The sequence below is a fragment of the Ambystoma mexicanum genome, chromosome 2p (assembly GCF_040938575.1).
Source record: "Ambystoma mexicanum isolate Mex_15411 chromosome 2p, UKY_AmexF1_1, whole genome shotgun sequence".
Classification (NCBI taxonomy): Eukaryota; Metazoa; Chordata; class Amphibia; order Caudata; family Ambystomatidae; genus Ambystoma; species Ambystoma mexicanum.
The window spans coordinates 743,407,665-743,479,753 of NC_090923.1; positions in this window are offsets into that span (position 1 = coordinate 743,407,665).

Sequence of the window (72,089 nt, forward strand, 5' to 3'; positions counted from 1 at the left end):
AAGGAATGTTGAATTGAGACAAGCACCCAGTCATTCCACATTCCACACTGCATTCATACCAGTTTCAGGCAGGGCTTTCTCAGTCATTGTGTCACTCACACAGATACCAGACACCCATAACATGAAATGCGTATTCGTCACACACTCCATTCACCCAGGTCCCACCCCAAGGGCGTACCCACAACATGCAGTCATTGGGAATGCTCCAGGCAGTCTGGACTAGACTTCCTCACAATACCATATATGGAACTTCCACCCAACATCCAGTCAGGGGGAAGGGACAGAGTCAGGGCTTCCCGGGGCTTTGGGAAAAACACGGTAACATGTGATAGAAAGCAAGAAGCCACATGAGCCATCTTGTCTCCTATCAGGAATCAACTGATTCCAATGGCAGGACCTGGGTTCCCCAATTTCCTTGCTCATTTGGGCGCAAACATGGTGTTCCAAATGCATCTAAGTGCTTGCCGCCTGCCTCAATGAATCTGTACTGCACCCTCCCAAGTAAATCAAGTAAGTGTGACTCTCTCACCAGCTGCTCTAGGTATTCCTGGCTCCTCCCACTATAGGAAATCATTTAAAATTGAACCTGAAGTTGGCGTGTTTCCAAGGTGATGAGTTCATGACTCTGCTAATGATTCATCAAGAATGGGCAGTTGGCGCGGCATTAGCACAGATCTTCAGAAAAACACTCAGAGGGGCAAATCTGCATGGCAGGCTGGCATAGACAGGGCCTACGAAGACCCCAAAGTCTGTAATACTACATCATCATTTCCAACACAGTTGAGAGGTAAAGGACAGAAACAAAAGCAGGTGTATATCTCAACTCTCAGTAGTTGCAGTTTGAGTTTCCTCGGCTGCACCCAAACAGTGCCATGCTTGGGGCATATGAGCAGAACACATCTCTAGAGGCAACATTTGGGAGAAGTGTGGAGGAATTTAGTAATAAGATGCAAGGTGATCCTTAGCGTGGAACGATCTGTTGAGACAGCAACCGATTCGTCCCAACAGACCAATCACTAAACAGACATTCCCAGGGTTGGAACCCAGAGCACACATTGGCAATGCTGCATTACACAAGGAGAAATGGGTTACAGGGAGCAGTCTCACATTCTATGAGTGAGGTAGAATATTTGGAAAGTCTCACAGCCAAGCCCAGATAGACATGCTGCTCAAAAAGAAGTTGCAGTTTTATACAAATTACGTGATGACTCAACTTGGCAAGAATGCTTCTTCATTCCCACTCTAATGCCCTCCTGTTCTTTCAGGGCTGGACATAGACTATGGCAATAGTCCAGGCAGTAAGTCACTGCTGCAGGTACAGAAGCGATTGTGTGAGGGAGTTGCAGACAGGGAGGATGAACCCCATTGAGGGGGCACATGTCTTAGAACCAGTTCCCTCCAGCTGCATCCGCTTCAGGAATGAAGAACTTTGTCAAACACTATGTCCAGGTTGTCTGCTTCCTGGGTGATCAATGGAGGGCAGCACACTTATTTGAAAGGAAGTGAGAATGGGTCCATTGGGCCCAGTGTTGTGCCCATTGAGACAGAGCCAGTTATGATGCATAAAGTGCTGGATTTCTTAAATCTAGGTGTCAAATTGATATGGTCCCAGAACCTTGACGTGTTTGCATGTGTTTCTGAGTGTCATCAGTAGACATGGAGTAGCCGATGCAATTTGCTTTGAAGATGTGTCTCATCCCCCATATAAATGGTGAACACAATCAACGAGAGGACAGATGTTCCAGGTTATCTGAGGGTTATGATGGACTGTCTGAAAAGTGCACCTCGCAGCCTGATTTCATGAGTGCAGTTTTGGAGAAAAGAAGCAAATCACTTGATTGCTGTACCTATGATGCAGGCTGCAGCTGCTAGCTGATTGACCCTTTAAATGCTGGCTCCCCAGTGGGATAGACTGCTGCAGAAAACCCCCTGTTCATGTGAGTTAGGGGTTAAACAGGGCCCCCAGTCTGTCCTTGTAGATTTCTATGTCTTCAGGAAGAAACAGGTACACCATGAGCAGACAAAGCAATGAGGCGCTTTGGTCGATAGTGTCAAAGGTTTCCAACAAGTTAATGCAGAAATACCCTACAGGTTTTGCTTTCATCATCAGTGCAGCGTAGCTCTTCTTTAATACTCAGTTGTTACCTACATCTGGGCCTAGAATCTTGACTGTAAATCGACTAAATACATACTGCAATCTAGATTAGAAGAGAGTTGGCCGGATTACCATAATTTCAAGTACTACAGTGATGCATAGAAGGCCAGATGTGGGTCCATAATTTGCTGTGATGTCAAGGTTGACAGTTAATTTTTTTTTATGAGACAAGTGCTGATGCAATATTTCAGAGACTGGGTAACCTAACTGCAAGGATGTCATTCATTTGTGAGGTTAGGTTAGGTTATGGGTAGGACGAATACTAAAAAACCTACGTTGGTATACCTTATATTGGGCAATTCAATTGAGACATATTATTCAGTCAAAAAATAGATCTTTCTGATGTCTGTCTCAGTAGTAGGAACATGTTCTCTGAATTGATGATAGCAAATTGGCTTGTAAGACTGGCTACGCTGGGGCAATGCCACCCGAATGAACCAACAGTCGAGCGAGCACATGTTTTTTGGGAATGAGGCACAAGTGAAAGATACTTATGGGAATGTTGGTGCGTTAGTGGAATGTGTGCATTTGAGGGATCCGCTGGTGGTGGTTAGAGGGCACTGTTGATGAGAGACGAGGCGCTTTGCCATTTCTCCCCACTGACCCCGATGGGGGACATTTGATCAATAAACTCACTAAGTGTAAGTGCCTTCGTTTGCAGCACTGGTGGCTTGAGCGTTCCCAGTGTGCCTGCTCACATGATCGTGATGTGTTCCATGCAGTATGCCTGGAGGAGGTTTCCCCGTGTGTGGCACTGAAAGGGGGCAAGCTGTGGGCAAATGTAGGAGGGTGGGCTCCGCATTGCAACATCCAGACTCTGCATTTCATCATTCACATTTTAGCAAAGGTTTGAATTTTAATTAGGGCCAAGGGTGTGAGACTCATAGATGGACACAAGAGTATGTCGCAGGCTGAATCTAAATAGATGCCAATGCACAGAACACATGCTAGAAAATGATAACTTTGCTCCATGATGCCATTTTAATGGGCTGAGTTGCATTGAAAAAATAATACTAAAATGAAACTAATATACTAATTTACCCCCAGCCCATTTAACATATTTCCATAATAAGATGTAGTGTAAATCAATCCATTATATAAACTGGATGCAGATTGAAGATAACGCATGGTGGTCTGGAAGGAAAAATAAACGTTAAACGTGCAAGCTGAATCTGCGCTGTGTAAAATGAGGCATGTGAAGATCCATTCTTCTAAAGACATCACATTGTTCCAGGGCATGAATCGCAGGAGAGATGTATCCTTTTTTTCTCTTCAGCAATGTATTTTGCACAATAAGAAAGGGACAGAGGAAATCATGTGCTATTCTAGTGGGATGATCTTATCAAAGGGAGGTGCTTTTTGAGTGACAGGGGGTTTTGTGAAAAAGGTCGAAAAGAGATGGCTGGGCATTAATTCTTCCACTCACTTACGAAGGAGGCAGTGCTGACTCCAGGGCAGACTGAGTCTCCAGTGCTTGCGAGCTAACTTACAGGCATGTCTGTGGCTGTCTCTCTCCTGGAATGGCAATACTTAGAAAAGCTGCAGTCCCGTGCGACCTTATCTGTGAATGACCCTGGGTCACTGCCAAGATGATTTGGGGAATATCGCTAGTTTAACCTAGGTAAGTATGCCATTAAGTGAGGGGCATGTGAAGTGAATGTTGATACTATGTAGCATAGATTCAATAATTCAGTTAATTTTTAGGTGTTGCATTAGCAATAAGAAGTTAAACATGCATGTAAAACTGTGTTTGTATTTCTCTAAGTTTTCTTGCAAGTTACTACGAAATTCTAGATATAACCCCCAAAATAATCTCTTATAGAAACTTGGTTCTGAGTGGAAGGGCATGGCCGGGCCAGTGCTTGTGCACAGGCAGCAATTGTTAAGGCGCGCTAAGGAGTGAAACACCAAATGCAAAAAAAGGTAGGATGCAAAGAAAAGTGTGAGTGAGATGAACCTGAAGTTGGGTAATAAACAAAATACCAGATTGCGGGGTGGATGCAGGTCCATCTTATCGGCCAATAAGAAGGTTTACAGAGGTTTTGACTCAGAAGTGGTGTTGGAAGATAGCACTGAATGGAGACAGAGCCAACGACCAGGTTCCACAACATGAAGAGCAGTGCTGGGGTGTCACTCCTGAAATCAGCACTCCCCCTGTGATTGGTGTGCCTTGTGACCCTAGTCGTACCAGAGTGTGGCATAACTGTAATAAGAGGACAGTGCAATCAGACTCTGCTCTGGTAACCCATTAGGAGGGATTAGGTGACAGTGGTGATCATGAAGGGGGGCGGGCTGCTGACATATCCTGATTTGCCAATGCAAGAGGTCACAGATGCAGCAGCTCGTTAGGTCATGTTGGCCTCCTAGGAATGTCAACCATTTTGATATGAGGTATTCTGGGTAAAGGGGGAGATGTGTGGGAACTGCGCTTGGGGATTTGCATGGAATATTGGTGACTGTATGTGAGGGTTTTCGCTGGTGACAGTTGGAGTGTAGTACTGGAGAGACTATTGTAGTGAGTTGTCAGCACTTCAATCCTATTATACCACTAGTAACTGCGCTGACCTGGCCACCTCCCAATGTGCCTCCCAAGCAGTGTTTGAGGACAGATCCCGCTGGCTCCATTCTCCCCTCAGCATGTGGTAGATCCTATCCTGAAAATACTCTCAGGCTAAAAGCTGTCAGAGGATAAGTTAGCCCAGTAAGTGTCAAAGAGCTTTCCTGCACCCAGAACTGGGAGTAATGGTCTCTAAGCTAAGAAAAGAGTTAAAGGGTCATATCATAGAGTGTGCTGAGCCGTCGAGTCAGAACATGGACTTTGAGTATCAGAGTCCCCGGGACCGACCCCAGCATGCATGTCCATGCGCAGTATGCTGGCAGGCAGCCCATGGACCAAGGATCAGCAGAGAAACCACAAACCAGCTCAAAGTCAAAGGATGAAATTCAAGATTGCATTGAATGTCGCTGATGCCTTTAAAGCTCCACAGTCCCAATGAATCCAACAGTTACTATATCAAATGGTTGGCCAATACAAAACCTGTGTTAATCAGAGCTTAATGAGGACAATTAAGACTTGAAAGCAAACTGACCAATCCTGAATAGAGATTCAGACAGACAGGGAACACAGCCAATTGTCAAGCATCCATCTCTGAAGAACCTCCCTGATCCATTCAGCCAGGGAGAGTGAGAATCTCTCTGCAGGCAGAAGTATCATACATGTCCCCCTCAATACAAAAAGACGAAGAGGAGCTGAAACTCGCCTGAGCGAAGGTGCAACCATGGAAGAGTCTAAAAAAGTATTGCTACCTATAGGAGGGCATCAGAAACCATGACCAGTTGGAGAGACTATCCAAGAGCAGCTGGTAGCGGAAGACCCCAGAGGAGAGGAATGTGCCTAAAGGTATATGCAAACAACTCGTGGACAACTGGTTAGACAGGTTGTTAGGCTTGCCACCAACGCCGCCTGGGAAGAGATAGAGACCTGGCACATGGCACGAGGGTGAATAAACTATAGCTGCCTGACAAGCACCCTAAACGTGGGGGAAAGAAATACCCATTCAAGTTTAGTCAAGGCTGGGAAAGCCAAAGGCCAACAAGGGGCCTGTTGTGAAGGGGGCAAAGGTTCAGGAGGGGGCAGTTCTGAAGTTCTGATAAAACCAAGTTCCAGAAGAGAATCATCGAAAGGTTGGGAGGACCAGCTGTATATCCTGAAGGAGCAAAAGGTCCAGAAGTGCAAGCATTTGTGATTATCCAAGAATGAGAAACCCTGATTGTTGTGAGCCTGATAAACTGAGGGGATGGGGGTGGGGTGGGCTTTTGTTGAAAAGACACCAAGCTGGGAGATGGCATGCAAAGCAGCCTGAGTATAATTCACTTCCCGGTAGGGATCCTCGATCCTAAAGGTGAAATCCAAGAGTTTGATGGAGCAGTCTACACCATGATACGCTTCCGAAGGAGCCTTCCCAGGAACTGTTGGATTGTGCATGTTATAATAGTACAAGGAGGGGCTCTAAACTTAGGTCTTGTGAACTCCTAAATTGGCAAACATTAGGAAAATGTGTGTTATTAGCTTAAGGCAGCAAGGAGGCTTGGACTTATTAAGGTTAAGTTGAACCTTCCTGATGGCCGTTCCATTTGAATATTGCTTTATAGAAAATGGTGTTCCAGGAGGTAGAAGGACTTTAAGAATAATAGTTTGAAGCTTTGTAACCTCGAGTACTTAAGGTCAATACACCCATTCCTCCGGGTGACCTTATACACTGCATCTAGCCTGCTTTACCATAGTACTTGCAGAGCCTTTTCTACCCGCTCACTTTCATGGGGGCCCTTTGGCTAATAAATGGACTGCGTCTCTACCATCAACTGTCTTCCTTTGCAACAAGATCCAATTTTCAGCATTGACTGCAATAAATTGTTGCACCACTACGGAAAGTCAATACACTCTCTATTTTAAACCCTCCTATTACAACCTACAGGAATACTTTCAGTTCCATGTGACTACATAGTCTCCAACTCTGTAAAGAAAAACTATTTTGACAGAGTCTGAAACAATCAAGCCGCCAGTACATTTTGATGTGTTCCTTTGTTGCACCTTATTCTATAAGGTAAGCTCCCACAATGTCCTGACACTTCAACAGTTTTTTGATTACTAAAGTGGGTGGGGGCACTAAAATCAAGAGTCCACAGCCACTGGAGGAAACGGTTTTTATAAATATTTGTTCATGGATTGTCTTATTATGCATGAACTTTCCCTATGTGTTTGTTTCATCAGATAAAAAAGGTGAAGCTGAGCAGGCAGGAGGATGGCTGTGCTCTTCAAAGCTCAGTTAGGTGTTCTTACAGGAGCCCAGGCTAGCGAGAAGATAATGACAGCATTGGAGAGGGCCGACAGAGGGGAAGGGACATCACTTTCAACAAACAAATGAAAACCTGAGGTAAATGTACTGCTTTGCTGCTAAATACAAAGATACCATTCCGGCCTGCACTGAAACACCTTTTGGAAACGAGATTGAAGAGTATACAACCCTCTGATCTGATTATTCCATATCCCTGAAAGCGGATTTGTGGTGTGTGGTCGGTGGACTCACAGAGGAGCAGCACCATTTCCTGTGTGGCAATGGAGGGGGGTCCAATGGTGATGGTGGCTGCTGTATGATATGCTGAACTGGACTCATGCACTTGGCGGGAAACCCAATTAATGAATAGGGGATCATCGTGAACTCCTGGCTGCACAGGCCAGTATGTAGGAAGTGCCGCTGTGGTTTACACCGAAGGAGAAACCCAAAGACTGGCAAGTGTATGGCACTCAAATAGAAGAATCTTATGAGAGGTCTGGACAGTGGGTCATAGGGCTTCATTACAAGTGTGGCGGTCCAGAAACAAGGGTGTCCCTTATTTCTGGACCACCACATTATGAGTCTGCCTGCCAGGGCCGCTGCACCCGACAGGTCTGACCCTGCCGGGTGCTTCGGCCCCGGTAGAATCGTCCCACATTTAGGAACGGTGCCGGTACTTCTGTCTCCCCACTCCCAAAGAGTGGGGACTTATGAAATCCAGTGTCTGACTTCCCGAGCCGCCAAGACTTGTCATGTCCCAGTGGCACTGGGAAGTCAGTCGCCGGATTCAGTGTTACGGGGTTGGCGGCAATCCGCCCACTTCATCAGCGGGTTAACACCAACCTCGTAATGAGGCTTTTAGTGTCTAATTGCTGAGCTGAGGAGTAAAAGAAGGTGAGAAGTGAACTGAATATGGTGCATTGGTGAGGAAGTGGAGAGGCAAAGATACTCTTCTCTGGTATTTAATTAGCGTGCTATATTATGTTTCTCCTGAGGAACCTCAAATCATTATTACACAGCCTTCTGGGACACTATACTGTTTTTTATTGGCTGTGGAATGACCTTCATTCATCACATTGGTCACTATGCTTCAGTCCGGCCTCTGGACCTCAAAACGCTGTAAAAAGCAGCTCCCGGGTGCATTGGCGCATGCGCATTGTGAGTGCCATTGTGAGTGCTGTCCCTCTGTCGGATACTCTGCTTCTTCTCTCGTGTTTAATTAACGTGCTGCATTGTGTTTCTTCTGGGGTACCTCAAATAATTAGTGTACACCCTTCTGGGACACTAAACTGTATTTTATTGGCTGTGGAATGACCTTCATTCATTACATTGGTCGCTACGCTTCAGTCCCACCTCCGGACCCGGAAATGCTATAGAAAGCAGCTCCCACACGCATCGGTGCACCTGCATTTCTCCTGAGGAATGCTGAAGAACCTCAAATAATTATTATACTGCCTTCCATGATACTGCACTGCTTTTTATTGGCTGTGGAACTACCTTCATTCATTCTATTGGTCACTATGCTTCAATCCCGCCTCCGGACCTGGAAACGCTGTAAAAAAACAGCTCCTGCGAGCATTGGCTTGCACGCATTGGGAGTACCATTGAGAGTGCTGTTTTGCTGTCCCATGGGACCCATGGAGCAAGTGGTGTGGTGAGTCCTTTATTTTGGCATTGAGTTTACTACCTGTCTCCAAGGAGTTAAGGCATAAAGCAAAGCAGCAACTTCTTTGCCCTGTGAGGTACAATTAAAGCTGCTTTTTTGAGGACGATTCTTTGACTATAAGGGGACGGGATATTTAAGTCGTCATGTAAACTCTACCTTAATATTCACAGCATTAACCTTGGAATATTTGTGGGTGCCAGCATATGTGAAACTAGATAGTCGGGCCCCACATGATGGCAGAAGAGAATTTGACTTTGAGTGCATACTGTTGTGTCGGGGGGGGGCGGACTAAGCCTGCCCTTTGAGTTAGTTGGGCGTTCCCTCTGAGCATAGTATGGGTACTCCGCAACAGTAAATTGATAGCTGATTGAGATCTGGTTGCAAAATAAGGTGGGGAATTTCTTCGGACAATCAAACTGGTTTGAGTAAGTCCTTGAGCTTTTTGGTGAGAGCAAAATGTGCTGTGCTGGACACATAGAGAAAGACATTGTTAATTGAATGATGAACTTGGTGCTCTTTGTACTGTAAGCTTGAATCATTATTCCAGCGATTGGCTACAAGTACCAATTGCGTAGTACTATGTGAGTGGCTTGCAACAGAGCTCTCAGAGTGGAGCGAACAATTAAAAAGGCCAAAAACTGTAAATGTGTGGGAAAGGGATCAACGGCAGGGTTTATTAATACTGTTACCGAGAAAAGAGGTATTTTGAATATGTCACAAAAAAACGTACAGGTTATTTGAAGGTACATGTGCATATTTCAGCATGATATACACAAGATGACGAATTTATGGAGTTTGACAAACAGGTAGAAAATTAAAATGTTGATCCATTGAACACACTACCTATTGATAATAATTCCATATTGAATATCTGCTTGAGTCTACAGAAATAAACCACACTTGTTTGCTTATTATAATGTCCACTTCCCCCTTAGACCAGAAAGACACGATTACAATACCAAATTCCATGCTCAATTTATCCAAATCTCCTGATTTGGTTTCGGATAACTGATAGAGTGTTTGCTTCCTCCCAAGGTTTTAGTTCCTCCTTCTCTTCAGTCTCATCAGAAGAGGAATTATCTACTGAGCCTGAAATGCTGATAATGCTAAAAGTCATATTAGCAATTTGTGGGATATTATGTTTAGTAGATACAGTGTTGGATGCAGCACAGAAAGGTGAACCCTGTAAGATAAATATATCTGAAACTATTGCACCTCATGACATTAGTGATGAATGTGTTAGGTTTACTAGCACAAATGCTAATATGGAAGATAATATAAATGTTCAGCAGGTGGAACATGCTATTAAATTAATTGAATCACAATGTGATGAATCGATTAATTTGGGGGTTATTAGGAGGAACTATCGGAGAAGAAGAAGAGGGAAAGCAAAGTGACCAATCCTAATTACTACGGATGTTAGTGTCACTAACCATGAACTACAACACAAAATACTCAGACCTGTGTTAATAATATTATTAGATATTTGAGCTGTTTGGAGGTACACACCCAACCTGAAATTTTACAAGTTGATCATTTACTTCCAGTACAAAAGACTATCACCATAAAATCTCCTCTAAAAATACCTACAGAAATAAGAAAGAGATCTCAATCCACTAATTTAGATGCTCGGATGAAAATGAAAAAATAGCTCAGATGATATTCTGAGGCATGAAGATGAGAACGCATGACCCACAGGAAGTGGAACATATAAATATTGTGGAGGGCATACCCATGGATGTTGGGAGTGATAATGTCGGCCTGCAGCCTAAAATTGTGGTTTTCACTAATAAGGTACACTTAACATTGGAGGAACAATGTGGTACAACATTTCTGGCAAACAAAATTAAGATTTGGGAACCTCAGGCAACAAATTGAAGTCCGTTTTTGAACCGAAGTAATGTTTTGACTATCCTGCATATGATTGTGAATTTAAGGGTAAACACCACTAAAGACATTAAATTGGTGGTGGTTCCCAAATTAAGTTCAGATGATAATTGGGCTATAGTCCATTTAGTATCCCCCATTGTTGCTTTAAAGATAATGAGACATTTAAGTGAGTTAAAGAACTTGCGTTATACAGTCGAGAGAAAGCAAGAAAACCCCCTTAAGCTGTGTAGTAAACCTTCAAGATTGCCAGAAAAATCCTCTGTTATACCACTGGTAGACATTGAGGCAATTGTGGGGAATGTTTTGGCTGCAATGGGAAAAGATTATCAGCCCAATCATTATATGGTGAGACAACAATCAGTAAATGGCAATATGGATTTGGTATCATGAATGAACCTCGAGACATCAATTGGTATTAAATGGTTATGTTACCAGAGGTTTTGCATCATTTACAAGAAACATGGAGGGCCTTGGTTTTCTGCTATCTGCTGACATTTTTCTCTTCTAAGAGACATGGATGATGGAGGACTTTTTTTAGATTTATATAAAATCATCCAGAGAAAGACCTGACATAGTGGGGTGGGGAGACCATCTGGCGGATAGTTAATTGGTATAAAGAATACTATAATGCTGGTACAATTTAATAGTGGACCAGTACATACTAATATCTTGACTGCAGTAATAATAGTTACTGCGACTAGGAGGAGATATGAGATTTTGATAATAAATATCAATAATCCTCCAGGTGGTAAAATGTCAGATGCTAGTATCAACAGAAAAGATTTGATATTACAATGATGGACATCTGGAAATATTGAAGTAGGATATATACTGGTAGTTGACCTCGATTACTAGAGGTTTGCAAAAGAGAATGTGTTTGATGGTAACCTCCCACAGTTAGATGATAATGAGTAGAGGGTCAACATTTTATTACAGAGCAGGGAAGAATTGAAAATTAATCCTGGAAATTGGCTTCCATTTTAGCTCATGATTTAGGTCAACCGAGGAGCCAGAATGATAAGGGGATACCCTGCCTTATACTTGGCATAGTGGTGATAAATATTCCTGGTTGGATTACGTATTGATACCTAAGGAGATGTTGTAAAATATAAGTGAATATAGGCACATGTATCCCTGCCACAGTGACCTTGTGCCATTAATCTTACCCTACAATATAATACTAGCAGGTATTACAATAATTTAGCAGGGAATTATCGTGTTAATGGGTTGGGTAAAAGAGTAACTTGGTCAGAAAGTAATATCTGTGTATTTAATTAATGTGTTTTAGACAATGTATTCAATGGTTTCTCCAGTTTTAAGTGTATTAATGAATATTAAATATTAATAGAGAATATTTTAATTAATGTAAGTATGAAACACAAAAAATGTTTTTATATAAAGAATGTGAATAATAATTTTAAAGACATGGCTATCGCGGAGAAAAGGAAACTGCCCAAGGATTATATTAAGCAGGTAAAAAGGGTGACAAAACTACTTCTGAGAAAAATATGGATGTTACTCGACTCATGACAAGGCATAAAAAATGGTTAAGGATGCATAAGGGTTCTGTTGCTATTAGCCAGTGGTTCATGTAATTTCGTACCCTTAGAACCAACGATACAGAGATTTTTTGCGCATTGATAAAGCAGTATAAACTATTACAATGCTATAGAGGTTAATCCTATATCTGAATGGGTCTGGGTTCAGTATATACATGAGAAATTCTATAAATGTGAAAATATATTGAAAGTGGACCCGGAATATGACAAATTATAGAAAGTAAATATATAATCTATTTCGGATGAAGATATAGAAAGTGCAATTAAAAAAATAAAACTGTTTAAGGCCCCTGAACCTGACGGTTTGGCTAATGTTTTTTATTAAAAAGGACCTGCTTCTATTGACTGCTATTATCCAGAACATATTTAAAATTGTGAATATGGGTAAAGTCCCTGTTAGTTGGACTAAATCAATTCTTATACCCATTAATAAAAAAGGTCCTTGAGTGAAAACTGAGAACTATAGCTTATTAGCGATGATAGACAGTTTCTAAAATCTTTTTAGTTTTTATCCTTCAACGAATTAATGAATGGATCAGTATGGAAAAGATTCAAGGCAATCACAAAAACGGTTTCGAGGAAGGGGTGGAAACTACTATTAATGTTTGGGTTTTTAATTATTTGATGCGAAAATCACTTAAGCAATGGCTATGTATGTTGCTTTTGTTGATTATGAAAAGGCAGTTGACACAGCGGATCGTCTGAAATTTGGGAAAAATTACCTGTGTGGGGACTGGATTCAGTGACCTTACATTTTTATCAAGTCTCTTCATGTGGACACCAGGTTCCAGGTTAGATTGAATTAGGAGGCGCTACTGTGCCCGGGTATAGATACTAATATTGGGCTCAAACAAGGATGTATATTATCCCCTACCTTATTCGACCTTTACGTTGCGGACCTAAAAAAGGAACATGAGAATTGTAAGAATTATCCCATGTCTATAGGCTGCCACCATGTCAGTTTCCTTATGTATGCAGATGATACTATCCTGATAGACCGCACCCAAATAGGATTACAAAGGAGCCTCTTAACACTTCCAAATTATGCAGAAAAAAAATATTTGTGTGTTAACTACAAAAAAATTAAAATTATGGTAGTTTGGACAGAGTACATGTGTAATAAATACACATGGAAATTATCAAATGAAATTATAGAAGTTGTAAATAATTATGTATATTTGGGTATGTGTATTACTAATACTTTAGCCTCTAGTACACCTGCTTCTGGGGTGATGGCTACAGTTAGCCACAAATTTGGGGCAATTCAAAATGTTATTGTGCACAAAGTGGGTTATTCCACGGAGGGCCTGCTAGAAGTATACAAGTCTAGTTTAGTACCCAGTGCGATATATGGATTGAAAATATACCCTGTCAAGGAAACATACTGGTTATGCAAGCTGGAGGGTAAATTATGACGTTCCACGCTGTGGTTACCCAATTCACCCCAATTGAAGCTATACATAGCAAATTAGGATTTATGGCTATGAAGAAGAGCCCCAGCACGACGAGGGTAAGGGCAGGAGCCCCCCTTCCAGTCCTGCACATTGACAGAGAAGCGTCTCCTCGAGGACCTGCAATGAGTCAAGGGAGCCTCGCCTGATCTGCCAGCGCCATGCCATGCTGCATCTGCACCAGCACGGTGGTTAATCCCCAGCACCAACCAGATTTCAGCAAATCCGCCAATTGGACCTTAAAACACTGCTCCAGCACGCGGCCGAGGCCTATCTTCCCAGGGTCTGCATACCGTTACCATAGCAACCTCTAAAATGGCCACTGCATCTAAGCTAATCAGCTGATCGGCTGCTGAACTGTGTTTATTCACAGAACCCACACCGGAGGCAGAAGCCGGCCCTGATTTCACAAGGCCCGCTTCAAAAGGCCCTGTCTGGAGCCGGGAGGACCGCTGACCGATTAGAACCTCAGCCCACCTACTAGCACCTGCTCCAGTACGCATCGCCAGTCACTACGATCCACCAAGGTACCTGATTGCTGCCATTACGCATCTACTTTGCACCGATCCCTCCATGCGGTAAGAGAGTTCACCCGCAACTCACTATATCTGTCTTACTGCCGCTACATCCTCCCAAGCGCCTGCCATGCTCCTGAAGCCTAGGAGACCTACAAGCTCTGCCTGTGCCAGTGAGCGTTACTGCAGCCAGTCCCCACACGCTCCCAGAGCCCCTGCTCAGCGTCGCACCCCCACCGCCTAAATATCCACACATCCTAGTGTAATCATAACTACTTATACATGCTCTGCAGCCGTGACACCCTGCTCCAACTGCTAAGCAGCGCCTCGGACTCCCGAAAGCTCTTACTACTATCGTGCAGTCACGTGCCTCGCTCTTTAGCACTCAGCTGGTAAGATCTTATATTTTCCAGGAATCACTGACATCTGTATTGGACGTACAAGAAAAACTCCTTTCACACCCTCTTGTTGTCATTACCCCTATACTGAACTTATTTCACCATAACGTATATACCTACGCACCTGACTGGTAGCGTATCTTGATCTAGCCCACTTGAATAATCTATAGCGTATTTCAATTCAGCCCCGTTGCATGACTTGTAATGCATTTCAACTTAACCCATTTGCATGTCCTGCAGCGCATTTCAATTTAGCCCATTTGAAGGGCTTGGAATGCATTTCAATTTAGCCCATTTTGTATGACTTGTAATACTTCCCAATTTAGCCCATTTGAAGGGCTTGTAATGCATTTCAACTTAGCCCATTTGTATATCTTGCAGCACGCTTCTATTTTGCCCATTTTTGTATAACTGTAGCACATTTCAATTTAGCCCATTTGTAGAGCTGATCATGCATTTTAATTTAGCCCATTTTGTATGACTTGTAGTACATACCAATTTAGCCCATTTCTATGGATTGTAATGCATTTCAATCTAGCCCATTTGTATGTCTTGCAGCACATTTCAATTTAGCCCATTTGATGGGCTTGTAATGCATTTCAATTTAGACCATTTGTATATCTTGCAGCATGTTTCTAGTTAGCCCATTTTTGTATGACTGTAGCACATTTCAATGTAGCCCATTTGTAGAGCTGGTAATGCATTTCAATTTAGCCCACTTCTGTTCTCTACAAATACATCCCCATGGTACCCGCCCCACAGTGCCTATGCATCTTTTCTCCCCATCCTCCATCTTCCTCATTTCTCTCTCCCTCTGGGCTATCTGCAGCATGCCGCCTGCTCACCCATGCCCTACACCAATACCTGACCTCCTGCACACTGCATCATCCTCAGCACTCCAAACTGCAATCAGCCATAGTACCACCAATCCGACTGGACATCCCCCTCACCACCTGAGGCTCTGCAGACTAAGAACGCACACCAAACCCCTCTTATCCCACCGCAGCACACCACCCTCCACTTATCTTAGGAACAACAGACTTAGCTCTCGCACCCACACATCATTCGCACACTCCCACCTCGCTGATCATGCACACCACACTATCCCCCATCACGCCACACCTATCACATTCCAACCTCCACCTCTCAAACACACACTTACCACCTCTTGTACCCCCAGCACCAACACACATATTCCATCACCAGCCAACCTACATTTAAGATGCGCACTCATCAATGCTCACTCTGTCCATGTCCATGCTATTGAAATCAATGACCTCATTACCGCTCACAATCTAGACCTACTAGCCATATTCGAAACCTGGCTCCATGAAGCATCTAGCCCATCTATCCACCTTGCCATGCCCCAAGGTTATACCATCCTGAGACAGGATCGCAAAACCTCTGAAGGTGGCAGCGTTGCCCTTATCTCTAAAAACACCCTCACCATCAGAATGTGTAACCAACAGTGGGACAACAATGCTGATATTCTCACTGCCAAACTAGCCCTCTCCCATAACTGCACCATAAACTTCATAATCAACTACAGACAACCAGGATCACCCCCAGACTTCCAAAAGCAACTCCTCCAAATCATAGCTAACAACCTTAAAAGCACTACTAAAACCATCCTTCTAGGTGATATTAACCTTGGCCTATCTGACCCTAAGGACAAAGCAGCTGCACACTTAGCCAAAGAACTTTCACACATGGGGTTCAAACACAAAATTACAACACCTACTCACAGCAAAGGCCGATCCATTGACTGGATTGCTGATCACAACTGCGCATCCGCCATCAATTCCATCTCGGCCCTCCCATGGACGGACCACTACCTCATACAATTCTCCATTCCCACCACTCCCACCCACAAAACCTTAATTCATACCCCCCCCAGCTAAAGTAAGAAGCTCCAAAAAACTCACTGCCACCAACCTCGCTCCTCTCCTCGATATCCCGGAACTCAAACCTCCATTTATCCATGACCCCACCTCTCTCACCAACATCTATACCAATGCTCTTACCCAAGCCATTGAAACAATTGCCCCTCTAGAAGATAAAAAAGAAAAAAAATCTATGCACTCCAACTCCTGGTTCATCGAAGACCTATCTGCCCTACGTACCAAGAAGTGAAAAGCTCTATCCAGGTGGCAAACAACGCCTAACCAATCTTCTCTCAACGATTTCAAAGAGATCTCACTGACCTACAAAAAAGCTATATTCCAAGCTAAATCCGAATCCTATAACCAGAGAATCACTAAAGCCAGTTCCAAATAAAAAGAAATATTCTCTATATTCAAAGAACTCACCACACCCGCTTCCAACCCAGATGAAATCATCAAGGATGAAGCATGGTGCACAAGCATCCAGACTGCCCTCCTCAATAAAGTTAAAACAATCCAAGACAAAATAGCCTCCCAACGTAAAGCTCTCAAAACCCCCACCAGTCCTCCCTCACCTCCCACCCACAATACTCACTCGCAAATACCCCTCTTCGCCTTCAGAGAAGTCACAGAGACGGAAGTCTCTGACCTCCTCAAGAACATCAAACCTTCCACTTGCAAAGGGGATATCTGTCCACCCTCCATCATCAAAGAGTGTTCAGAATCACTCACCCCCATCATCACAGCATTTATCAATGCTTCATTCTCGTTTGGAACTGTACCACAATGCCTAAAAGAAGTCTGGGTTTGCCCGCTCCTGAAAAAACCTTCCCTTGACCCTTCCTCCCCCAATAACTATCGCCCCATCACCACGGTCCCCTTCCTTATCTTAGACAAAGCTGCCCATAACCAAATCCAACACTACCTGGAAACCCACACCATCTTAGTCAGAAGACAATCAGGCTTCCACAAAGGCCATAAGAATGAAACTGCCCTCCTGGATCTAAAGGGTCAAATCACCAAAATAATGGACACAGGCAAACCTGCTCTCCTTTTACTCCTCGATCTCTCCGCAGCATTTGACCTAGTGGACAAGAGCATCCTCACCTCTCACCTATTCAACGCAGCACACTTCTCTCACAAGGCTACCACATGGATCACTCCTTCTTAGAAGGTGGGGCCATGAAAGTGTACTCAGACCAGGCGAACGCCCCCACCACCATCAGTTGTGGAGTTCCACAAGGGTCATGCACAGCACCAACCCTCTATAACCTACTTACCAAACCTCTCTTTGACTTACTGGACTCTCTCGGCATAGCTTACACAAACTATGCCGATGACACACAAGTTCTCCTCCCCCTCTCCGGAGATTATGACCAAGACACAGAAGCTCTCCTTACGATTTATTCCACTATCCAAACCTGGATGGCTGTTAATGGTCTTTGCTTAAACGGCGATAAAACCGAGATCATCACCCTAGCCCCCAGCGAAACTTTAACCAAACTCAGCCCCGAATACTCACACATGACCATCAACAATACCAGCATACCTGTCTGCTTAGCCGTGAAGACCTTAGGAGTCTACCTAGACGCCACACTCTCCATGACTAGACAAATTAGCGCCATCTCCTCCACATCTGCACTGACCACCAAACTCATTTATGCCATAAAACCCTACCTTACCGCACCCAACTGCCTCTCCATAGCCAGAGCTACTATAGGAGCCAGATTGGACAACTGCAACGCTCTTCTAGCAGGCACATCAATCAAAAACTTAAACAGGCTCCAAATAGTGCAAAATAATGCCCTCCGCGCTGCACTACACATCCCCAAATTTGACCACATATCACAGGCCAGAAGACTCGTACACTGGCTCCCAGTCAAAGAAAGAATCAACTTCAAAATACTCACCCTCATACACAAATGCATCAATCACACAGCACCCCCCTACTTATCAGAAACCATATCCAAGAATTCTTCCATCCGTCCTAAAAGAAGCCGCCATGCTAACCAACTCCGAGTGCCCACGGTAAGAAGAGCCAAAGCCGGCGGCATTGGCTTCCCCCACATAGCACCTAAGCTTTGGAATGCTCTCCCCAACTCACTCAGAGCAGAACCCTCGCTGTACTCCTTTCGCAAATCTCTCAAAACCACACTATTCATTTAACCATACTTTTCCTTCACCCTCTCCTGCCCTCAACCGTACTGTTATGATATGTGTCTGTAACACCAGTATATGCATTCATTTTCCTGTAATGAAAATTGCCTTGTAACCTTGGGCCGTCCACTGTAGCCTTATGCCTTTATCTGTAACAGCGCCACGATGCCCCAGGGCTGATGCGAGCTTTAAAAATTTGAATCAATAAATAAATAAATAAGAATAAAGCCATGGGCCTTCTTTTAATAAAGATATTAATTGAAGAAGGAAACAATAAATCTCTGTACTCTTACTTTTTTAAGATGTTGAATCTGTGTCCGGTCCCAGAAGCTCTCCTGGTTCAAAGACGTTTATCTATTTAATGTTAATATAGATTACAAAATTACTAATCCCATTAATTTGGAGGTTGCCATCAGAGAGATTAAAAAAAAGGCACCGGTCTGGGACAGAGATAATAATCTGAGAATCCTTAATCAGAAAAGGAGGTATGGAGATTATGCTAAACAAGCTTTTCCTGTAAATACAGCTTTTACATTTATTATTGCCGAAAATTATAATGAGATTAAAAAATTCAGTTTACTGCTTAGATTAGAACAATTGCCGACATTTCACAGGATAGGTGCCTGGAAGAGTATTCCTTTAGAAATCCAGCTGTGCCGATTATGTAAAAATGAAATAGAAACATCTAGACATTTGCTATTGGGTTGTTCTAAAATGACAGATTTGTATAAAAAGGGATACAAAGGTACTTTTGGGCTGACTGCAAAAAATACCCATACTCGTCGTTAGTGGAAAAGGTTGCTTTAATGTGACAGGCCATGGCTTACAAAAAACACGCTAACCTGGCTCCCAGGCCTTACAGCCTAACAGATCAATTAACAATCGCCAAGACAAGTAAATAAATAAACAATTCGAATTCGTCACTTTCTGTCCCTTGCTCCCGCCCCTCAATTCCTCTCAACCTTCATTCCCGCTTTCTCCCATCTTCTCCCCGAGGCCACGCTCTCCGTCTTCAATACCTCTTCCCCCACTTTGTACCCCCCCGGGATAGCCTGTTAGTGCAAACGGGACCCCCCCCATTACGGCGATAATAATCCTTCGGCTTCAACCAACCATCATTTAACCAACCGCGTCCCCGGCACCAGAAAAACCCTCTTTCTGCCCCACCCCCCATAACCTTCCTTTTTATTTCTTGTTTAATAGGTCCTTCTCCTTCATTAGCTTTCTCTCTTTTATTTATTTATTTTAAACATTCCCCACAACCTTGCTCTTAGACCTATACCACAAAACTGAGAGAACCAATCTTTATTTCCCCTTCTTTGTAAATCACCCCACTTCCTTTCCTCCAACACCACCCCTTCACGCTGGTTGCCATGCCAACATCGCCTTTATCGCTCTATCTTCCAACGATAGCAACTCTTCCTACCCGTCCAAGACAGATATCCCCTTCTGTAACTTATAACTAAAACTCCCTCCCCTGCCATGGCCAACTCACTTCTCTACATCACCCTAATAACCCTCATGTCCTTAATCCCCACCCCAAAAGATTCTACTGTACCCAACTGCCCTAAACGTTATACTCCTACATTAACAGACACCCTGCATACATTGACTGATCCTTTATAATCGTCTTCAAAACATCTCTCCAGCTGTATCTGTGAAAGAAAAGACAAGATCAACACCAAGCACAATTGAAATCAATCCACCTTACTGCACTCCACCGCTAATCCTCCCTCCTATCCAATACCTGGCACTGTAAACATCAAAAATTCCTGTTGCCCCCAGTAATTCCTTGCCCTACAGAAACCTTTCTCCTCTCCTTCACTCACTACCTCTCCTTTCTGGCCAATCCCTCACCCCATACCTTTCCCTGTACTGTACTGTACTCTCCAACCCCAAACCGCTTACCACTTTCCTGGTATCCAAATTCTCCCCCTGACCAGATACCCAAAACCTGTTCTCATTCTTTACGTGTCTGCCCCATGCTTTGTTTCCTAAATTGAGCACCAATGCACCTCCCTTCCCCTAGTAGCCACATACTTTCCTTTCCCCCCTTATTTATTGAGTTCAATACTAATTATTATATTCATGACTACTTCTATGCCCCAAACCTCCTTAATTAAACCTTCGTCAATCTGCACCAGTACCCTTATTATGCACCCCCCCCCTTTTTGGAACCTACGCCACCAACTGTGTTCATCCCACCACGCCGAAACCTTCCCCCCAACCTGCTACACCTACCCCCATTTTTCCCCAACGCCCTCAAATGTACTTTGAAACCCTCCAACACATTCTCTTTCCCGCCAACACTTCCGCAGAGCCCTAAAAGGTCCTTGTCAACACCAAGGCCCCTTTGACTCTTATTTCCCATTTCCCTCATTTATGTAATTATTTCCTTATTCATTATTCTTTTTCTTCTGAAACACCCTCTTGCCCTTATACCCCATGCCCCTCTACTCACTGCACTCTGACACCACCAGCCCACTGCACTCCAACAACACCTGCCCACTGCTGCCCCCACCATTTTGTTCTGAAAACCTGAAACTCTTCTGATGTTCCCCTTGTCATTATTTCTATTATTTATTTAATTGTATTACCCACTAAAGCCCTAGCCTGTGTGGTATACCTGCATTAAGTATTCTTGCAGACATCACCCTGGCCTCCTCTGTCCATCATATGCTCTCCCATCTAGTACCCCAACTAATGCCTCAACTAAACCTTTTTCTTCCCAATATTCCTCACTTCAACCACAAACGTTCTCCTCTCCTCTGCCAGTCCATGTGATACCCTGTAACCGTAACCCAAACCCAACCTCCTCCTATATGGGTCTGTCATATTGAACAGCATCTCATGGCTACCCACCCTTGTATGGGTAGTCCACTGCTCCCGCCACAACCATACCAACCACTCCCCGCTCCTACCCTGCAACCTCCCTTCTTGCTCCCCACTGCACCGGGGGCTGTACCTGCTCCCTCCGTTCATGCAGTTCCCTGTTCACCCTTGCAAATGTTCCATTATCCTTGATGTTTCCCCCACTGCACCGGGGGCCGTACCCACTCCCTCCAACCATGCAGTTCCATGTTCACCCTTGCAAACTTTCCATTATCATTGATGTTTCCCCCAATGCACCGGTGCCATACCTGCTCCCTCCATCCATGCAGTTCCATGTTCACCCTTGCCAATGTTCCATTATCATTGATGCTTCCCCCACTGCACCAGGGGCCGTCTGTGTACCCCCGTTTATGCAGTTCCATTTCAATGCCGTTCCCCCCACTGCACCGGGGCCCATCTGTGTACCCCCGTCCCTGCAGTTCCATCTCAAACTCGCTCCCCCCACTGCACGAGGGGCCGTCTGTGTACCCCCAGCCATGCAGTTCCATCTCAATGCCATTCACCCCTCTGCACCAGGGGCCATCTGTGCACCCATGTCCATGCAGTTCAATCTCAATGCCATTCCCCCCACTGCACCGGGGCTGTCCATGTACCCCGTCCATGCTGTTCTATCTCACTACCGTTCCACTCCACAGCACCAGGGACCAACCATGCACCCCCTTCCATGCCGTTCAAACCACCCCATGCTACTTCACTTAGCATCCCTGCCCACATTCACCCCTTACCCTTGTGTGTCGCTCTAACTCTGCTCCTCAATCCGCACACAAAACCTGTTATACCCCTTTTGCTCCAAACTGTTTAGCTAGATCCTCACTTCCTTTCCTTTCCTTTCTTTCTTTTAACTTTTCCCCTGTTATTATTTCCTTTTTTCCCCAAACCATCCGCTCCGTCCCTGTTGAAAAAGTATAACTTCCCACTGCCCAATGTTCATCTCCTCCCATTCCACTCTCCTTAACCTCCTCCCAACTTACCCCCTTAAACTGACATTGTCTCCCAGACTTTGACCCTGCCAGTTCCCCCATTAGTCTAAAACTTTTTGTTGACCTATAATCACCCATCTTAACTGTCACCAAACTCCGCTGACACTCCCACCCACTTCCCCTTAAGCCCACAAACTAACGATGTACGATAACTTATTACTGTGATGCCGTTCACGCAAACCCACCAACCTCTTGCCCCGATAATGTTCAAGAAATTAATTACATTCCGATAGCTCTCTTGAGCTCACACCTCATGCACTGTAGAGGGAAGTTCTACCATTGCACCAGTGTTTAAGCCTATTCCTTCATATAGGAACCCTTTCCACCCGGCCACCTCTACCCCTCCCGCAGCAACCCTTCCCCCCCAGAACAATTGCTGGCTCCATCCTTCCTCTTGTCCCTCCCGCCAGCCCTGTCCCGTGTTGGACAGTTGACACTAAGGCAGTAAAAGGGGGCACCTGCCATCCTACCCTTTCGTCGAGCTCCTACCACAAGGCTCAGAGGGGCCATACAACCACTCCATCCCTGCCTTGCTCTGTGCCAGGTCTTACACCTCATGCCCAGGTAGGCTGACCCCAATTTCCCTTTAGCCACTACACACTTCTATCACTTAACCAATCACCCCATACCCTACCCTCAAGAACCCTATATTCACTTTAAAATAGAAACCCCCACTTATCCTCGTCTTCCCTCCATCTTGATCCCTCCACTCGGTCATAGCCAATTTCCGATGGTCATACTCTTCGCCAGGCAGATATGGGGGGTAGCGCTCCCCCCTTCTACAGTTAGCTCCCTCTGGGATGACCTCCTTGCCCGCTCAAACTAGCTGTGCCACCCCCCGTCCCGGAGTTCGAAGCAGCCCCCAAAAGCATCCTCTTCCCTTCAACAATCTCTCTCGCTCTCCCCTGCTAACCATCAGTATACTCTGTTAAGACGGATTTCTGAACTCTGTCCTGGTGGCGCAGAAGTTCAGAAGGCCAACCTAATTACTTGGAACAGGGTAACCTCTGGACGAGCCAGACCAATCAAGGTAGCGATCGCGGCGGTCAAGACTAGGTCTCAAGAGGGGTGAGGGTGACTGAAAGCCCGCAATGAGCACACAAAGCAAGATCACTTACAAACTACTCCAAACAGTTGTTATATTAAAAATATATATACATTTATTTCAAGGCCTTTAAAACAATGACCGTAGCGAGAAAATCACAATATAACGATCGTAAACCAACACATACCATATCAACACAATATATATACAAATACAACAAGTCTCAAGCGTTATATGCACGAAATGTGTAGTCCACCTAAAAGGGAGGGAAAACAGGCAGTGCGCAATAATGCTTAGACCCAGTTCGCCTTCAGAGGCACCTAACTAGATGGAAGTCCGAGCCCTGCGAAGAGTGGAGCCTTGTGCTCAAAAGTACCTGCACGCCCTGGTGCCAACGGGCAAAAGGAGAAGCTCTTCGAGGGAAATCAGGCAGTTCAGTTTAGTGCACAAAGAAGAAGAACAAGTTCCGCGACTCAAGCGCAGCATCCACAGTGGGCAGAAGCAGAGCGCGAGTACGGAAAAGGGTGCTGTTTGACACAGCGGGGAAAAGCAATGGGCTCCTGCAGGAGGGCAACCAGATCCTAGCTATGCTACTCACCGGTCCCCGATGCAAGCAGACCCAGGCTTCTCCGCGTCAGTTTCAGCAGCTGGCAGGTTCAGAAGAGCAGGGAACGCCTCGTCGTCGTGTTGAGTAAAAAGACGTCCCAATTGAAGAAACCCACACAGTTTGTTACCACAGCAAGGCAACGGAGCGGCCGTGTGTATCTGAGCCAAATGTACACTACTCACTTCAGACCTGGGAACGCCATGTGTATGAAGCGTATGAGAGTGACAAGGACTCGAAATACTACACAACCTGGCGACGGTTACAGAGCAAGACTCCCGTGTAAGCTGGTCAGTCAGCTGGATGGCCCAGAGACGCTTCCGAAGGCTTACTGGCAGGAGATGGTGAAGATGCCGAGAATAGCTGTTCCCGCTATTCCAAGAGTCGAAGTACCAGTACAGGCCTTCTGGTTCGATCAAAGGTGAAAAGGGTTTCACGAGGCGACAGCAGTGCAGAGGAGAAGTCCTTCAGCGGGTCATCAGCGATTCCTCGGTCCAGCCTCTTGGTTGCAGGATACTTGGCTCCTGTATTCCTTCGTTCGTGAGAACTCAGGAGATCGACATGGTAGTGGTGTTTCCAGCCCCCTCTTATCCACGGTTCCCTTTGCGCCAAAACGGAGGGGACCCAATGGGAGATCCGCTCATCAACACTCACACCATTCGTGGACCAATCACGGACCACGGTGGTCCCAGGCATTCACACCACCCTAGACTCTCTGGCACCCAGGATGTGTATTGGTACCAGACATCCCAGCCCACATCCTGGAGGCACACACAAGACATGTAGAAGCCCGCGAAAGCATCCGTGTTTCGCGGGAAAGTACATGCCCAAATAAGGAAGGCCCCGGGTCGGCTTGACCTGGGGAAGGTGAATGGAGCAAGACGGTCAGCGGACAGGACAAAGGTGCCTCATGGTCTGGCCATTTTGGGAGCCAGGCCACCATTTTGGGTTAAGCGCGGAAAATGCGCTTAGAATGCCAAAAGGAGCTCAAAACACAAGAAACGATCGCTGCCACCATTCCCGTCCCTGAATCACTTGCACCGATCAGATACAATCCTAAACGAGTATCTAGGGCCTGTAGAAGGCTAGAGACCCAAGAGAGCTGTAACTTAGCTTACAGCGCCCTCTTGTGTCATGTTGCACGAAAGCCGCAACATGATAAAAGAAACTACGGGGAACAGCGTTCCCCGGTACTGACTGTCTTAAGGGCATGTCAGTTTCCCCGTAAGAAAGGAGCGAAAGCCCAGAGGAGTGCGGCAGAAGGCTGCACTTCTCTGGCAAAGTCAAGAACAAGGTGAAAAACAACAGCAAAAGGTTTAGGGGTTGCCACATGGAAGGATAATTACCTACAATTATGAAATCTTTCCTAACATTTGCACTGACTGGCTACCCTCAGAGTCTCACGGGTACCGGGCCCACCTCCCTTTTCCCTGTATCCCCTGCACTGTCCCCCTTCCTACCAGACCCTAGGGGTGTTTCTGGAACCTTAACAGTCCCCTTCCTCCTTGCACATTACAGTGAGCTCCTTTGCTCTAGCTGTGCTTAAACCAAGCACTGCTGCCCCTATTATACTCCCACTCGCATTTGTGTACGGGTGAGCTATACAAGACGTATGACATCCTATGCTCCTCCCGCCAGCTCGTACCACTGTTCCACTTTCCGTACTCATCATCCCTTTCAAAACACCCGTCTTGGCCCTCCAGTTCTCCAACCATTTCTTGTTGTTATTACTCCCAATCCTTTTCCTCCTGGGATATCCATTCTTCCTTCATAATTACCCTTTATTTTCATTTATTCATTTAATGCGTATTAGATTTCTTTAATCGCATCCTTTAACCACAAATAAACCTTCTGCATCACCTTCACACCACCCCACCTTACCCTTCCCAAATACCAATGCACCTTCAGTTCAAATTCCGCTCATCTCTTTGTCCAAGATCGTTGTAGCGTGAAGCACACACCCCACCGCCGCTACACTGTCGTAGCGTGAAGCGTACACCCCACCGCCGCTGCACTGCCGCTGGGAGGGGGACCGTCCAGATCTCTCCCCATTCACTGCAAACTCCAAACTGTTGAAGGGGGGAGCCTTCCAAAATCTCTCCCCAGTCTCAGTGCCGGTGACGGCGTTCCAGCCATCTCCCTACACCAAGTTGTTGGTGCCAGGGACGTGCAATTCTCTTCTGCTCCTGTTGTAAGGGGGGGTGCCCTAGCCCCTCCCCCTGTATCCAGGGATGATGGCGTTCGCCAACCCCCTACAGACTCATGGATCAGCTGTGGCTGTACTGACCTCATAAACACCCCCCCTAAGGTGACCCTGTGCCCTTCCTCAGGTGGTACCCCCGCCCACCTTGGCATATGCCCCCTGGCTCCTTTGCACCCCCTCCTTATCCTAACTAGCCCACAAGCTCTTCATACTTAACGTTATCGACCCTCCTCCTCCGACCACACTGCCAGATGCATTGGCCTTTACCCTTGATGCTCCTCTCAGGCAGTTGCCCACATGGCCCTGCCCGCTAGCTGCTCCATCCCCATTCCCAACCCACTGCAGCCCCCCTTCTGCTAACTGATAATACAAAAACAGGGGGAGGGCCAATCTCGTCCCCCACCCTATGGATGACCCCCCCCTAACTGCCCCTCCGGGACCCCCACCGCCATACACGCTCCCAGGATCACCCCCACCAAGCGGACCCTGAAAAACCTGGGGGGAAAGGTGCCCATACAGGGACAAGGTAGGGCCCTGAGATGCAGGTCCCCTGACATGCCTAAATGCCCCTGTACCATTTTACACCATGTCCGAGACCTTATAGGTGTTTTTTTTTTTATAAACTCACCCTCCCCCTTACCGAAACCACCCACGTCCATATGGACTGTTCCCCTGCCATCTGGGAACCGGAGGGCCGCGCACCACACTGCCACCTGGTGGTGTGCAATGGGTAGTGCAGTGTGTTCTCCAGAAAAACAGCAGCCGGCTCCCGGCTCCCAGCTCCCGTCTGATCTCTGCCAGTGCGCCTCAGGGCAACATGCAGCAGCCAGGAGAGCAGACAGGAAGGTAAGTGCCCGTCAATCCCCAAGTGCCAACCCCCACCCCTCCGTCTACCGTATTATATAATAATATATATATATATATATTTAGTTTTTAAAAAAAATAAAATGTATATGGCCCCCCTCCCCCTTCGTTTCCCCCAACCCGCCCTACCTCTTAGTGCCCCTTAGGCCGCCCATGCGCCCCCACAGCATCGGGTGCCAGCGAAGGCCCAGGCAACACAAATGGCGCTAACCGCCAAAAGTTCCTTCTCTTCTTCTTCTTCTTCTTAATTATCGGAAGCGTGGGCGGACCCACGCAGGCGCTTCCCCATCCTATAGAATGATGTGCACCGTACCCACTAATTATTATTTGGCTCCATTTAAGCTCACAACTCCTCCCACCTCCCCGTCTGCCTCACAAAATCCAACATCACACTATTCCTCCTCCTGCCTCTCTCACCATCACCTCCCAGTATAATCCTTTCACTCAGCTCAGCCACACCCAACGCAGTCAACCGAACCCTCATCAATTCTCTCTCTGTAACATGTCTTTCACACCTAAACAAAAAATGTCCCACCGTTTCAGGCACCCCACACACCGCACAGTCCCTTGATTCACGCTTCCCTATTCGAAATAGACAGTCATTCAGCCCCACATGACCTATCCTCAACCGATTCAGCATCACCTCCTCCCCCCTCCTCCATTCTGAACTCCCTGCATCCACCTTCACCGACACTTTCCCACGAACACCGAACATCCACCTGCCCTTCACCCCATTCACCCACCTCTCCTGCCACTCATCCAGGACCCGTCTCATCATCACAGCCTTCACCTCATCCACACTCAAAGGCAACCTCACATCAATCGCTCCCCTCCTCATACCCTCACCCGCTGCCAGATCCACCAACTCATTTCCCAAAATGCCACTGTGACTGGGAACCCACGCCAACTCCAAATCCATACCCCCGCGCACACACCGATCAATCTTCATCCTAATGTCCAAAATCACATCCTTCCTATCACCATCCCCTGCCACAATCACCTGTAACCCACTCAATGAATCTGAGAACACCACCACTTTCTCATACCCCAACTCATACACCCTGTCAATCACCAATGCAATCGCCACCAACTCAGCCGTACAAATAGACACATCATTCGTCAGTCGTCCTATTTTATACTCCCCAATGCTTTCTAGATAATACGCCATTCCCACTCTCCCAGACATAGGATCCTTTGAACCATCCGTAAACACCTTGTATCCTTCCTTTCCTGCCATATACTCCTGACCCAAAGCTTTGATCTCACCCCGCATACCTCTCTTCTTCGATACCACATTCGCCAACTCCAAACACACCTTTGGAGATCTCATCATCCACCTCGGCCTTCTCTCCAAATCCGTATCTGTCACAATCATCAAATCACCCACACCCACCTGCACTCCCTTCTCCCACATGTGAAACCCAAAAGTGCCCCCCTTCCTCCTGCACCGATCCCTGTAATAGTCAAACCTCCAATTATACTTCAAACATTCACGCACCGGATGAGCCACACTCTTCGCACTACACTTCACCCACCATCTCATATTTAACGCATCCCTCCTCAACCCCAATGGCATCTCTCCCACAAGCACCTGAACAGCATTCACTGGGGAGGACCTCATCACACCCGAACACACTCTCAATGCCCTCGCCTGTACTCTATCTAACCGCAACTTCTGACTCGACGTATAACCCACTGACACCTGACACCCAAAATCCATCACACTCAAAATCAACCCCTTATACAACATTGGTAAACACTTCTGTTGCGCACCCCATTCTTTCCCAGTCACCGCCCTCAACAAATTCAGCCTGCGTTTGCACTTATCCACCACACCATCCACTTGCATATTCCAATTCAACTTTCTATCCAGAATCAACCCCAAGTACCGAAACTCTTCCACGCTCTTCACCCTCACACCTTTCAAAACCAAATTCAACTCCTGCTGCACTCTTTTCCTTGAGAACACCATACTCACACTCTTATCCACAGGCACCCAGAAACCCCATTTCCCACACCACTCCTCCATATTCCCCCAATAAATTCGCCTTATCCCCATCCTCACTAATCACTCTTCTCCTTTCAACAACACAGACATACCACCCTGCAACCTCATTAATCCGGACATCCGCTTGAACTGTTTCCAAACCTCACTCACACCAGAATCACTCCCCAGGGACCCACAATAGCCCCTCCAATATCCTCTCTTTCTTTCCCTAATCACCCTCTGCACCACCGCGTTAGCCTTCTTATATGCCACCAAATCCACCAACATTCCCGTTCTCACCGCTCTTGCTCTAGCCTTCTTTCGTGCCGCCACTGCTCTTGAACATTCCACCGACCACCAAGGAACCTCGATCTTCCCACCCTTCCCCTTCTCAACCTCCGGAATTGCTGCCACAGACGCTGCTTTCATTCCCTGCACCAGATGCTCATTCCATTCATCCAACCCCCCCTCTCTTCCCCTTGGAACAATCAAATCCCGACACACTCCTTTGTACACCTCCCAATCAGCCTTCCTAAAATTCAACCGACTCCCAGTCATACGTGACCTGATCCCTACCTCACCCTTCACAGTTACCAAAATAGCAGAATGATCACTCCCCATGTCTCCATCCTCACGCACCTTCCAATCACATTCACCTGCAATTGCAGCAGTCACCTAGGTCAAATCCAAGCACGACAGCTTCCCAGTCCTCACATCCAACCTCGTACCTGTCCCATCATTCAGCAATACCAGACTCAATTCATCCGCCATGTCTTCCAACAATTCTCCATTCATATCTGTCCTATCACTACCCCACAACGTGTTGGCACTGTTAAAATCGCCACACAAAACACACGGTCCCACATGTCCTCTTATCACTCCATCCAACACACCCACTTCCACCACCTCACACGGATTATAATAATTCAGCACCAATACTTCTGATCCTCCTACCCGAATCCCTGCCCCAATCGCCTCTACTGCTCCATCCACCACAATCTCCCTTGCAATCAACCCCTTTCGAACTGCTAAAGCTACACCCCCCCTCTCCCCTCCAACCTATCCTTACGAAACAACTCAAAACTTGGTATCACAAATCTCAAATCACCCCTCAACCACGTCTCCTGAATACAAACCACGTCAACATTCAACTCCTCACACAACACGGCTTTCAACTCCTGTCCATTCCTCAACAAACTCCTCGCATTCCACTGCAAAATCCTCATGCCGGCACCCCACTCAGCTTCCGCACTTTAGCAACCTTCTTAAACACATCTTCTTCTGATACATCTACAACATTCAAAAACCTCCTCCCAGCTTCCACTACTCCTTTCGTAAGATCTGATGAACTGATAGACGTATTCCCCTGAACCAGATCCAGCACATTCACTATAAAACACAAAAACTCAGTTTTCGGAACAACCACCATTTCTACACCTTTCACTTCACCCAGCACTTTCTTTCTTCCCACAACCTCATCCACCACCAACTTTTTCTCACTCACCTCACTCACTACCCGTACTGGTTTCACCTTTGCAACAGCCTGCGCATAAGACAGTCCTTCCGCCGCCCCCACCTGTACCACTTCTCTCGCCACCCTGTAACTCTCACATCCCCTAAACGCGGAAGAATGCTCCCCCCACAATTCACACATTTCTCCGGAGTCCCCACCTTACATTCCTTTATATCATGCTCTCCACCACACCTCCCACAATATCTCTCATTCCTGCATGCTCTCGCCACATGTCCAAATCGTTGACATTTATAACACCTTAATGGCATTGCCACATATGCTTTCACACGATACCTCTGATAAGCCATCTCCACCACCTCCGGACACTCCATTCTCTCAAATCTCACTGCCACAGTTGTAGACACCACATCCCCATGTGCATCCCTCCTCCCCAACCTCCACGCCTCCACCACCCCCACTCCCGCTAGTTGCTCCTCCACCTCAGACATACTCATAGCCACTGGCACAGCACCCCCTTACAAAACACTCCACTTTGATCAAACACTCTTACCGCATGCCTACCCAGACAATGCATCTCCAGAATCTTTGCTTTGCTATCAGCATCCGACCCCTCCACCAACAGCCGACCCCCAGCCACCACTTGTACCCGGGAAACATCTCCCACTGCTGCCTTCAACCATCTAGCAATCTCCGTCGGATTCACCCCCAGAAACGTCTTGTCACGATTTTCAGGTTTCAACACTACCTTCCACACACTATCAGACTGCATCTTCTCTTCAGACATACTGCTCACTGAGGCTTCCAGCCCCTCCAAAACGCATTTTTCTGGAGCCCCCGACCCTGAGATGTCCCGGACCAGCCCCCCTTCATCATCCCTCTGAGGTGATCTGCTGCGATGCCGTCCCTCATTTCTCCCCTTGCCCCCCTCCACAGGTGTAAATTTCACAGAAGATGCCTTCCCCCTCTTTGTCTCCTCCTCCTCCACCCCCTCTTTCTTTCCAACCTTCCCTTTCCCCTTACCCATTCTTACCGCCTCCTCTGAGCACTCTCACTCCTTGCATCCGACTCCAGAGACCGCTCCTCCTCCTCGAACCCAGCACCCTCCACCCAGTCACTGCTCCGCCCTGCCTGGGTCCGCCTTCTCTGAGAGTCTCCTCTCCCCTGCAACAGAGCCACCGTCCCTAGTTCCTGTTAGAGGAACGGGCCTCTGCTAGCGTCCCTCCACAGTGTCTAGTTCCCATTCGAGGAGTGTCTAGCTCGGCTCCCCCAAAGTTCCTTCTCCTTCGCTGGCACCCGTATATATCAGTTAAGGGGGACAGTCTGTCCCCCGCCCGACTTGCTGGTCAGGTGCAGCTCCCAAAACCTCCGCAGGGAGCAACGCGTACCGTGTGCTCCCCGGGGCCCCCTTGCGCGTGGACTTTTTAGAGACTGACCAGATGTGGTCTCATATTTATTCTGGAGAGAACTATGTTTTAAATTCTAATTTGTATTTTATTTGCCAGGAAATTACTTGTAAGATCAAATAATTAGTATGATTTGCCCATAACACGAAAAGTTTTATGATGTTATTTTCTGATGGTATTTTGAACTAAAATGGTGACATTAAATAAATTATCCTCTATCTTTTGTATTATGTATAATGAAATTTAAAAGTGTGAATTTGTATTGTATTATATGTATTTTATGATGATTACTGATACATTTTTTTGTTTAGTGTTTAAAAAGTTCAAATGTAACCATGAATACTTTAAAAAAAAAATAATTGAAAAAATAAACCTTACAGCTGATTGAGCAAAAGGACTCAGTGAAGTTATGATGGGCTTATCCAAAATAGAAAGAACAAGCAACTTTAGGGCATTAATCAGTGATATGGCCAAGTAGATAAAGGAGGTCAGTAGAAGTGTGACCACAGTTGAAGCGAAGCTGAGGGTGATGGATGCAAGACTCTTGGGCTTCAAGAATAAGATTAAGGAAATTGAACGATCCAATGCTTCAGCTAGAAAAGATATGGCGAGCCTACAAGAGGCTCACACACGACATATAGAATTCCAGCACTGTGCAGGATCCACTTAACATCCCAAAGGAAAATAATGGTATTGGCGAAGCTGGAGAACATATGTAAAACAGCAAACATTGGACTACCAGGATTGCAGCAATCAGAAGACTTTAAGGCTCTCCTTCCCTTCTTGGCTCCTTTTTTAATTTGTATTAATGTGTTCTTGGTTTGAAACCAAACCTTACACAAATAAGAACATAGATCATAATAAAAACATAAATCGCAACAGAGCATATACAAAATATTTAAGATCCGAAGGTAGGAACCTAACATTTAAAAGCAGCTCCAGTTAATCCTGTCTAAAAATTGTAACAGAGAATTTAAAAGTGTACTGGAATGACCACTGTAAATCCTTTCCCACAAGGATTGCCAGGGTACACATACGTAACTGCTGATGAACCTGCCAAAGTACAAGAGTCTTAAGTTCATTAGGACATTAGAAAACAGAACCAGATGTTTAAGATTTTCTATATGGTTTGAGCAGCATCTGCACAGTGGGCTCAGAGTTTTGAAACAATCCCACAAACTTAAGTTCTATGCAAGAGGTTCCATATGAATCTCAAGATGGTAGCCCTAAGCTTTGGAGAAGGAAAGAGCAGCAAGTATGGAACTTCTAGGGTCAACTTGTTATGGGTGGCTGCTATATTCTAAAAACGTTTTTACTTTCCTAAGTCTGAGCAAGTCTTGCCAAAGCGTCTTTTTGTTTGTGAACAGGTTTACCATAACATTAGCCAATGATATTGTGGTATCCTGGATGTTATGTTGATTGTATGAGTGAGTGCAGGGGCCTTGTGGAATGTCTCGTGAGTTTGGAGTGTTTGGGGTACTTGGGAGTCTCAGATGTTACAGTTGGGAACTTGGAGCTGGGCAGAGAACCAGGGTAGAGGCCTGTGATCTTCTCTCCTACTTCTTACCTGAACTATGTAACTAAGAGACAATAAAGCATGTTCCTATTTCTACATACCTGGGTCCGCCTGGTTCCTGCTCCTGGTATATCACAGCCCCAGGGTACCACCTGCAGGAGTCAGGTTACAACAGATATCTTTCTCATTCCCATTTAATCCGAATATATTCCATTCCGTAAGAGAAGGTCCCCCAATGCTTACCTGTAGCATGTTGTTTCAACTTGCAGCTATTAACAAAGCTATTTGCTTCATCTTGGGTAATGTGCTTATCTAGATGATCTGAATTAAAATCCCCGATCATGAATATAAAATTATTCTAATAAATCATCATGCCATTTGGATAAAATAATTGCTAGCTTAATGAGGAGCATTTTTGAAGAGGTCTGTGCATCATTATAACACCAATTATCTAATTATAAAGTCTGAAGACACCCCCTTAATTGTGATGCAGAGCCCCGGATTTGTGTCATCGAAAATAGCCACTTTCAACGTCCAATCTCAATTCACAGCAACAAGTAAACCACCTTGGGGTCTCCCATTTAAGCCGTGTAGTGTAAATTGCACTAATGTCAAATATCCATCCAGTGTTACTTCATCTCGTAAAAAGGTTTCCTGGAGCATGATGATATCAAAACTCTTCAGTTTTTCACAGGTAGTAGGGTCTTTCAGAAGGTGATAATACCTTCTTGAGTTCCAACACACAACACTAATGGTTGAATACACACTAAAAGCCAGATAGTTTTATTAAGATTTGAGGAACTTAGTGAGTCACCTAGCCAACACCAGTCATATACTGAGGATTCCTGTTGAAAAGGAGCGCCCACCTTGTGATCTAAGGATAATTCTTGTTTGCACGAAATCTCTAGTAACAGAAATGATGAACGCTTTGAGGATACATTTGTGTCTTGTTCCACATACGGAAGAAGGTTTACCAGACTTGCTCTCCTTAGATCGAAACCCCTTTTACAGAGGTCATATGCGGCCACAATAATTTCACTTACAATTCTAGATGGCATGTCGTTGGCTTCAATATCCGTTCTAGAGATATTCACAAAGTAAAAGAATGCAATATCACTCAAAGTAATAAGGAGGGAACATCATAAAAGACAACTAGGATATTCCCATGATTAAGAATAAATCTCCTATTATTCTGATGAAAATACAGAGAATACACATTCTAATAAGAAGCGTAGGATGTGCCTTAAAGACATCTGGGATCCCGAAGCGCTTAGTTTATGCTTGCAGACAGACATTTTAAGCTGCTCGTTGTTCGTCTGTTCCAGGTTCTTTCGGATATTGACATCACTATTTGGCAAATGTAAGTGCTATGGAGTGGATAGATATGCAGGACCATTGAAGGTCACTGAAGGTAGATCACCTAGGCTGGTTCTCTGTGTTTAAAAAAATTGGTGATCTTTTTTTTATTATTATTAATTAGAAGATGTAAGAGTAAAGTCATGATTGGGGGACATTGAAGAACCAACAAAGACGCTTATCTGCTTGTACATTATGGCAGAGAGGACCTGATGGGGAGGGCTGAAGATGGACTGAGAGGGAGTATTGGGAGAAGAGGGCATGATAGTCATTGAGAGGGCAAACCTCTTTGTCAGGCTGTTTGCCTTTTAAAAAGTACATTTGTAAAATTGGACACCAGTCAAAGCCCAAACAATAATACACTGGTGCCTCTCTACCGTAGTAGTAGTAGAAGTTGGCTCCACTCCTCCGCTCACCTGCCTCAAATGCAGACAACTGCACTTGGCAGAACTTTGTGCCAAAAGCAGCCAGGGAGGGTGAATACACACCCAGGGAGGGGAGCAAAGTCCAGCAGGTAATGCTCCACCCCTCCATACAATGTTGTGATGGTGGTAAGAAAGCGATGTAGCATGGAGCTTGTCAAAAGTTTGTCTCACTTGCTCAGTATCCTGCAGACAACTGCACTTGGCAGGACTTTGTCACAAAATTAGCCAGGGAGGGTGAATCCACACCTTGGGAGGTCACCCATAATTCAACCTAAGGCAGTTAGGTTGAAAACAAGGGGTCCAGTTAGGGGATCTCGGGGAGCAGGGCATATCTCTGCAACTATGGCAATACCTGACCTCGGTAGGATATACTGAGAATAGCAGCAATTAAAAAGTGAATTGAATTTAGGGGTCACAGTGTGCTCTAACTGGCATATGTGATGAAACCCTGAATAAAAGGAAGGGACTGCAAACCCTGAGAAATAACTTTGCAAAATTGGGAGCCCAGGTGAATGTGGCATCCGGTGACAATACATGTCCTAAAAGGGTTGTTTTTTCTCTTTGATGATGCAAATGTTGCCAAGGGTTTCCTAAAGAAACGGTGTTCCTAGGTGGAATCCTCTGGGGTGTGCCCTCTATTAAGATAGTGTTATGAAAGATTTCCATTTATGGGTCATTTTCCCTCCAGTTGTGAACCCCACAACTTTTTTGCTGTTGTCCGACCATCCTAGCCTGACTTTTACCACTGGAGCCCAGCCTTCTGCTGTACTCCTCTGGGCCTTTGCTCATTTTGTTATGGGGAATCTGACATGTCCTTTAGACTGCCAGTATGGGGAGACTTTGTTTCCCTTAGTCTTTCACTTTGTTGCTATTTGTTGGTAACATTTTATCGGTGCACAATGTACCTTACAGTACAGTACGCTTGGGTCCCCTTTTAATTTTTAAGGCCCTAGACACCCTTGAGGGATTTATGTTGGATGTACAAGTGTGCCTAGGACAGAGCTGGTGGCAGCAGTTACTCTTAAAGCATTTTTGATGCTTTTCTATGGTCCAAACCGCTTTTACTGCGTTGGTCCAGGACAGTGGCCAGTGCCCAAAATGGCCATGCCACAAGGTCCTTTGTACTCTCATTTGGCCATTTTGTCCCTTTGCCTTCCCCAGGTCAAACGGACCCTGGGAAATTCCTTATTTTGTCATGCAGACCCCGCGCAAACCGAAGCTTTCACAGGCTTCTTCATGCCTTGTGTGTGCCTCCAGGATGTGGGCTGGAGCTCTCTAGTTCTAATACACATCCTGGGTGCCAGGCTGTCTGGTGTGCTGGGATGACTGGGACCACCGTGGTCCGTGATTGGTCTAGGTCTGGGATGGCAAAATTTCAGCTGATCTCTTATTGGTTTCTCTTTGTTTTGGCGCAAAGGAGATTTTGGATAACAGAAGGCACCTTACACCCATTCAAGGTCGATCTTCTGAGTCCACACCAAACTTAGTAAAGGAGCCAAGTATCCTGAAACAAAGAGGCAGATCCATGGAACCGCTGGTGACCTGCTGGAAAGTTTGGCACCCTGACCCTGCTGTTGTCCTGAAATCGCCACTGTGCTGCCCCAGAATCAATTCCGGTACGCAGCCCCTGAAAGCCGCAGAGCCACGCAACTGCAGAATTTAAGCCTGCAAACGAACTGGGCTATACTAGCAAAGTTTGTTCCGGAGTGCGTCGATGGTCGGTAAGTACTTGCATTGTTTACCGGTGGCCCCTAGCGCATCCAAAGAATTTTACGCACGAGTGTCCCCTGAGGGCCACTCTCGTTTGTCGAGGTAGCCTGTGCTACTGAGCTATTCCTAATTCTTGGAACCTGTTCTGCACTCTTGGGGAGACCCTCCTTGAATAGTGGAAAGCTGTTCTTCATCACCTCACCCACCTTCCTGAGCCAGCACAGCCCCCTGAAGAAGACTCATTTTGAACTTAACCGCACGATTGAGTGCTGCAGCACTGAATGTATTTTTGAGTGCAAAGCTCCACACGTCTTAGGGACTGGACTGCCTATTAGTTAGGGTATGAATTGTTGAAGGACTGCCTAAGATATATTCGCATTGTGTGACCCCTTTCTTTGCAGGTTGTGGATCACTACTTGTGTAATATTTCTTTAGGCCGCTAGTTACTGTATATATGTTTCATAGTTGTTTTCATTGTGTTAATACTGCAAGGATTTACTCTGTATTTGATTTAAAAGGCCTTTAATAAATGTATATGTATTTGTGATACATACACCTGACAGAGTAATTTGTGGTGTTGTTTACTGTGTGTGCTCATTGTGGGCTTTCGATCCCCCTCACTCCTCCTGAGACCTAGTCTTGACCACTGCCAATGCTACCTTAATTGGTATGGCTTGTCCAGAAAGTTACCCATGTTCAAACTAGGCCGGCCTTGTGAACCTCTGCCCAGCAGGCCAGAGTTCAGAAATCCATTTTAACAGATTTCTCAGAGCGGTTTCAGTTTTCCCTAACAGTTTGCCAGATGGTTTTTATTAACTTCTGTTTATGATGTTCTCCCTATTTATGGTTTGTTGCCATCCCCAGGTCTGGTGTCACATAGCTTGACAACACAGGGACTTGTTACCCCGTGCATACACATATGTGGTGGCTAGACTTGAGTGGGCATCTCTCTGTCACCCACTGCACCACCACAGTGGAACGTTTTCAGCTGTTGCTAAGAAGTTGTTATGGTAATCTTTTTTGATTAACTGGGCTTCTGTTTGTGCTATTCTGTCACGTGTGCTTCTATCTTCTCCATAAAGAAATTCACAAGAAGTGTTTCTACAAATATGAATGTTCAAATAAACAGAAAATGTAATGCATTTGCTGCTTTCAGGCTTTTTATTGAGAATGATGTTGCTTTGTGTACACTGTGTAGATGCTCTTTTTCAGGGTGTTTTTTGTATCAGCTGAACATCGATGACATTTGTCTGTCTGGTCTAATTAAATCAGCATCATTGTAGAGAAGGCTCTCAACGCTCACACCTGTAAAAATACAACCCCCTAGGGAAAAAGTCCCAGCACACCTCTTGCACAGAAAACAAAGTTTTGTTTCCACAAAAATAGAAACACGCCAGCAAAGGACTCTGCTGCCACAGAACGTTCTGCTGAAATCAGTACGAACAACACTTTATGAAGGCACAGAGCGTCACCAGTGACATAAATTACATAATGTACAAATCCAAATGGCTGGTTGGTCGAGACCCTATAAATAGGCTACCTGCTCCATAAGGGATGCCAGGCCATTGGTCCCAGCCTTGTCTGTCCATCTTCTTTCACGTGGGCTCCTCCTTGCATGCCATCAGGTATAGGGCTGTAACTAATTGGCAATTATGTGAAGAAAAAACAATACTGGGTCTATATCTAACCTGATGTGCAACGGGTACTGCAGACATGGGCTAAGAGGATACTTGAAGGCCATCGCTTCTATCAACCTACAGCTCAATTCCAGACACATTGGCACCCAACCAAAGTTCCCCACCCTTGTATTAGCTATATTGTGTAATCCCTCCTGGCACCTTGCAGTACATATCACGTGACCTTTGGTGAAGGCAACTGTTCTCTCTTTTCAGATCTTTTCTGATCAATTGGGGTCTATGGTTGGTGGTCTAGGACTGACTGGTATCTTGGAATGCTGGGGGTCTTGGGCCTGGGGCTTTCAGGTGCTATTACTTAGAGTTGGGACAGTAAGGGTTGGAGGCTCGTGCCCTCCTTCTCATGGGATTGCTTTTAACAGTGAGCTCTCAACCCGCATTCCTTCTGGGATGCAAAGGGTTGGCAACATGAGACAATGAAGGGTCTATGACTCTCTGCAGCTCTGGCCTTCCTCACCAGTGCCCAAGCTGCAACCTATTCTCACCTGCATACACTTATTTCGATGTGTGTGGCTCGGGGCCTCCATTCCAATAAGGCTACTACTATCTAAAATGGCATTTTATTTCCCATGTATACTAGGGCAAAAACGTGCACCACCCCCTAGCACTATGGCCCCTAACAACACCCTCCTCCACCCCCCCTGTAACCTCCCCTAGCCCCTACTGCACATTCGCAGGCCTCTGTTTCATCCAGAGGTGCTTGGGTTCTGGGATGATCGTCCCTCCCTCCCAAAAGTATTCATACTTTTTATGCTGAGCCCTGCCATGAGTAAAAATATTGTTGTCAAGCCAACCTTGAGTAAAAATAGTGTTGACAGCACCTCCCCATGCCATACCGGCTTACATTTTCTATTATTTCTCTTGTAAGCAGTCACTCTACCTTTTTGAAAATCCTTGCATCCCCCTCCCCCACACTAGCCATCCTTTTAAATATTGTTGTCAAGGAATCCGTGTAATACACCACAGGGAGCTCTGCTTTTAACCACCTTGTGGGTGAAGCAGCTGCCACTATGTTTGCTGTAAGTGGGATTATTTTCTCTGTAAAAATACATTGGTAATTATGTATTTGTAGATTGTGTTGATTGGCGCAGAGGCATACTGCTCAGAAATGAGTTTTAGCAGCTCCTTATAGATACAGGAGAGTTCTTTGGAGGCATGCTTTTTTGAGCCTAGAGCCAGATAACAGCATTAGGATCGAATGAGCCTCTTGGAATTTCATTGCAGAGGGCTGCTTGATTGTTAGGTTTGTGGTGCAATGCTGAAGCGGTGTGGTCAATTACACTATTGTGTTAGGCTTTGGTTGGGGCGCCCCTCTAGAGCAGATATCAGAAGGCACAAGATGGTCACCTGAAGGTTTTCATACTGATGGCTGTGTGAGGACATTATGATGGTGGCGCACCCCCATAGCACATGTTGTGGTACTGTGGATAGTCGGCTCCAAGTAAACTGTGCTCCATTGCCATTATTTACTTTAATTCCCCCTTGTGCCTAAATCAATTGGAGGGAGGAAGCTAGACCGTGCCAGCGTCAACACTTTAAATTGTTCCCAAAAGACCTCTTAAGCAGGGATGATGTTCGCCTGGAACAGATCAATACGCCAGCCCGAGAATCCTGTTAATGAATTATTTAGGTTCCCAACAATTAGCTTCTATTGATGTTTTCGCAGAAGGTCTCTATGCAAGGTGGGAGAAAAGAACTATTGACCAGCAAGTTAGGTGAAGGAGACGTGCTTGCTCACAGGCCGCTATTTTAAGAATAGTTTCTGAAGTTAATTGGTGAGAAAGGCCTCGACTCACAGGATTTCACAAGTTATATTACCGCTTTTGATCAGGGATTTACGCGACTTGATTGAAGTGTGAAAGTAACGCAATAAAGGCCGTGCACCACTTTCCTGGTAATCGCGGTCCTTCCACAGCCCGTCAAAGTACAACAGCTCTGTATTTTCATAATATCATACATACAAAAAAGCGTCAGATTAATGATGTCCAAGAATGGGACCTCCAAAGGCCCTGTCATTTGATACGGAGACAATTCAGGGGTGCTCCTTTTCTGCGAGCAAGGTCTGGGGAGAAGAGTGGGTTGACCAGACGTCCCACTTTTGCCGGGTTTGGGCACTCTGTCCCCTTGTCCAGGGAGTTTTTTATTTATTTATAAACCCTGTCTCAGTTTTGGGGAAAAGGGTGACAGTCCCTGTTTTGGATAAAGGGACAATAATTATGAAGTAAATATACATCATAACATTTTCAGAATTTTGATGTGGCAGATTGGGCTTAAACCCAGAGCCGGCCTTGGGGGAGGGGGGCAAGCCCGGCGACCGCCCGGGGCACCATGCCCCCCAGGGTGACATTAGCCCCCTGCCATGCCAGCTCGGCAGAGTCTTTTAAGGGCTCCCCCAAGCTGGAGTAGTGTGAGAAAGCGCTGCAGGCAGGCTTTTGCTGTTAAATGCGCCTGCGGCGGCAGGAGCATTTAATGACAAAGGCGCCATTAGCCCTCCACCACGCCAGCTAGGGGGAGTCTTTCAAGGGCTCCCCCGAGCTGGCGTAGTGGCAGTAGGCGTGGCAGGTGCCTCATTTCCATCAAATGCACCCGCAGTGGCAGGGTTATTTAATGACGGTAGGGTGCTGTTGCGCCCTATTCATATCATTACCTCCTCGCTGCAGCAAGGAGGTAAAAAAATAAACAAGTAAAAAGTGGGCAATCCTGGCCTCGCCCCCCTTCCGCCCTGCCGCCTGTTAACCAGGGGCGCGTGGGGGGCAAGGAGGGGCGCCAATTCACCCAGGGTGCTGCTGCCCTTAAGGCCGGCCCTGCTCGAACCCCCAACATTTCAGGTACCACCCACTCAGAGACAGTTGAGAAACAAACAGAAAGGCATGTAATATCAATCAGAGAATAGCTCGTTTTGTATTCTATGTCAAGACCGGAGGCTCGGATTATGCTTTCTCTTCAACTTTACTGATCAGCAGCAAAGAAATTACCAATAAACATGTAACACAAAACTAATAAAAACTACCATAACCATGTTTTTAGAGTCTTTGTAGTTCACATTTCTTATTGGTCCTTAAACTGACCATGTGATATTTCCAACCAATCAACACGTCCTTAGACCTTAAAACCTCCTGTCCTACTTCTATTCCTCCTCTTTCTTTGCTGCTCGGCAGCAAGTTAAGTGCCTTTTATGTTCCTTACATTCGTGTGAGAGTTGTGAAGAGTGTTTGTTTATATTATTAGCGCACATGCACACGCACGCACTGCTGACAAGCGGCGGAGCATATCCGCATTAGTTTCATCGGTTTCTATGGAGTTGCGGCCGCGACGGGGCTGGTGCTCCAGCGACCGCAACTTCAAAGACCCGACATAGAGGGCACTGCATTCACGGAAGAGAGAGAGCGCGATGGGACAGCGTAGTTCCGGCACTTTCTCTCTCTCCCTCTCTCATTTCTGAGACGTTACGGAGTGATTGAAACGCGAGTCTACGAGCACTAGCTTTGTGTACAGATCGGAGAGATGTATAATATTTCTTTCCGCATCAGAGCGCAACGTTCTGTCAGAGCGCAGCATTCTGTCAGGAACACGACAGCACCCCTGCAGGCCATTCTAAGGTACTGCACTATAATACGGGCACAGTCCCAAGTAAAACCTGATATTTGGCATATATAACATATACAACATATATATTTAACAAACCAGGCGATCAATACATATATATATATATATATATATAATATATATATATATATCAGAGAAAAAAAGAGGAGAAAAGGAACCACACTCTCCGTGGGGCAGATGGAGAATCCATATGAATAAACGTAGCACAGCTCACAACGAAATATTAGTCAAAAATTTAATGTTGGATACACAAAAACACAGGTACAAAAACACGGCCGGAAAGGCGGCAGCAACAACAAAGGCAGGACACCCATAAGCACGACCCACACACCACGCGTTTCATGCTCAGCTGAGCGCTTGGTCACGTGAAGAGAGGAAAGACAAGAGCACATTAATAGTTCACAGATGTAGTCCTTTTGCTATGTCAGTGGGACTGGGTAAGTGCCTGGGGAAGTGAAGTAGGCGGCAGCCATGTTAGAATGGAAAAGCGAAAAATCGCCAGCAATGTGAGCCAGGTGACAAGGCAGTGCGTAGTGCACGGAATCGAAATCGTAGCAAAATAGCCAAAAAACATGGTCAAAGCCGAACATTCCACACCAGGCACACCTAAAGTTCCTCTGTGGAATCCTGTTTTATATGCAATTTTCAAAGTAGTAAAGCACAAAGATTTCATAATACGCATGGAGTTGAAGAAGTGGAGATTCCACACACAATTGAAAAACTAGAAAATACATCAATGACAAAAAATTGAAGCATAGATCCGCCATTTACCGGCCCCATGATGAAAATAAAAACAGCTCAGATATGTAACACATAACTAGATATTAATATGGCATTCTGATACCAATGGCAGAAGGAGTAAAGTGCTAGTGAAAGCAAACATAGCAGCATGATGATGTGCAAATATGCAGAGCCAAAGTGGCAATATCTACATATGCAAGACTGCAACATACGGCATAGTAACACCGATAGCAGGAGGAATAAAGTGCAAGTGCAAGCAAAGATAGCACCATAGTGATGTACAAATATGCAAGGCCAAGGTTGCAAGGTCTACATGTGCAAAAATGCAAAGTACCGCTCTCATTAGAAAAGTACATAGCAGCATCAGAATGTGCACACTAGCAAAGCTAAAATAGCAGCATAAGTATGTATAAAAATGTAAAATCCACCTCTGGCCATAAAAAGCATACATATTAGCTAAAAATACCAATAGTCATGATTCTAGCACAAGCTGGGGAAAGATGGAAATCAAATATAAAGGGAAATGGCAGCCTCTGTTTATACAATCATGCAAAGCAAAAAGGGCAACTGGATGGCAGTGAAAAAAAGGGGATGGAACCACTGAAGTTTAAAAAAGCAAAAGGACTACAAAAAAGGAATAAAAAAAACAATAAGCTTTACATTTAGAACATTTGGTAAAGCCAATGGGGGAAACCATATATATATATATATATATATATATATATATATATATATATATATATACTTATATCTCTCATTACAGAGGGAATATAGAAAAGATCTTAAATCCTGGTATACATATATACTATTGAATTCCCCAGTGTTTCTTTGTAAACATGAGCTCCTCCAGTGATGAGGGGAAGGCTAGCATTAGCCAAAAGAGGAACCATACGGAGATGACTCAGGTCCTCCAAAAAGCCCTGGGGGCCTCGCTGGGACATGGACCACAGCAGATAGCTCTGATGGAGGACTGGCTCAAGCTCTCACAGGGCCTGGAGGAAATCAAAGGGCTTAAGGTACAGGAAAAATCTAAAGGGGGCAGAAAAGCCGCCGCAGGGCAGAGGAAGAACACCCCCCCCCCCCCCCCGGGCACACCACCAAAGAAGAAGGGTGGTAAAAGGAGAAGGATAAGAGGAAAATCAGGGCCTGGCAGGGAACAGGAAAGATCCTCAGATACCTCGGATGAGGGTGAGGACGACTGGGAGTAAGAATACCCAGAAGTACTTTCTATATCCTCTTCTGAGGAAGAAGGCCACAAAGCGCCTAAGAAAAAGAAAAAAGAGGAGACAGAGGAGGATGGTGCAGGGGACGATGACTTCGATCCAGAGGCACTAATTCACCCGAGGTCATTCAAATGGGAGCCGCCGAAAAGAAGAGCGCCGCTAGCCAAAGAGGCTAGGAGTAAGATGAGGGCAGAATGCCCCAGACCTCACCTCCCAGAGGGTGCAGCGGATACTCCCGAAATAGACGAAAAGATGATTACATTCATGAGCAAATAAATACAAGACGTGAGGAAGGGTCTGGATAGATCCTGGCGGTCATGCCAAGACAAGATGCTAGACATGACAGGACCCCTCACAAAAATTCTCCAGATTGGAGAGGAGGCCAGAGTGAAAGGAGACCCAATAGACCCATCAATTCTAATTGGGTGGGCCCAGAGGGCAATATGTATGTTGGGAAATGCCAACCACACCATCACCACAGAATGAAGGAGATCTTTGTTGGTGAAAATTGATCCGAAGTTGAGCGAGTTGGCCTCCTCGGAATCAGCATCAACCGCGAAAGGAAAATTATTTGGGGACTCCTTTATCAAGGAGCTAACCAAATTTGCGAATTCCTACGTGGCATTGGACAAGACACATGCCTCTCTCAAAAGAGTGTTTGGGAGGCACATTTTTGGACGGGCCAGCAGAGGCAGGGGTCGCTCAGCTGGACGATTCCCTTATAATAGACCCTATCAAGACAGAGCACAGTGGCGAGAGCAAGATGATCGTAGACAAACGCCTTTCTTTCCATCAAGGAGTAGAGGAAGAGGCAGAAACTGGCGACAAGGGGAACATCAGCAAAACAACCCAGGTGAGAACAGTCTATCCACACCTAAGTACCCCAGAAGTAGGGGGGAGGACAGCACAGTTTTTACAAAATTGGCTGGCTATATCGGGAGATACCTGGGTAATATAAATCGCACAAGGTTTTCACATAGACTTTCTAGAGACACCACATCAGGGAAACCCACCAAGGGGTCTAGAAATGAATAGAGAGGACAAATTATTACTGGAAGGAGAATTGTGAGGGCTTGAAAGCAAAAGAGCTATAAGACCCGTAACAGTTCAATAAAAGGGATACATAAGCAATATGTTCCTAGTAAAAGGGAAACACAGAACAAGACCAATTATAAACCAGAAAGGCCTAAACGAATATGTGGTGTACAGACACTTCAAGATGGAAGGGATACACCTGCTAAGAGATACCTTAATTCAGGGAGACTGGCTAGCCAGGATAGGTTTAAAAGATGCATACCTAACTATTCCCATAGCAGAGGAACACTGCAGATTTCTGAGATTCGTCTGGGAAAAAACAACATGGGAATTTCGGTGCCTGCCCTTCGGCCTAGCTTCAGCACCATGGTGTTTCACCAAGATGATGAAACCAGTTGTGACACACCTCAGAAGTCAAGGGATAAGGCCTATTATCTATCTAGATGACATATGTCTGATGTGCCAAGAGAGAGAAACACTATTAGAACAGGTACAGACAACAATAAAATTGTTAGAGAGTCTGGGGTTTCTAATACATTGGGAAAAATCCAGTGTAGTACCAGAACAGTCAATGGAATTCCGGGTATTCATAGTGGACTCAACTCAGGGAACTCTCAGTCTACCCATTCCCAATGTGAACGATATCAAAAAACCGCTAAAACACACACTAGCAAAGGGAGAACTGTCGCTGAGGGACATTGCAAGATTAGTGGGCTGCCTAGCATCATCAATCCAAGCAATATTCCCAGGACCGCTACATTACAGGACACTCCAGAGGTTGAAGATCAATCACCTCAGGAGGAGCACTTCTTATGAAGCAAAGGTGGCCATCTCCCAAGAAGTGAGGGAAGAATTGGAATGGTGGTTACTCCACATGGATGCATGGAACTGGAGAGCGATATTTGGTTCATCCCCGGACCTAGTCATCGAATCTGACGCCAGCAGATGGGGCTGAGGAGCCCAATGCGGGAACCTGTCGACAGGGGGCAGGTAGTTGGATCAAGAGACAAATCTCCATATCAACTGCCTGGAGTTGCTAGCAGGGTCCTTTTCAGTGAAATGCTGGACTCAGGAGAGAGCACAATGTTGTGTCCTGCTAAAAATGGACAATGTCTCAGCAGTCAGGTACATAAACAGGGTGGGCGGGACACGGATCAGACTACTGGCAGAACTGGCAAAAGACTTCTGGGAGCTCTGTCTTCAGAGGAGAGTCTCAGTGACGGCGGAATATCTGCCGGGCCATCAGAACGAGGTGGCCGATTGGAACTCCAGATACCTCAGGGATGCCAGCGATTGGAAGCTGGATGAGGAAGTGTTTCAAGAACTAATGGCTCACTGGGGGCCATGCCAGATCTAGACTAGCCATCAAGACTAAACAGACAATTACCCCGGTTCTTCAGCTGGAGGCCGGACCCAGAGGCAGAGGCGACAGATGCCTTCCTACAGTCATGGGGCCACCAGATGAACTACGCGTTTCCCCCTTTCTCCATGATAGCGAGAACGCTAGCCCAGATGAGACGCCAGAAAGCATCCGTAGTACTAGTTACGCCAGACTGGAGGGGGCAGGTGTGGTTTCCCAGTCTACTGGAATTGTCACACCACAACCCGGTGGCATTACCCAAAGACAATTTCATTATTCGAGAGCCCAGAGATCTCAGCCATCCACTAGTGATGTCAGGGAGACTCAACCTGATAGCATGGGCGATTTCAGGAGATCTTGGGTTAGGCCAGGACTATCGAATGAGGCTGAAAACATCATCAGCAAATCCTGGGCTCCAGGGACACACATGGCATATAAATCAGCATGGGCTAGATGGAGTAGCTGGTGTCTGGGGAGGAACATTCATCCAGATGGAACGGATGTAGTACACGTAGTTAATTTCTTAGCACAGCTAGCAGCTCAAGGAAAGGCATACACGACCATAAACACGAACAGGTCCTCCATATCGGTAGGACATCCTAGGGTAGAAGGATTAGCAATAGGGGAACACCCATTAATCTGTAGACTAGTAAGGGGAGTAAAAATGACTAGACCCCTAGTGAAAAATATAACCAAGTATGGGACGTAGACAGAGTCTTGAAATTATTTCTAGCATGGCCGGATAATCAGGAACTATCCAGGAAAGCTATTTCAGGCAAGCTAGCCATGCTTTTATGTCTTTTAGCTTGTAAGAGCTCCTCAGACGTTAGAGCATTGGAGGTCAACAGGAAAAGTATATCTCCGAACGGAGAGACCTTTCTCACAACAAGAAGGACCCAAACAGGTTTGAGATCCATCTCTTATGAAGCCTTCCCAGGACGACCGAAATTGTGTCCGGTCAGATGCTTAGCAGCATATGAGGATATGACAAGGGAAGTAAGACCTCCAGGAGTGTCACAATTATTGATAGCGATTTGTAAAACATTTAAAGCCATTACACTGGCTACCATAGCCAGATGGCTTAGATGGGTGATGGTACAAGCGGGCATAGATATAGTGAAACATGGCACCCATTCAACTAGAGGAGCGATGGCTACCAAAGCTTTTAACATAGGAGCCAGAGTAGAGGACATTATGAGGTCGGCAGATTGGTCGAATGGATCGACTTTTAAAACTTTCTATTACAAACCTATGGAAAGTGCGACATCGTTAGTGGTGAGTAAGCTTTGAACAAGCATACCCCGAGCCTCCGTTCTTGACATAGAATTCAGATTTTCAACACATTCGTTCCAGAAAGTCATAATTCTATTAAAGACATGGAGGCGAAGGATTATCCCACCCTATCAATTGTAAGAATGTAATGTATTATAAAATACTGAAATGTTTACAGGTTTTTCCTATGATTAATGAAATAATGCATGATGACTACAATAAGATGGTAATGCTGTAAAATGCACAAGAAGAAAAGGTTAATACTGTGTAGTTGAATTTAGGATTGTCTCACCTTTGTTTCGGTTTATAGTCACCTTTTAATTTATACTTTCTATAGGGATGGCAGCAGACAACAAGCAATCTGGGAATTGAACTAGGATTGGCATGGAACGGACGGAATTTCAAAAATGCACCTGACACTACATCGACTGGACAAAGAAAGAGGAGGAATAGAAGTAGGACAGGAGGTTTTAAGGACTAAGGACTTGTTGATTGGTTGGAAATATCACATGGTCAGTTTAAGGACCAATAAGAAATGAACTACAAAGACTCTAAAAACATGGTTATGGTAGTTTTTATTCATTTTGTGTTACATGTTTATTGGTTATTTCTTTGCTGCTGATCAGTAAAGTTGAAGAGAAAGCATAATCCTTCGCCTCCGTGTCTTTAATAGAATTATGACTTTCTGGAACGAATGTGTTGAAAATCTGAAATAACATAACCATATCCTGATTTAAAACTGCACATTTTATGCGCAGATTCAGTGCTGGAAATATTGTGTAGAGGGAGGGGGTTGGGAGGCTTGAGTGGCGAAATGCTGGTGGGTCGGTAGTGGGAGCCGTTGTGAGATGGTAGTCCTTCTTTTATCTTGTTGGCAGTCCTGGTTTTTCTTCTTCAAATTCTGATCACCTTAGAGAGGAAGTGGGCATTCAATTATGTTTCATAGTGAAGATATAGGAGAAAATGATGCTTGTCTTTGACAGTTAACCCCGCAGCAGAGAGCCTGACCCCATGGCGCAAAGCACCATCTAAAAAACAGGCAATATTTGCATCAAAGATACTTACTGTTAAAGATAAGCAGGGACCCTCCTCCTCCCACCAGCACTGAAACAGCAATGACAGGGATAACAGGCGCTGTAAGTGAAAACAGCTGCAGCCCGCCACCTTTCCTCTATTCCAGCCTCTGTACTCTGAGGACTGCAACTCAGGTGCACATTCTGCACTGCAAACCCCTCCGCATGCAGATGCAGAGGGCCTCTACATCCTCTTGCACCCTTTCATGTTACACAGGGGCCACATCAAAATCAGGTCCTGAATTAAAGGTTACAGCACAAATCGCTTTTGCAATTAGTGGTGGAATTGATTCTGCATTGCAGTTTGATCAACACTTGAATGATCAGAAGTGAAATCATTACCCATCTTGATGGGTAAAACTCATCAGAGGACCTTTCCATGGGAAGAAGAAAGAGGCTGACAGACAAGAGCCTTTACATCTATATAATAAGTTGTACCACTCAATGATATGCCAGAGATCAGGAGATGAGGAGGCTCAATTTTTGGGAAGGGTATTTTACTCAGCCAGAGTATGACTCTAATGATCATTCATTTAAATGTCCCAAATGCACACAGTTAAATTCAGATAGGTGTGTCTGTTCGGCTTCCGTGTGCCTGGGGATCACAAACAGGGACGTCATTTCACCAAAATGCCTAGGGTAGCGGAAGTGACATCACATGATCCTTGACCTCTGATGACATCACAGGAAGTAATGTCATTTGACCCTACCCCAAAGTAATATCGCGGGAAGCGATAGAACACAACCTTTCACCCCTTGACAAAACAGGAAGTGGCATCACATAGCAATGTTCCTAAGTACACTACGGAAAATATAGTTACAATATCACTATAATGTGATATACATTTCAAACAAAATGTATCACCATATGTATCGTTGAGATCAGTGTGTATAGGCCCATATTACCTAATTACTGTGATTGCAAGCAGATGTCCATAGCCAAATGATAATGATGTGTTATAATATAGAACTTACGCTTAAGAGCATTATATAGAACAAAGATGCATATAATATCACCCAACCTATGGTGGTACTCATTTATCGACCTTAGAAGGATGAAAGGCTGAGTTGAGGTGTTTAAGAACAGACAATATCAGTGACTCACCCATGAAGTGTGGCTGAAATAAACCTTTAATGACTCTAGCAATTATTGTATAGAATTCCAGAAAGACAAATTATTTGGTATTCCTATTCTTTCTTATTCAGGGTCACTGGTGAAAGTGTTAGACTTGTGGAACCCTCTGTTTTAAAAAAAAAGGCCTAAACAGGAAAACAAGAAAGCCAGCCACTCCAGAAACAAAGAGCCACATGGTGCTGGCCACAGCCTACGAGCTCACATAAAAAAAAGGACGGCCACCAGGGGGCGCATACATGGAGGACACGAGCTAGTGCTCCACTGTGACCGAGGCCTCCTTAACTCACAAATATGCTCCCATTTGCCCCCTACATGACCCCCCCTTGACAACATATGAGACGCTTAGCCAGAGGAGCATCCAACGGGTGGAAATCCGTCTTAAATCGCACCACGGAATCCCGAGAAAGTATCTTTTTGTTAAACAGCCTGGAACGTGAAAGCGAAACGTCATACATTGACCGCCCTCGCCGGGGAAGTAGCTGGCAGACATGAGGCGAACAGACCCCTCTCACAACAGAGCGCCACCGGCGTTGGAGTTTACACGAACTGGGACACCAGCGTAGATTCAGCACACAAAGTGGCTCCAGCTGCTGACTTGAGCACTAGGCGCACCGCAGTGATGCGAGCCCAGCAGCGCCACACAGACCTCTGCTCCTCCAGCTCTGGTGCTCGGCTTAAGGTGGCCGTGCGGACAAATGGTAAGCACTAGCCCCACAGGTACAATAACAACTGTGGGGGGGACCCACTGATTTTGAAAAAGGGAGGGCGCCCCAGTCAGCATACCATAAACAGCGCACCAACAGCGAGACTCGCGCCCCGGCAGCTTTGAGCACCAGACGCCCGGGACTCATACACCACCCCGCAGCACTGTGCCGCCCTCTCCCCCCATCTACAAGAAGCTCCATGCTGCGTTGAAACGACACATACCGTAGAGGAGATCCCAAATAAAACCTGCACTCCAGTCGCCCATTTTGAAGTACCAGGAACGTTCACACCAAAATATGTGACGTATGACGAGCAAACAAACCAGCAGAGAGCCACAGTAGGGCTCTGCTCAGTACCTATAAGAAGAACAGCACCTATTGAAGTACCAATACCAAGAAAACCATGGACAGTAAGGTATCCATTAAGAAAACCCTACCATCAAATAAAACGAAATGAAGATTGCAGTCCCGGCAGAAACCTAAAAGGTCTTGATGAAAGATGAATGGTGACATCACGAGGTCCCGGACAGACTCACAGATAGAAGAAATGATGACCCGAGGAATGACACACAGAGAAGAAACAACATAAAAAAAGAGATTGTGAACTTAGTGAAAGAATGATATCAAAATGTAAGAGAATTAAGCTGTAAGCAAAATGAAGATAGTCAACCAGTTTACACCTGTAAATATGGTTGGAACCGCAAGAAAGCTAAGAAAACAGTGCGGCTTGCTATGCTTAGTAGAAGAATAGTGCGGCAAGCACCATTATACATAATCTACCTCAAAAAGAAGCACAGTATTATAAGTGTAGTTCTACTTTGCACAAGAAGCAGAATCAACCCAGGTTATTAGATGCCAAATGAGAAAAGATTCATATTCTAGCAAAACGAGAAGAGACAGCTGAATCGAAACTCGGCAGACGCAGCTCGTGCCAGGAAAGCCAAGGTCATACCAATAGAAGAGGAGAACAGTAGCTAAATTTAATTGAAACTAAGAACGGAATATCCTGCCTCTGAAAGGTCGAGATAGGAAGATGTAGGCAGGTTGCGGGCTAAATATCAAATGCACAAATTGAGAGAAACGAGACAAATTCCCGGTGTAGGAAGCACGTGACCAGCCGAGCAAGAAGAAGCGAGGGTTCACACCTAAGCTTGGCACCTGACCAGACAGGAGATATCAGAACTTTTCCAGACAGAAGATGCAGTCTCGAGGCCAACCACATTGAACTAATTGACACATGGCTATTAATGTGATGATTGATTATAACCATAATCGGAGGAAGGCTGGGTAACTAAGGGGCACCCCGCACCTGGTCGACCATTCTGCGTGCTGCTAAACGAAGTAGAAAAGTATGCATGGGGTTTGTGCCAACCCAATCACAATGGACCAAATAATCTAGGGTCCTATAGTTAGTAGAACTAATGAGACGTCGTACTTTTAGTGACGTCTATAGTAGTCATTTTTGAAGGAAGGGCTAGACGCCCACCTGACAGTGTTTACCCAACCCCTCACTCCATTACCGTATAGTAAAGTTACCTTTTCCTGACCAATAGAATTACATGTTAACTTTTTAGTGTTACACGTCAATGATGATGAGTTTTGAGTATAAATGTTACAACTTGCATGAAGTTCGTTGGAGTTGAAGCGAGAAGGACAATCACATCACTGCTGATATCCATAACTCCCCGTTTTTTGTACTTGTCATTAAACGGACTACCTTTGCCAAACCATTGAGTTGTCCTTATTGATTGGAGTTGGAGTAATGAATCTGCACCCCCATCCATCTCAAGGGTGCAGCTATCTCGTCTTAAAGTACTTCTGAACAAACCTCGGCTCTATGGGCCAGCCGGGGGTCTCGGAGTACAATACTTCCCTGATTATTTTCAAGTAAAGTCCTCAGACGCTCTCCCCCATACAGAAGACGCAGCAGAGCACGGGCCCACAAAGCACCGCACCTTCAGTGTGTACAATCTGGTGGACCCCATAGGTACACCATGCACCGTTGTACGCCATTACAGGGGTGAAAACCAATATAGTGCTTGACACGGGCCTGCCGACAGGACAGAGGACGACTCACAGGGCAAAGTGGCATAGGATCCGACCCGATCCACTCCAGCGTTACAGCACACATCATACAAAAACAGTGGCACAGCTCAAGTGCAGGGACCGCGCGGCCAAGAAACCCCGAGAACAGCGAGGTGGCCTCGCACATAGGCAGCAAACACCCCTCGCTGACAGGCTACTTGCGCTGTGGAGCGTGCAAGTGTCCCACCCCCAGTGTGTCAAACTATGATACGGAAAAGAGTTCTGCATCTCCCCTCTTACTGAATTAGACAAGCGACGACTGCACAAACCACTGAGAGGTGGCTACAGGTGGCGTGGGCCCCACGGATCCCGGATCACCACCATTGAAACAATGCTCGGAGATATTGGAGACCAGATAACACAAAAGAACCCTTGGGGATAACAGAAAAAAGGGGTGAAACTTGAGTACGACACAGGAGGTGTGGGCCCCCTTCCGAGGGGCGACTGCCAGCATCACTGGTTTGAAGGGCCTGCTATAGCATGGGGCAAATAAGAGGTTGGCCCTGTGCAAAAGACCCAATATCTATGCCCCAGAGACGACAAAGCCCGCTCGCTCCGGCGAGGCCCTTGATGCCATCACACGCACCAAATAAACACCTCAAAACCGAGAGGAGCCCTACTACACCATGATTAACTGAGGAGCACCAACATTCAGAGCCCTGGGGGAACAAAGAGAACATAAGTCTGATCCCTCAAGTTGGTCAGCCAGAAGAATCGCAATAGTGACAGCAGAGAAGGGTCACCAGATGCAGGAAGTGAGAATTCTCAGACCAGGTGGGGATGCTGGGTGACCTCCCAATGCATGCAAGGAGGAGAGCAAGGGTGTGTGGCCCCCAACCTGGGCCGTGCACCTGCCCACCTCAGGCGAGCAGAACCGAGTACAGATACTCTGGGGTGACCAACTTTGCCGTGACTCAACTGGAGAACACCCCTACAGCTGTCCCCCTTTGGAATAGACAGTTGTCTATGCCTGGCTACCCTCCAGCCCACCCTAACGCACGCATAGACCGGAGAAAGTATCACGAGAGATTGAGATCCTGAGAGGTGGCCACGAGTGAAAACATCAGTGCATGGATCCCAGATACAGGTTGGCATACTTTGCATACCCAGACAAGAAGGCTGCGACCCCCACAAAGACAGAGTGATGGCGACGGGAAGTCAGGACTCAATGGCCACCAAAGGAGATGTTGCCTCGTTCTAGAGGAAATAAGAGGCATGCGAGCTGATCATGGTGGGAAAGTGGACAAAATCAGTGTTAGACTGGACAAGATGGAAGTGAGACTTCAAGAGGTAGAACACAACCAGTCGTGCCTCGACACCACCGAAACACAAATGGACGTCCAACTGGGTGAAATAGAACATCGAGAAGCAGAGATGGTCCTATAGATGGACGACTTTGAAAACAGAGAAAGGAGAAACAACCTCTGGTTCTTCGGAATTCCAGAGAAGGAGGGGGAGACGGAGGGAGACCCCAAGAGTGTGCTCCATCAGAATCTAAAACACCTCTTTGAGGATGACTCAATCGCAGTCACAAAGAATGAAAGGCTCCACAGGGCCGGAGGACCGGCTGGAGGCCCAAGATCTATTCTAGTGCGTTTTCACAACTACCCCGACAGGCTAAAGTTCCTCCAGCAGGCGAAAGTGAAAGGTTCAGTAATGATGGGCCAGACACGCCTCTCTATATTCCAAGACCTGTCGTCCCTTACCCTTGCTACGAGGCATCTCTGTCAACCTCAAACTAAATGGCTAAAGGAAAAGCGAGTGCGATACAGGTGGGGATTCCCTTTTTCAATCTCCTTTGAACTAGACAGACAGAAACACAAACTGGTATTGGAACCAGAGATTAAAGACACCATTTGGGAGCTACTTGATGAAGAAGGTTGCACCCCAGGAAATGGGACAGGAGGCGAAGGAGACACAGGATGGCTGGTGAAGGGGCCTAAGAGGAGAAGGATTCCAGGCTCGAGGAAATTCATTAAACTCAATGCATCCTCACCCAATGCCCCTTGAAGTGACATTAGAAATTGTCGATGAAAGTGGCGCAAACAGACGCTCACACAAATGAACTCACTTAGGAGTCACGGATGGTGAATAAAGGACCAGCCCGTGGGCAATAGACACGAAAACCGTTGCACGGCTCCGCACAGGGCCCAGTAAGCTCTGACGGAACTAGTTGTGAAATGTCACAAATGTTACAGTTATGCAATAAATAGTTCGGGGGTAAAATGGGGTGCACCCGATAATGTGGTGTTGAGGGCAGGGGTCTGGGTAAAGGACCTCGCTTGTGGCTCGGACTCACCTAGTAATGTTAACTGGGAATGGACAGGTGCCCCCGAAGGAGGGAAACATAGGGAGGGGAGGGAAATAGAACGGAGTGGGGAAGGGGGCTGAAGGGGGAGTGGAAGGAAATCTGGGGAAATCTCATTTAGCATAAATGCTCAAGACACGTCCTTTGCCACATTTAAACATTCTGAAATTAAGGGACCTACTCTGCATGTAGAAGTAAGCGAAGTTCATAAGCACCGCTCATGGCTGCGATAAAGACAGCTTGCATAGGTAACAATCTCTGTGTATGTACGTTGAATGTCAAAGGCCTTAATTCACCCACAAAAAGATAGATCCCTAGTAGCCAGAGAGTTCAAGAGATCAGGAATTGATGTTCTATTCTTACAAGAAACCAGATACCAGAAGGGTGAAGAGCGTAGGATACCAAGTGGACTCATAGGCCGCACGCAGTGTGGCTCTGGAATCCTCAAGAGGGCGGGGGTCGGCATCTTTATACAAAAAGACCTACATATTGAGGTCACAAAGACATGGTCAGACACTGAGGGCAGAGCACTACTAATATCAGGCTTAACACAGAACAGAAGGGTCTCTTTTGACACAGTTTATGCTCTCAGTCTGGGCTAGAAGAGATTCTTGCAAAGAACCTTAGAAAGGATAATGGGAGAAGCACAGGGACACTTCATACTTGGGGGAGATTTCGATATATGTATGGATGTAACACTAGATCGACGAGCTGGAGGAGAAGTGCATCATGAACCCATGGGTCAAGGAGAGGCTGAGCTCATCATGGCACTGGACCTTTACGGCTTGAGGAACAGCTGGAGATGTTATCACCCGCAGGAGAGAGGCTTTACCTTTTACTCTTCCCCATACGGCACTCTCACAAGGATCGACTACCTATATGTATCAAGAGACCTGTGGGGGTAATGGGGAACTCTCATATCCACCCTATTTCATGGCCAGATCATTACATGGCGTCAATAGATATAAAGCAGGAGGGTCTGTGCCCCTGAAGCTCAAAATGGCGATGCAATGACACACTATGGAAAGATGCGATTTTTAGGGATGAAATAGAAAATGAAATCAGACAATTCTTTATCACTAATGACTAGGGGTGTACTGAACTTCGGCTTCGAGTAATTATTCGGCCGAATTCCAGCTCAAAAAAAGCTATTTGGCTCCGGCCGAATAGTTTCTTGCTATACTGCTTTTGCTGAATACTTTGTCATCTCATTTGAATAAAATGCAACAAGAACTCAGAAGGGCAAATATAGACTTCAGTTTGCAAAACTGAATACAACTAGACCAGCCACTTAGCCACAAGACCAGGCAAATTGCTATCACACAGCTGTAAAATATCTTACATTGTACTGCTCTTTAGGGCATGTTTTGTTACATATTCTTAGACATTAAATGTGCTCACCTTTTATATTTAGCCAGCAACAATACAGGAACATCTTTCCTTTTGGCAAATGTTTATATGCAATGTGCACTTTCTTCAGTTGGAAAAGACAAAGGGCTTCATTACACGGTAGGCGGTGAACCATGGCGCTATTAGCGCCATGGTTCATGCCGGTAAAATACCGGCACCGCCTTGGTGGAAAGGGTAATTACCGCCCTATTCCAAGGTTGGCGGGGCGGTAATTCCCCCTTCCACCATTGCCCTTCCCCATTCCCATTTTTGCCCCATAGGGCATAATGAGAATGGGGAAGGTGCTAATTACGGTACCGCAAATTTGCGGTGCCGTAATTAGCACCAAGGTCCCTTTGCGGTTTGGTTTTTAACGCCTGCAAAAAGCAGGCGTTAAAGTACCAACCCGCAAAGGGACCTCGTAATAAGGCGGTAAGGGTTAACGGTCACCGTTACCATTACCGGTGACCGTTAACCCGTACCGCCTTCCGTGTAATGAGGCCCAAACTGAACGAAATATGCATATTTCACTTTAGGAGACATTCAGTTCCTGTCATGTCAATTCCCATTGCGTACGTCATAGTCCCCCCTTTATTTTTTTTTAAGGACTTGAGTCCTGAGTTTAACATTGTCTGATATTTTATCAGGAATTATAAGGTGCATATGTTTGTGTACAGGGGAGAAGGAGTGGCAACGATAATTGAAAAGTGAGCAGCATTTGCTCCTATGGGCCATACCCATGGAGAAACATTAAGAATTCGCAATTGGTAGCATGGCTTGGTTAGGTGGGAGCATATTAGTCTGTCTGACATAACAGGCCCCTCAGAGGAATTTATTTTGAGTAATCTCTCCAGTTCCAAAGCGGGCCAGTGTGTGACAGCAGGTAAAGATAGGTGTGAGGACTCTGTAGAGACAGTCAGAGAGCTATGATCTTTTGGTGGAATTTGTAGGATGTAGAGTTGGGAGATCCAGAGAATTCCTGGAATGGGCCAAGTCAGGGCCGAGCTTTGGAGTGTGGCTTGGCTCCAAGTGGCAAATGTTGGCTGAACCGGCAAAATGAGCGTGCAAATCTTGGAACCAAAGACCGCATTTGACAGGGTGACAGGATGGTATGGGACTTCCTAGATGGAGTCCTGTCAAAGATAGGTCTGGAGCCGCGAATTCTGAAAGGGGAATTAGAGTGATATACTCCTCCCCAAAGACCTCTGTAGCAGTCAATGGGGACTGGTCTAGATGGTTTAACTTGGGGAGAGGACTAGGCAGGGCTGCCCTCTATCCTCACTACTTTTTGTTCTCTCACTAGAACCACTCCCCCAAAGGCTTAGACGAGATCAGAGGGTGGAGGCAATAGCGGTTGGGGACAGGATATACAAATTAGGACTCTACGTAGATGACATGTTACTCCACATAATAAACCCACTAACCTCAATCCCAGCAGCGATTGAAGTAATAGAGACATATGGTCAGCTGGTGGGGCTCAAGATAAATACCGGAAAGATAAGAACAGAGATGAAAATGTCAGGTGGTTTTCGCCCCTTGGCATGAAAGTCATTCTGGGCACATTACGGTATCTAGGAATCAGTGTCACTAGAGACCTCAAAGACCTATATAAGGCTAATTTCCCTCCCCTGTTGACGGTTATAGTAAAAGACCTTGAGCGATGGAACCAGCTCACACTTTCATGGATGGGGGGACTCAACGTGATCAAAATGGTGATACTGCCTAAGATCTTGTATCTTTTCCGAATGCTCCCCATACAGGTACCTGACGACTACTTGAAGAATACTAGGGGCTCCCTAACACGCTTCCTGTGGCAGGGCAAAAAACCTAGCGTCTCCAATGCTCTACTGCATTGGCACAAAGACAGCGCAGGGGTGGGGCTACCAGATATACAGTCATCTTATATAGCCACGCAATTGAGAATCCTGATCCCACATCCGAGGCTACGGCAAGACCTACAATGGGTGGGTCCTGACAATCACCAGCTCCGCCCAGCAACAGTGCGAAATGGTTATGGGTGCCCATATCGAAGTTGCTCAAGAGGATACGAGACCACCCCATACTGGGAACCATGTGGAATATATGGAGACAGGGGGTAGGCATGAAGGGTGTCACAACATGCCCTCCCCACTGCATCACATATGGGTACCAGGAATCCGCGACACCATCCCAGACCCCATGAGGTACCAAGCTTGGTACGAGGCCGGACTTGAGAGAGCAGGACAGCTCTGGAAAGAAGGATAATTTCTTACCATACAGGAACTCGAGGAAGAACTGGGGCTGGGGCCACTTCCAGTATTCTTATACTTATAACTGAAAGGGGTCATGACCAAAGAAATCTGGAAAGACAAATTACAAAGAGAGCTTATACCCTTCGAAAGAGTACTGGACACTGGTACTGCACCAGAGGAGTAATAAGTGCACTTTACAGAGCCCTAATTGAAACGAGGGGATCCCCATCCAATAAATTAAAGGAGAAATGGATAGGCGACTTAGGGAGGGAGCTTTTCCCGCGCACTTGGCTCCAAATGTGTAGAAGAACCTCACAAGCACAACCTTGCTTGTCAATACAAACTTCATGATATAAAACTCCTTCATAGATGGTAATATGACCCGGTTCGGCTCGCTAAGATATATCAATGAGCGAGTCCCTTTTGTTGGCATGACTGTGGGTTGAAAGCTGACTACTGGCACATGTGGTGGGGATATACAGTGGTCCAGTCATATTGGGATGAGGTCTTAAATTGGATCAAAGACCTAGATGGTGTGACGACGGAGAAAGCACCTATGTTAATATTATTTGGCTTAGCGGAACAAGACGACAAACTTGTTAAATTACTGAAGATGGGACATGGCCTGCTCCTCGCCACCAGTGCATGTCTAGCCATGTTCTGGAGAAGAGTACTTCTCCCGAGGAAAGCCGAATGGATCAATGTAGATCAGAACGTATACCACATGGACCGCGGCCATCCATGGAGACCAGAGCTCCATTGAACAGACTTGGCTGATTTTAGTGCACAATACGACCACTGAAATGATACACGCAAAAATAGTCAACTTCGGTGTAACTTCAACAAGCTGAAAATACTCACCTACAGGGAATGGGGAATAAGTAGAGATGCACCTGCAGAATTGGTTTGTGCACTTTGTTGATATGTTCTCCATAGGGTGAACCACTTGTTGCCTGTGTATGATGTGATCTTGTATACTCAATAAAAACCACATTTAAAAATCTTTTTTTAATTCTTTGTCCTTTTTTTTAGGGGTAGCAATGAGACCACAGGGGTAGCAAGGGAGATGTAGGGGTCGTAACTGCAACCCTGGCGACTCCCATATGACGCCCCTGAGAAACAAAGTAGCTCCTGGTGGCTGTTGCTGTCAAGCTAACAAGGCTCTTCTAGGTCGCAAGCAGGAGCTAAATAGCTCCCAACTCCCCTCAATTTCGAACCCTACACTTACAGAGGATTGAATGGCATCATTCAAGGATCAAGATTGATCCACAAGACTAGCTGCAAGACACAGACCCTCTGCATCTTTCACAAGGTTTTCTAGGGCCGGGGCCGCACTATATCCAACTCTCTCTTCCAAAAGATCTTCCTTCTCGAGTCCTTCGCTCAGCTACCTCCAACTCTTTGAGTGTCAGACGCTTCTCCAGGCAGAGAGTGGGTGGTAGATCTCTCTCCTCTGCAGGTGCCTCCCTCTGGAATGGCATCTCTGCCCCTCTCAAACTTGAGCCGAACCACCTGAAGATCCGGAAGCATCTCAAGACCTTCCTCTTCTCCTCTGCTTTCTCCCCCCCCCTCATGCCAACCTACCTGTCTGTTGGGCTGACTGGCTGCTTGCCTACACTCAGAGGCTCACTGGTTACCAGGCATCTTCATGATCAGTCACCCCTGCACTGCCTCCGGGTCTACCGCGCACTTAGGGGCTGTAACTGTAACCTCTACAGTCGCCTGCCTCCTTGCACTTACCCAGAGCCGTGCTGCCCTGGCTGCACTTACTCAGAGCTATGCTGCACTGATTGCCCCCTTCCCTGGCAGTTCCCCCTCTCCCTTCCCTCTGCACTTTACATTGCTGCACTTGCACGATCTGAATGACAGAAGGCCTAGTAAGATCGTTTGTCTTGACCTCCCTTTGTCTTCCTTCCCTTGTCACGCCTAGAAACACCTGTGTACAGGTGCGTTTTAAATGACTTATCATATACTCTCAGAGGATAGCTCAGGGGCAACGTGTTCACCTTGGAAACAAGACGATGTGGAGCAACACAGGTTCGATCCCCAGGTCCGCACTTAGAAACCTCTGGGTATTAAGCACGTTATAAATAACCAATTACAATATCATATTATGATTAATTACATTTTCCATCCAAAACTGATAAATGAATTATGAGAAAAATTAAGCAGCCAACTACTTCTTACAGGAGTCAACACATTAGTATCAGTTAAGATGGAAGATGACCTTCATGACTTCTTTAATGCACTTCAAATATACAGTGTTGCTTTCTGAGTGGCTTAATGCCCAAACCTTCCTGCAAAACATGGTGGCAGATATCTTTTGCTCTACAACTCTTAATATGTGGGTGGTATAGATCAAATTCAAAGGTTTTAACAATTTCATTTGCTTCTGCTTTACAAAATCAAGTTTGAGAAATTCTTCAAAGGAAACAAGAATCACACCAGTGCTGTTTACTGCACCCACGTGTTTGCCACACGCAAAACAGGCAATCTTTCCTTCCTCCTGAACCTCTTTTACCAGAAGGGCAGCCCTCCTGCCAATCTTGTTCTACCTTTATATTGTTAACCAAATGCTGATAATAACTCTTTCTTTCCTTCACACTTCTTTGGCTTGGGCAATTTGGGTTTAAGACATTGGGCCTGATCACGACTTGGCCATTACCGCCGGCGGTATTACCGCCGGCGGCAATAGCCCTACCGCCAAACTCCCCGGCACTAATAGCGCTGGATCACGAGTTCGGCAGTAAAGTAATTCCCCATTGAGCCCATTCGGGAATGCCCCATTCCCCATTGGGCTCAATGGGGAATTTTCACGCTCTTACCGCCGGCGGATTTCCCGGCGGCGGTAATAGCGCAAATTCTCGGCGGATTTCCCCCCAGCTCAGAGCTGGGGGGAAATCCGCCGAAGTCCTGATTTGGCGGACCCTTAAATCCGCCAGTAATAGCGCTACCGCCGGATTTAAGGGTTACCGCCAAAGTCGTGATCAGGCCCATTGTCTTCATCTGGGCAATGTTCTTCACACATATCTTATACATAGTTGTCTTTGTTTGGTTAGGTAACCTGGGTTGTTTATCAATTGCCTTAGAGAGTGCCCCTTTTGGGTTTGGCAATAGTGGTTTGGGTTTCCTTCTTGATATATTGTCCTTTGTGTGGTTGGCTGTTATTATTACCCACTACATAACAATCACCTCCTTCAAGTGCGATCTTTAAAGTCTCTTTATGCCAAGTGCTTTGATTTATATCAGTTTGGTATTCGTCGCAATCATCACTTTGTTTTGCATCAGTTTAATATTCTAAAGGGAGTCTTGATTCAAGCAATGGGTATTCACAATTGAACAGTGAACTCACCAGGTTTGGAATGTGTGTCCATATATCATGCTGCTTCCAGCTCGTCTGCTTCAATTCTCATATGCGGCCCAGCATTCTCTTCTGTACGGCTTCCCGCATCTGCAACCTTAAGATCCCTCATGGCTCCCCCAGCGATCCAGTGGGAAAGTCACCGAAAGGTGCGCATTCCACTGCCAGGGGGACTCCACTTTGACCCTGACACAGAAATCCTGGTGGGTTTAGACGTCGTGGCCCTCTATACAAGCATTCCTCAAAGAGCGTCACTCACAATGCTTAAAGAAAGACTTTTGCAAGAATATCCTACATCTACCACTCCTATGTCCTTCGTCTTGTGGTGTGCCGAGATGTCACTCACAGAGAGTTACTTCCACTTCAATGGCGATTTTTTTAAGCAGTTCCAGGGAACGGACATGGGAGCTTTGCTAGCCCCCAGCATTGCAAATATGTACATGGAGCAATTTTAAACCAACACAATTCTGACCAACCAAAATCCGTTCTCCACCTGCATCCGTTCATGAAGAGATACATCGACGATATTTTCATCATTTGGAAGGGAAATATAACGGATCTAGAGGAATTTTACAAATGGCTCGACACACAAGTTGTGTACTTGAAATTTACCAACACCAGTATTACTAAAGAGCTTAACTTTTTGGACTTCACCATTACAGCTGAAAGAGGTACTAAAACCCTTAGTGTTAAGCCCTACCATAAAAATGCAGACAAAGGGCCTGATCACGACTTGGCCGTTACCGCCGGCAGTATTACCGCCGGCGGTAATAGCCCTAGCGCCGAACTCCCCGGCGCTAATAGCGCTGGATAACGAGTTCAGCGGTAAAGTAATTCCCCATTCCCCATTGGGCCCATTCCCCATTGGGCTCAATGGGGAATTTTCGTGCTCTTATCGTAGGCGGATTTCCTGCCGGCGGTAATAGCGCAAATTTTAGGTGGATTTCCCCCCAGCTCAGAGCTGGGGCGAAATCCGCCGAAGCCCTGATTCGGCGGACCCTTAAATCCGGCGGTATTAGCGCTACCGCCAGATTTAAGGGTTACCGCCGAAGTCATGATCAGGCCCAAAAACTCCTTGTTACACTACAGTAGTTTTCACCCAAGGCACATCAGGGAAAACCTACCCCTCGGACAATTTCTACGTTTAAAACGTAATAATACACACAAACATGATTTTAAAAGAGAAGCAGCAGCTTTGAGTGAACGTCTTGAAGAGTGAGGTTACACCAAGAAACTAACAGCGACTGCCCTGAAGCGAGCCAGTAATAATAACAGAGATGCTTTACTTGAGTGCAAAAAACGACCCAATAAAGGAGAAAATGAAAAATTGGTCTTTTTCAACACCTACATTCATCTCTCCAAACCCATTAAAATGATCGTACTTAAAAATTGGAACATCCTGGCACAGGGTAGAAAACCATTAGAAAAACCTATTGTAGCATTCAAAAGGAGTTCCAACTTAAAAGAACACATAACTAGAAATAATGTCAGCAAGAGTTCGGCTAAACAGACCACGCTCCCGGAACAGTGGGGATTGCCTAAATTAACAGGCCATTTTCCCTATGGCAATTGTGTATGCTGCAGTTTGACGTGCAAAAGCAATGAAGTCGACCTGAGACTCAGGACTCTTTGGAAGCAAAACAACTTTATCAATTGCAACTCTGCAATGGTAATCTACGGGATTTGGTGCCCATGCAACAAGTTGTATATAGGCAAAACGGAAAGGAAGGTTAAAATCACTAGGTTGAATATGTCCACAACATGGACGATATACGGTGGACGGTGATCTGGAAACTCAACCCTAGTTCTGATACCAATAGGGACAAAACACTGTTACTCAATAGAGAACAGAGATTAATTTACATTGCCAAAACTTTGATCACTGGTCTAAATGACAAACTGGACTGGCAGTCTGATGATAAAGGTCGTGGACCAACATGCCAACAGGATTAGTTTATTCATATCTGTGCCAACAACACTTTTTTTCGAATTTCCTACCATGCTGGTCTTCGAGTAAGTAGTTCCGTTCTGTTTATTAGATAGAGACTATTTTTGTGGTCCTAGCACACAAACTATCGGTTTATTGGGTTCCACAAAATAAGCTTTTCCAACTATTCGGTTTTTCAATCAAATGCAGAGTTCTACACGAAAACAAATGCATGTAACATTCATACCTGTAACTAGTGAGTCTGTATTTGTTGGTGTGCGTTTAGACCAGACAATACACCAAACAACCCAAAGACACACGGCATGGTCGTGGTTGTTGTTGCGAAGGCACTGAACTACTGTGCAGGCAGTTTGCAACTAGGGTAAGGTACCACTAATACCATAGTGCTGGTCGAGCGAATTAAGTTAGAATGTCAGCTGGTCACTCCTGCAACGTACGTTGCATAGCGACACAGCATGACACAATCGTGCGCTTGGTGTTATTAACCCAAATTGAACTCTAATCCCGGTCACGCAGGCACCGTGAGCAAGGAACAGGCATCTTCCTGGATGGTCTCTAGTTCAGACTGATAGAGTCGTGATCATAGGACAGCGTGAGTTCGCATTCGGCTATCATTTTCAGATGGTGAGTCTGGCATGTTAAGTACACGCTCTGCCCGACTTTGCTTTCTGGGTTTTGATTGAATTTCCGTACTGGGCCTTGTATTCGCATGAACACCGAGGTTCTAACTTCACCTTTCTCGGTATGCCCACAGGTGAGCCATTTATGGATCTTGTATTCAACGGATAGCCTGCACCACACAAGAGACCGCCGAAACTGAACGTTATTCTACTTGATTGCATTCCACCATGGTTTTTGAATCATCAGTCCATTTGAATGCCCGTCACCATGAGGCATTCAGTCTCTGCCCATTTGCTGGTGATTAGAGAGCTAGTTAAATGTTGCCTATCTGGTCATACTATCAATTTTGCTCAGTCTGACATTTTGGCTCTGTCTCTTGCTATATTTTTAACAGTTTCGCCAACAAGTCAAACGACAAGCTGCCTGATCGACACCAATTAGCACACTCCTATCAGAACCATTTGCTTCTGGCACCTGTTGAGGAAATAGCGAGTAGACGTAGTGTCCTGCCACGATTCTATTTAAAGCAGTTACTTGTGCCCTTATTTTACCCAAATGCACTTTGCCCTTTTTTGTGCTTAGGCTCAGATTTCGAGTCCTTGATCTCGTCTACTCACCAGAACGTTAACCTCTCTCGACAACATCACCTGAGGAACGCTCAGGCACTCACTCCTGAAGTTGATCCACGAAGGTCCCTATTCCGGTGAGTGTTCCTCCAGGTGTAGTGCTAGATATCAGCCACATTATTGCTATAACATTTCTTTTGGATGTAGGAGTAATGTTAGATGAGTGCAGCTGTCTACCGTGATGGGATGAGTAATAAGTCAACATGCACCCCAAGCCTAATTAAGTGTAATCAACTTTTTCTTCCTAATATTGGGACAAGGTGTCCAATCCCGTTGAAGTATTAACCTAAGCGATTCTAGAGCGACAGTATTTACTGTCTGTTGTCCCAAACCAACCTTATACTGTTTTAGAGTATTTAATACCCTACTGAGATGAACACTGTTAATTTGTCACAATCCACCATTGATTTGCTACTTTATTTAGTTTCCAAGGACATAAGGTTTTACTCATACCCATGTGCTGTCTCTCTTTCAGGTTTGAAAACTATCCTGTTTCTTTTGACCAAGTGAATTTAGTCGCTGGAGTTGAACCTAGATGATCTTGAATTGGATGACTAAGTCATCGATCCAATCAGCCTAGTCGCTGTATAAGCCACAGTTTCTTTTGTGACTTTATCCATGTGAGACATTACACATTGTTCACAGGCAAATCAGTGCCCCTGATGAAGTTCCCCTGTTTTTAGTGTATGAGAAGTGTGTGAGGAATGAAACATGTTGGGTTGAATGGGAATGTATTGGAGTGACAGTGAATGGACAAATTGTATTTTTTCACCTACATGCTGAATAGTTGAAATTCAGTTTCAGTCATAAGGCTTGATTCGATTTACCCTCTAGCCTTGATACACAGCAGAAGTAGTTGTTCACCTCTATAAGGTTTTCTCTGTGCACTCTTTTTTTGTCTGGTCCTTGTGTATTTTACACATTATGCAATGTTTAATGAACTAGTGATTGTTTTTGTTTTTGTTTTTTTTAAATTGATGTTTATTAATAAAATTGTATATTTTTTATAAACTTTTCTGTCTGATAGTTGGTTGAATTTTCCAATTTTGCTATCCGATTTATACACCAGCTAGGGGTGCGTTCTCCTCCTTTGGCAATTCCTGCTAATTGAAAGTATCTGTGTTCACCCCTGAAATTGAGCACTGCACACAAGCATTTGCTGTGTTGCGCTATAGGTTTTCACCTATTTTGGGGTACGTTGCTCGTGTAGCAGAATCATACATATGTTTGCCCTCCCACCTCCTTCTTTGCGTCAATTGTGCATTCCACTGCACAACCTCTGCAGCTGAAATCTCGAGCCTACACAACCCTCTCATGACCAGCATTCATTTTGCTTGTCACTCTGGTCCCGGAGCCCTGGCTCCAATGCAATTTCTTCCTCTGCTGCTTCGTGGGGATTTCAAAACGGTCTCCACACACTACTTCTGCTGCTCTCCTGCTGCTGCTGCTGCTTCAGCTGCGTCACCTTCTTCTGGATGGATCTCTTGGCCTTCACTGAGTGAGCCTTTTATTCTTCTCAGCCACCCTCAGGAGTGGGTCATCAACCTTAATTAGCTGCACTATGTACTCTTGTGCCTATGCATCTCTCTTCTTTGTCCCAGTACTCTGAAAATTCTGGAACTTGAAGTCCACAACGTTAGTTTTCTCAATCACATTTTCCCCACCAAGTTCTTTTCTCTCCTTGAACATATTTCTTAAAGGAGCATCATAAGAATGAAAAGATAGATTTGGTTTACAGACGATTCCTGATTTAATTTGGTATTTTCTAAAGACCTCTCTGCATGCTTTTTCTGGGACTCATACTATTACTGATTCTTAATACATGACCAGTTATAATTGTCTTCACTCATACTGTTACAATTAACTTTCAGAAGTAACTGTTCTCGTTGACAATATGCCATTATATGTGCTGGCATTATTGGTGTTCCCTTTCTTGATGTAGACAAGTACTGCGTCTTATGAAGTCCTCCTGTTTCCTGGGTGCCTTTCTCCACCCAGGCGATTCTCCCGGATAACAAGGCCCGCAGGGTCAGGATCAGGAAGCATCTGCCTTTTGCTGGCCGCATGAGAGGAGACTTTAAGACTTTAGGAGGGGTTTTTGTGAGGACTCCATAGGATTAATCATAGTGAATACCCAGGCACATTGAAGACAGCTCTCATACGGCCCCTTCTCAAAAAACCCTTGCTAGGCTCTGGGGACGTAGCCAACTACAGCCCCATCACAAGCATCCAGTTCATCAAGAAGCTTATTGAGAAAGTAATTGTGACACAACTACTTAACAAAAGCAACCACCTTGACCTTCACCGTGATTACCAGTTTGGATTCTGCTCCAAATGCAGCACTGAGACTGCAAAATCCCAGTTGTGGACAATGTGCTATGAATCCCTGACACAGGAGACTCGTACTTCGTACACCTATTACACCTCTCAGGACCCTTTGACACAAATGACTACCAAATACTTGTCTCTCTCCTTGCCGATAGAGTGGGTCTCTCTGGAGCCATCCTAAAATGGTTTGAGTCCTACCTATCTGGCAGATACCAGGCTGTACAGATGGACTTATTCAGATCCAACTGATTTGCAGTCATGTGTGGGGTCCACCAAGGTGTCATCCTCTCCCTGATCATCTTCAATCTATACATGGAGCCCTTGGGAACTTTCCTAAAATGCATTTCCTCAAATTAGTACATCTAGATGTGAAGGATGATGGGAGAGCGGTCGATGAATCACCCAGAGGGGGGAGTGTAGTGAAGGAGCCAAGTACCCCCATCTCAACCACCGCCCCCATATTGCCTGTATGTTGGAAACCAGAGTATGTGACATACATGTAACAGTTGAACCAACAAAGGGCAGAGTAGGCTCTTTGCGGTACCAGTGAAAGTACCAATACCTAAGAGAATCAGTGAGGCAAGGTACCCATTGAGAAAACCATACCTGCATACGAGAAAATATGATGGCCATTTGAATGAAATCCATGAAGAAGCAGAGCAAATAAATGAACAAGACAAATGGTGACGTCACACAGAGCTGAACTGATGTATTTAGAAGAGATACATAGACAAGATAATACAGATATTCTGTAAGGCATCAAGAAAGTATCAAGGATAAGTGACATCTTGGGATCAAGGTGAAGAAACCTATGCCATAGAAACAGATGAAGATATCAAGCTAGTTTATACATATACAGATGAAAAAGAAATGCAAGCAGGCAAAGTAATCGTAAGGCTAGCTTTATAGTGAATAGATTGCAGCAAGCGCCAATATATACATATAAACCTATGGACAAGTGAAGGATGGATGTTTCCACTACGCATTATAGCAGTGCTGGACAGGAGCAAGATGGCCTCATTTCTAGTGTGTCGCAGTTAAAAAGCAAATTGAATTACAAAGTGAATCTCAGCAGACAAGGCTGGGTGAGCCAAAGAAGCCTTATCAAACTGGAGTAAACTGACATTGCATACAAATCGTGTGAAAGAACAGAACGCCTGATCAGAAGGCATGAACATAACAAGGAAGACGTCAGCGGTCTATTAAAAAATAGTATTAAATTCACCAAAAGGCTCGATTCCATGGTCTCTAGTCACATGGAAGGATGAAGTTGGACGAACGAGAAGGTCACACCTATGCACAAGGACAGGCTGTGCTTTCACTCCCTGAATTTCTCAGAGCTAAGAACAAACTCAAGGCCGAGCTTCAAAGCCTAATTGACAGTAGACCACTGAGGTGATGATGGCTTGATTTGCTAGTTGGTGGGAAGCAATAGTTAAGGCGAGCTCACCAGCACCTGGATGGCCAGCCTGCATGCTGATAGACGTAGGTGGAAAAGTACTGACGGAGGTTAAAGTGCCAACCAATTATAGAGGACTGCGTATTTAGTGCTTTATAGTTGTGTAAACTAATGGGACGTCGTGTTTTTAGTGACGTTCATAGTGGTCATTTTTAGGGGAGGGCTTAGTTGCCCCAGCTGATGTTAAGTAACCAATCACTTTCCTTCACTTTTCTAGACTAGCATGGATCGTATACTTAGATGTTCACTTAGAGCCAATCACCCATACTCATAGGTTTTTGTAGTTTGCCACGTAGGATGACATTAGTAAACACGTAGGTTGACGTCATTGATGATGACTTTTGAGTATATAAAGTCTCAGTTTTTACTAAGAACGTTTGAGTAAGAGGATTGCGCGAGTTTGTTGATGTCCGTTATGCTCCATGTTTAAGATCATTGATATTAAAACAGGCTTCCTTTTGCCAATTACCTGAGTCGTCTCTATTATTGATGTATGAATAAAATCTGCATCCCCATCCATCTCCAGGGTAATTGCTACTCATCCAAAGGGGCTGGAATATCCAGTTCAATAGGTAGTCTTATCTTTGCCATTAATGGTTACTTTAAATCACATGCATGAAGCTGCTGCCACAACCTATCATACCAGTAACAGTAACTTTAAATCATACACATGAAGGCTGAATCGCTTCATGCATGTTATGCAATGTTATTAGGCATTTGTAAAGCACCTTTTACCATTGGTATGATTTGAAATTGCTGTGGGTTGAATGCCCTCGGGGACCGCAGTCCAGGTCAGTGGAGAGAGTAGTGTAGTAAAAAGTGCTTTGGTACACTCGGTATGTGTGCAGTTAGGGTGGATTAAGTGGTGTTTGGCTGCATTCTAGTGCTAGACGTGGTGCAGTGGTTATGTGAGGTCAGTAGAATATGTGTAGCAAGGCCAATTGGACTTGGGTAGCTGCATTCTGGCAGCTTTGGAATTTGGGGATGGGATTATGTGTGCAGATAGACTGATTTTTGTGGGGTATAGCCGTGTTCAAAAGACTGTTCAGGTGTTCATATAAGTGTATAAATATGTGTAGCTGTGCTGAATTAGCATATTGGTGTGTTTGAGTGTAAATATGGAATGAGGGAAACCCTGTCCCTGATGACCTTCAAGTGCCTGTGTCCAGGTGACAGTATCTCCCTTTGGGGTTCAGGGCTATTAGGCTATGGTTATCCCGGTGTCTTGTAGATTCTGCAATTGCTTGTTGGAATACAGCTTCATCCAGTTCCGTTCCATCAGTCCTTCAACTACATCCTTGAAATGATGGCTGGTGTTCATGTGCCAGGTACAGCATTAGCATCTATGGTCATCCCTGTGTCTTGCTGAGTCTGCAATTGCTTGTTGGTGGCACCTTCTCAGTGTGCAGTTGCATCAAAATCAGTACTAATGGACGTATAAGTACATCCTTGATATGATGATTGGTGACCAGTGAACCCAAAGTTCCATCATCAGGCCAGACCTTGCTGGTGATTTGATGGTATTAGGGGTGACAAACGAAAACCGTAATAGTCCCTTTGCATTTCATGCCATTCAAAGGTGGTGTAAGATAGCTGTAGATATGGTAACCCTGGAAGAGCTGAGGAAGTGCTGCATGGCGCTTTTGATGTCCAGGACTGAAGAACTTTTCAGCAATGGCTTAGTCAGGGAAGGAGTAGTGAAAAGAAATATTTTGGCGGCAGCCTAACTGATAGCAGAATACAGATTACACGTCAGCTTGACTTATAACTAACAAAAACTAACTAACAAAAGATTACAGGGCAGTCCTATAATCTAACCACATCGTTGTGCCAGGAAGTGGTTAATTATCCCAGAACACCGCGGAGCGGTGAGCGGAGCTGCGAGCCGAGGTGAGAGCAATCTGCAGCAGTCCTGTAATCTAACCACATCGTTGTGCCAGGAAGTGGTTAATTATCTCAGAACACCGCGGAGCGGTGAGCGGAGCTGCGAGCCGAGGTGAGAGCAGTCTGCAGCAGGCCTGTAATCTAACCACATCGTTGTGCCAGGAAGTGGTTAATTATCCCAGAACACCGCGAAGCGGTGAGCGGAGCTGCGAACCAAGGTGAGAGAAATCTGTAGCAGTCCGCTGCAGACGCGGAGTAAAAGCGTGATGGAGCCTGAAGTGCGTCCGCCCATACCACCAGTAGGAAAGGCCAAGACGTCCTATCTCGAGCCGGAGGAACGCGGAGAATCAACGTCCAAACAAATACAGAAAATGAGGGCACCGGTGGCTGAAGCCTCAGACGCCTCTGGGGTTGTGGTCAAAAGAGCGGAAAAATCAAGAACCCCCAGAGGTAAACTTATAGTAAAAATGCACCATAGACAAGCAGTAACAGGCTTACCGGCTTTGTGGGGTTCGGCTTCGGTCTCGACGCCGATGAGCGCAAGTGCGTCTGAAACCGCGAGCCCGAGCTCTCCCGTCTGGTACGCCCCCGTCGACGCAGTGCCTGCAAAGCGGGGTGAGCGAGGAAGCCAGCCGGTGGAGATAGGGGTGGAAGAGGTGGAGAGACCCAGCCACTGTGAAAACCCCACCGGGCTGGATGGGAGAGAGACAATGAGCATGGCTGACCCAGCTGCCTTCCCAAACGCCCGCGCTGCAGCGGGGGCCCCAGCCGCCGTCCTGGAGATGAGTGGTGGTGGCGTCAGGGCTGTCGCAGGACGACCGGCGTCGCCACCTTTGCAGGGCTTCAGCTGTGGGGCGGGCGGGGAAGGGCGGAGTGAGGAGGTGGACAACGTCTGGAAGACTCCGAGTTTGGAGGAGCCCGCGGGTAACCTGATGCCCAACAGCATCGACGCAGCAGCCAGTGGGATGACTCCCCCAACATGTAACACCCCCTGGACAGGACTCAACACCCCCAGCAGCCAAGATCCAGTGGATGCAC